At 39.4% G+C, this 72,089-nt stretch overlaps 5 protein-coding genes across 16 annotated transcripts; 2 read left to right on the top strand and 3 right to left on the bottom strand.

The window, feature by feature from the left end:
- Nucleotides 1–21,093: 21,093 nt before the first annotated feature.
- Nucleotides 21,094–22,954, bottom strand: LOC124273855 (succinate dehydrogenase assembly factor 3, mitochondrial-like). Its single transcript, XM_046709177.1, has 2 exons — nt 22,481–22,954; nt 21,094–21,347 (listed from the first exon to the last, which is right to left on the bottom strand). Exons 1-2 carry the CDS (start codon nt 22,658–22,660, stop codon nt 21,183–21,185), a joined length of 345 nt encoding a protein of 114 aa, XP_046565133.1. The 5' UTR covers nt 22,661–22,954; the 3' UTR covers nt 21,094–21,182.
- An 829-nt stretch (nt 22,955–23,783) lies between these two features.
- Nucleotides 23,784–46,658, top strand: LOC124273854 (cytoplasmic dynein 1 intermediate chain 2-like). 11 transcript variants are annotated; one of them, XM_046709166.1, is made up of 19 exons: nt 23,784–23,978; nt 24,345–24,389; nt 26,735–26,819; nt 28,561–28,642; nt 29,801–29,922; nt 31,482–31,508; nt 34,891–34,914; nt 36,021–36,053; nt 36,538–36,636; nt 40,567–40,692; nt 41,593–41,749; nt 42,068–42,293; nt 42,618–42,764; nt 43,300–43,413; nt 43,782–43,915; nt 44,346–44,490; nt 44,676–44,816; nt 45,203–45,325; nt 45,510–46,658. In XM_046709166.1, exons 1-19 carry the CDS (start codon nt 23,880–23,882, stop codon nt 45,633–45,635), a joined length of 2,055 nt encoding a protein of 684 aa, XP_046565122.1. In that variant the 5' UTR covers nt 23,784–23,879; the 3' UTR covers nt 45,636–46,658. The 11 variants fall into 11 exon arrangements, with proteins under 11 accessions (XP_046565122.1, XP_046565121.1, XP_046565125.1 ...); XM_046709165.1 differs by having other exon boundaries at nt 28,543–28,642; XM_046709169.1 differs by lacking the exon at nt 31,482–31,508 and having other exon boundaries at nt 28,543–28,642.
- A 718-nt stretch (nt 46,659–47,376) lies between these two features.
- LOC124273839 lies at nt 47,377–65,611 on the bottom strand. Its single transcript, XM_046709148.1, has 7 exons — nt 65,479–65,611; nt 63,832–63,954; nt 62,840–62,869; nt 58,119–58,232; nt 56,033–56,102; nt 48,260–48,383; nt 47,377–47,601 (listed from the first exon to the last, which is right to left on the bottom strand). The coding sequence occupies exons 1-7, from the start codon at nt 65,609–65,611 to the stop codon at nt 47,512–47,514; spliced, it is 684 nt and encodes a 227-aa protein (XP_046565104.1). The 3' UTR covers nt 47,377–47,511.
- Nucleotides 65,612–65,626: 15 nt separating this feature from the next.
- LOC124273852 lies at nt 65,627–66,912 on the bottom strand. 2 transcript variants are annotated; one of them, XM_046709164.1, is made up of 2 exons: nt 66,832–66,912; nt 65,627–66,408 (listed from the first exon to the last, which is right to left on the bottom strand). In XM_046709164.1, exons 1-2 carry the CDS (start codon nt 66,904–66,906, stop codon nt 65,782–65,784), a joined length of 702 nt encoding a protein of 233 aa, XP_046565120.1. In that variant the 5' UTR covers nt 66,907–66,912; the 3' UTR covers nt 65,627–65,781. The 2 variants fall into 2 exon arrangements, 1 of the variants encoding a protein (XP_046565120.1); XR_006897758.1 differs by having other exon boundaries at nt 66,312–66,408; nt 66,795–66,876.
- Nucleotides 66,913–66,988: 76 nt separating this feature from the next.
- LOC124273851 (protein NCBP2AS2 homolog) lies at nt 66,989–69,988 on the top strand. Its single transcript, XM_046709163.1, has 4 exons — nt 66,989–67,182; nt 67,747–67,780; nt 68,398–68,470; nt 69,054–69,988. The coding sequence occupies exons 1-4, from the start codon at nt 67,160–67,162 to the stop codon at nt 69,215–69,217; spliced, it is 294 nt and encodes a 97-aa protein (XP_046565119.1). The 5' UTR covers nt 66,989–67,159; the 3' UTR covers nt 69,218–69,988.
- The last annotated feature ends 2,101 nt before the right edge of the window (nt 69,989–72,089 follow it).

The raw sequence follows: 72,089 nt of genomic DNA, 5'->3' as shown, positions 1-72,089 counted from the left end.
TCTGAATGGTTACTTTCAGTGTGACATCACAAGCAGACGTCATATGAAACACTGTGACATCCTGATGTCTCTATACACCTGACGACTCAACTGTAAGGATTTTTACAAGATGCAGACTAGACAAACAGAATGCTGGATGTAATTATGAGTAATAATGAACTGTCCACATTTCCTTGTGTTGTTTTAAGTTTGAGTAACAGCAGGAACCTCTGGACATAGAACTTTAGTACAACACAGCTAATGCTATTATCTTCGGACACAATACTCATTCTTAAAAAAAAATTAAAATGTCCATCTAGATCATGATTACGACAATTGACTTATGGAGTATAATGCATAACTACTACTACAACTACTAAATTTTTACTAACAAGATACAGTGTGGTTATGAGTACAAACATATACTGTCATCATAGTAACACCTGCATAGTAGGGTAAATAGGATTCCCTTTTCAAAGTTTTAAAATGTTATTAAGTACATGGTAAATAGTTTAATTAGAAACATTTCGTGTGATACTAGAACTGTTATGTAAGTAACTAACACAGAACACTAAAGGTCAAATTTTGCCCCCTCTTCTTATGATACTCAATTGAAAACATTTCTTGAAACACAATCATTGCATCATTAAAACAATTACTTCAGCCTTTGGTAGAAAATAATGTTCCTTGACATCAGCAGGAAAGCATATGCATCTTAAGCAAGACTGAAACAAAACATACTCTGACGAAGTTTGTAAGCTTAAAGAGCAGTCAAGGAAGCCCTGTATTATGAAGTGCAAAATAGCATGTTTCCAATTACACAAACGCTGTATTCCACGAATTCTGAAAGCAGGTAACTTTGAAAATTCCTATTTCTCAGCATGATGAGAGGCAACAGGTGCATGAGAAGATGTAGCAAGAAAGACCTCCTCCCCAAGGAATGTTGCATCACAAACTGTTGATCAGCCAGGACCTGCATCAAGGCCAAGGTCATGATCGCACTGTTCTATTCAATGATGACCTTACCACACATCAGCAGCCATTACTTATCAAGTGCTGAGCATATTTGTACAAGCTATTTGCAAGAGGTCCTTTCAGCGAGCCATCTTTGTCTACGGCCACAATAACATATTGGCCTGTTGTAATAACAGAGGCTGATACCTTGACATCATTTATCATCTTGGATGATTTCAAATTCAGCTGGTTTTCTAATCGATTTGCTACAATATACTTTGTGCCTTCCATGTAAATCCCATTTGCAAAGCAGCAGTCATCTCCTCTGCATGCCTTGACCAGCTCTCTGATCTCTTCTGTCGTAAGGTTCATAGTTTGGAGACCATTTTCCTTTGATGCGGCAACGGTTGCTCCCTCAAGAGATGCAATAGCAGCCTTTGACATTATGCCAGAACCCATCAGGTATCCTCCGTTGATATGTTCATCCCACGACATGGTTCACTATCTGCAACAAGAACACATCAAGTCAAGATCAACTTATTGAAAGTCAAGTCTTTTCCTTCACATAATGGGCAATTCATCACACATTAATCATAAATCTGTATCACTTTCGAGGAATTTAGGCTTAAAAGAAACCATGTACATAAGATTCATACCAGGGAATCAGGCTGAGATCTAGCCAACAGTCCAAACTAAATTCTGGTCCAGAAAGCTCTCCTTAAATCTGCATATGTAACACTCAGTTCTAATGAACGTGATCCAATTTCAGGTCAGACATTTCACAAGGTTTGACCACAGACTGGGCAATGCCATTTGACATGGCTAACTTTCAGCAATATCACAGCTGCCTGCATAGGCTCAAGTATGTGACAAGCAAACCAGTGAGTTTAGTTTTACACCACACTCAGGAATATTCCAGCTACATGGCGGTGGTCTGTAAATAATTGAGTCTGGATAAGACAATCCAGTGATAAACAGCATAAAAATTGATCAACTTAATTGGGATACAATGACATGTGTCAATCCAGTCAGCGAGCCTGACCACTCAAACCCGTTAGTCATCTCTTACAACAAGCATGGGTTTCTGAAGACTAATTTTAACCCGGATCTTCACAGGTTTGCAAACCAATGACTGAAAGCATGGGCATGATCTGCACTGTCAGGGTACAATGACATCATCCAGGTGAAATATTCCAACCCTTCTTTCTTATGGAAACATGAAACAGGAGGCATCCATTTTAAACAGATGGAACATTAGGATCTTGCTGGTCACTGACATCTTTTACAATACCGACATAGTAAAAACAGCAAAAAAGAAATCATTGTTACTGATGAAGGGTTAGAATACTGTTGAACTACACTGACAAGAAAGCTTTGTTAAACTATTATCACTTGTGTAACATTTTGTTAATCATACTTCAAATCACACTAGTTTCATGCTGGTAAATACTTGACACCTCATATCAACATGCAGTTTTAACATATCAGCAACAAGCATGAATCCTGCAGTTCAATGCGGACGTTAGTCGTTCATGACGATACAGCTGTGGCAGGTAGATCTCTTTAACAACTCACAGCTGTTCACCAATGTATGGCAACAGCAAAATGTGCTGGAATTCCTCTACTCAATACTTTCAGAACATATTTTTTCCATCTAAGCCTGTTCTATCTTGCAATGTTTAGTTTAGGATTAAGGTACTTCAAATACACAATGAAAAACATAATCAAATTCAGAGTTGTATGAACTACACTAACCCACTGTTTTCTGTCATTGAACTAAAAGGTCACACAAGACCACAGCCTCAAGTAGAAATATGTCAAAACAGGTATACAAAGTTATATAGTAGCTGGTTAAACTTCAAATTCATTTGTGTCAACCAATGGAGATAATCTTTGAATCGAAGAATTTCTTCAATATTCACTTGGACTAATACAAATGGAACTGCTCTTGGCCCAAGTTCTCCCACAATTCAGAAACCACTATTTCGACTAACTGCACTTTGACTCTGAACTCAGCGATGTTTCCATACCCCAGAGAAAGTACTGTATTACGATGGTATCTCTTACCACTACTTTCTCAAGTCACATCCAATTAATTTAATTTGCATAAAGTCCCTAGGACATTGAAAGACATCCATCAAACCTTATCATAATGCTATAAAGATGCTGCGTATTCTAATTCGGGCTTATTCTCGTGGGGCCTGTTCATGACTAATGTTTCAGCCAGCCACTAAGTAAGGGGCAACAGAAGTTCTTTCTGTCAGTGCCCATACATTGTGGCTTCCATGACCGACACAGCACAGTACAGGTGGATATCTATTTGCACTGTACTGCATGTCAACAAACTCACTATCAAGCTGGAATCAAGTCCAGAATGAAAGCTGATAACAGGTCAACCTGATACAAAGTTCACTCCACCAAAAAGCCTTAACAAGATGCTTCCATTACAAAGAGGTAAACAGGGAAAATAATACAACTGCCTCAGACACATGCACTAAGTTTTCCTCAGCACTATTATTTAAGGACCCATTAATCAATATGAATGATTATGACAAGGACACTTTGACTGTCATTCCTTCAAGAACAACTTCCTGTACTACTAATGATTTAGTGAAATCGTAAGATCATCAATCAGACCTTTTTTTTATTACTACGTTTTTATGTACAATTTTTTATTATTACATTTCTATTAGTGGTGGTTCGATTAGTTGAAATAATCGAAGATTGGTCGCAATGACTTAACGACCAAGCAATCGATCATGTTTTCTCATAATCGAACACATCCAATTTTGGAACACTTGTTTGCATTAACAACATTTTTCACAAGGTTGGTTTTTGTTACATTTTATAAGCACTACAAGCTCGTTCCTTGTCATGATAGATTTTATCATAAAGACTCCAGGAAAATTATGTTCCTAACATACTAGTCATCCTGTAAATAGATGACATTTGTAATGCATTTTGTGCAATTTGCAAAGAAAAAACCCTGAAAGAACTACATATTTTTTCTATGTTTTTGGTGCATTAACAACATATTACCAGGAAAATGTCATAAATGACGCTACCCAATTATTTTCGATGATTGATCGGTTGTAATGAACCAATCATCAATTGTGAGAATATAACCAATTCCCAACACTAATTTCTATGGGTTTTTTTTTAGCTAACAGACTGACACTGATAGCAATACAACAGTACAATGTCTTGTACTAAATAATAAGAGACATCATGATCATGTGACACATTATATATGTATAGCAAGATTGGATCAAGTTAATCTGTACAATATGGCAGAAATATACTGAAATTAATGGCAAATACATTTGGGGGCCGAAAGACTCAACTGTTTTTCACTTTGAATGGTCATCAGTTCTATATTACTGCTTCCAGATGTACAATATCTGTTAACATCCCATGATCCAAGTATCTTAGTTTAGGACAGAATCCGATATTGTCAAGACCCACATGCAAATATTATCACAACTTTGGGCACCATATTCCATTCAATACATGTGATAAACTAATGTCCATTCAATATGCATGTGTATAGATACTGGATGACCAGAACTTAATTTTGTTTATGAGTCAAATGGAGTCACAAGAGCCTGTTCCTATGTGATCAGCTAAATTCAAATCGACATCCTCAAATAGAAGTAGGACATAAACATCACCCTCTGTTGCAAAATCAAAATATTGTTTCTGTTCAATATTCAGACTATCAGAGGCTTTCATTAAAAAATGCATGTGACCATTCTTCAACTAACATTCATCTCACATTGTTTCAAATTGTGTCAGTACTTGACACAAATTCTTTTCTCGAACACACGTCAACCAGTGCAAACGTTTCGCTTCATCAAAATATCATTGATGCGATATTCACAAATGTATGCAGTCATCTTCTACTTCCTCTATGAATGCAAGCTATGTCCACAAGAAAATGTTATGTTAGGAAGTGGCACCATGCCAGAATGTTACGGATCACTCACCTATCACAAACGCAGGATCTAAATATCAATACTGTATATATTTCATGCTAGTAGTTGCAACTTGATAGTACCATGCTTTATCAGATTCTGGTTAGTAGTCAACTCACATCATCTTCTTGTTAATAACTAGTGACGTCAGGCTGTCACTCCATGCGAGCAGGTCATCCTGCTGGTATAGGTAAACACACCATGCAGATTTACCTTCGTGTTCAATCCTCAACTTCTTCAAGTCAGTAGCAACTCCTCACACCAGTATCCACTTGGATTCCTTCAAGATCTTTGTCAGGTAATGTTACAAAATGCAGGAATCCTGCCTATTTCACAGATCTAACATCTAACATCCAAAGACCAAATCTAGTAGAATTCAGATCGGTCAAATAAGGTCAGCTAGGGTTCTACTAGGGTTTGTCCGACTCAGTATGGCAGTGTAACGAATAATACTGAGCCTAAGTTTACTCAGACTGGCAAAATTACATATACAACTATATCACAGTGGCCAGTGTATATTGGTACGAGGACTGGACAAACTATTGCCTGATGCAATGAGAAATATCCCATGCCATTAGGCTACACCCACTGAAAACCAAGAACAACTAATCGATTTGACTCCCTCCCTAAAATAGCAGCGGTGAGGTGAGGTGAAATTGGGTTTAACGTCGTGCTTGAGAATATTTCGCTCATATGACGACGTTCATGCGTGTGTATGTGTATGTGCGGCTGCTTGTACTAGCCCTGACTTAAGCTGGTTTTATAGTGCTAGCTCACTGAGACACCATGCCGCAGTGAAGCATGAATACCCCACTCAGACACAGTATACTGACTCCCGAGCCGACCAGTCCTTGTTGTACCCATTAATGCCGAGCACCAGGCAGGGACCAACAAGTACCATATTTTAACGTCTTTTGGTATGACGCGGTCGAGGAGTGAACCCGCGACATTCCGCTCTCCGGGCGGACGCTCTAACCACTATACCTCGGAGGCGGGCCTAAAATAGCAGAGGTTACTGTAGACATTCTATCACAAAATCCACATGAAGTACACAATATTTCAGTTAACTCTCTTGTTCAGTGCCATTAAACAATGATGCTATTGTGTAGTTTTCTGACACAAAATCTGGTGTATACATTTATCCTCAAACTATTATCACATTGCAAAGTCCTGTAACTCGGCTTAAACTGATACTCTTCATCTTATTCAGATAGACATGATAACAAACTAGTACACAGGAACTTGCCAGTCTCATCAATAAACGTACCACAAACATTCAGACATATATCATTGATTACATATACACACAATGTTGTTACATAGTTCAGGTTCATTGTTGTTTAATGCCTCACTAAGCAATACTCCATCAATGTTGTTGACCAGACAATCCAGTGACTGACATCATGAGCACCCAGCTGAGAAATGATGAGTCTATAGACATGCATCAACCAACTCAGCAAGCCTGTCCACTAGGGGTGGGCGATAATACCGGTTAACCGGTATATTGCAATTCGAACTTCATAATACGATATATTGTGGTACACATTTCGCGAACCAGTTCACCCGATACGATCGGCAATTTCCGTGACCAGGTTCGGTAATTTTCGCGATGCAGTAAAAATACTAATAACATTTGTATTTCGTTTATATTATTATACATTAATAGTTTTGAGAATGTTTATTGGTCATATACTTGCATCTGCGTGACTTTTAAACCATATAAATAAAAAATAGATTGGTACCGGCTCTCGTTGTAGGGATAAACAAACCAAAATGGCGGACGCTGCTGCAGACGCTTTTTCTCGAATCCCAAACTTTTAAGCGAAGCCTTCATTTTGAAAACATTTTCAATTGATCTCTTGCACAATCACATCTGAGTCCTGACAGTGGCCAGTGGCATTGTTTCAAAAGAAAGAAAACAGTAATTTCATTACCTAAACCATGTGTTACACTTTCACAATATATTGCAATACATATTGCAATACGCCAACACATATCACAATAAATCGCAATACGAAAATTTTGGCAATACCCAACCCTACTGTCCACCCAATAATGTTAGTTTGCTCTGACAGTATAACAACAGTAGTGTAACCCTGAAATAATCTACTTTTTCATAAAGATATATTATATCATCTGCTGGTATTTGTATAAACTTTGTATAAAACAAAACCACACAGAAATTATGCTTAAATCAGTTTTCCGGCTCCTGTTAGAGGCAAGTCTTACAAGGTCATTTATCATTTAAGCACAATATTATAGTTCAAGGCCTGCCTATTTAACGTCATCTCAAATCGGTCTTAAACTTATTCCAATCTTTCCTGTATTAACAATATCCTTCCTTAATCATAAGACAACCCAGTAATTCTTCATTAAGCAACCAGGCTACTTCACTCACAAGAGCAAACTAAGGAAGTTATCTCATCAACAGTATCCTTCCCCTTCTTATCTGTCTGCCAAGTACTCCCACAAGTACTGGTGCTTGTCATCAGTGATAGGACAGGAGGGCCCTGACACGCTGAATAAAACCATTCAAATTGCTACTAGCATTATGCAGGTCTGGTAAACTTCAACTGCTATGTTGGGGCCTGTGGTTGTAATTTGCTATAAGTCTTGACCCGCCATTCATGGCAGATAATTGGATAAACAAAGCTTGATATATAATTGGTTACTGAAGTTAACATGGCTTCCTTCCTGGAGCCTATGCAACTACATACTGGGTAAGAAGTGGTCAAGTATCGGAGAAACGTAGACTTTATGCTTCCATGTAGAATAAAGCTTAGTGCTTGAATATATATATAATTTGTATAGTAACAGGGGTGAAAATAACTTTAAAATTTCTAGTGTACTCCAGTACAGTGGCACCTGTAAAATCACTTGCCCTGATAAATTTTCCATTATACCAGCCGTTTTCTTGTTGATTTTTTAAATAAACAACATAATTAACGTTGGAAAGTCAACTGGACACCAGTACAGTGTGATATACAAATCTGCTTGCCCAACAGAAAAAAACACTGGACTCGAACGTCGGGCAATGGGTTATTCCACCCCTGAGTAATAAATAATCCACTTAAATTAAAAAGGAGCCCCAGTGAGTTGGGGTATTCCTGGGGAAATCTAGACTTGCTTTATTTAGGGCTTAGGCATTGCAGGAAAGGCTAGGCAGTAGGGAAAATATTGTGGTTCAGGGACTATGAGACAGACTAGTTTACATGCTTCATTGATAATCATTTTAAAACATTTTACCTTACGTTCCATCTAACTGAGATGTTGAACGTAGAGAATTTTGCTTTAGAACTGTAGGACTGTATCATTTTTGCTTCCCCTCCCTTATTCTATATCACATTTTTTCATCCCCTCCTATTCCCCACCCCCACCCCCAATGTGTGACTGTGATGTTTTGGCAGCCCCACTCAGTCATCTTTCATGTCCACCCATTCCCCATATCCACTAATATATGGCCGTTCCAAAACACTGATTACCAAAACATACAAATTTCCCTGGAAGGACATAAGTATCTGAACAGTACATGTTTTGAGAACCCCACACCATCCTCTCCACATAGTCCCACAAACGTCTCCACAACATCCAGCCTTTAGGTGGTATGTACCATTTAGAAAGGTGAAAGTCAGTGACCTCCTTCAGCTTTACAGATTCTATCTCCCATCGACCTTTCCCTGAGACTCAGCAGGATGGAACTCCCAACTGTCAGTATTGTGGAAGACTCACATACTTATAACAACAAAACATGGATAAAATTACATCAGACAATATCTATAATAACAAGCATAATAGAATGCATACTGACTGATGTTCAATACCAAACAGAACACTATTTTTTTCTGTTTCTGGTGTTTATCTTCAAAGCTGAAGTTTCATTTTAATCTTCTTGTCTATTTTTTTCAGTTTTCTCCATGACAAATGTCAGTTAATATTAAACAGGACCTGACATGACAACAACTTCAAAAGGATTCCTTCAACAGAGATCCACATTACTAACACTTCTTTCCAGTAATTGTCTTGGGCAGATCCAAGAGAGACTGATAACTTCCTGGTCATGTGACTAAGATCATGTGACCAGGTAATCTCCAGGCTGAATTCCTGGCAAGCAACATCGTGAAGCATCCCTTCATCCATATGTTTTCTGTTAGGTCGCAATAACCTATTTTCACCCATATTTTCGGTTGATTTTTCAGCAATGCTTAGTAATCATGGTAATACCTTTCTATGTGAAAGGGATCTTATCTTCATGATCCAAATATTATGGAATAAAAGTCGTATTTGAACCATAAATTCAAAAAAATAGCAATTAATATTCAGAACACTAGCAGACCTTTATTTTTTGAACACTGACAAACAGTGTAGTGTATGGATAAGTCATGTTAAAAGAGTTTTCTTACTTTCTGATTTGCATCTAATGCAATTACATATAAAACAAATCATTTCAGAATTTTCTTATTTTTCTGCTTATTTTTACTAACATCAGTAAACACAAGCTATTATAAAACTTACACACTACACAAGGATATAGTAAATAATAACCTGAGCAGGAAAATTGTAAATCTTGGGATGTTCTAGTGATATTTGCCATAGATCAGTCCCCTGTAGCCAAATATCATCCTATGATAAGCCTAGATAAATATCCCTGCACAGACTGAAGTCCATAACGAGTTTTAGTAGGTAGGGTTCACGCCAACTTCTGACGCTGTGCTGTTTCTATAAATAAGTTATCAATTCTTCAAATTCTTTATTTTCATTTCAGTGATTTTGCTGGAAACAAACTGCTTAAGGATACTGTTATGATTTTATTATCTTTTGTTAAAAATGTTTTTCTAAACTACAGTAAACATGTTTATAATGAACATGCTTATAACAAAAAAATTAAGGTCCTGTGTAACTTGCTGTATTTTATAATATAACTGCGTATAACTAACTACAATTAGAGAAAAAATAAAATAAGCACTCCCTTTGAGGTCACCATAACCTTAGTTTACTGTATTAGCAACTTCTGAATTTTTTCAAGGACATTCTGTGAAACAATAATTGAGTATCCCAGAAAATAAACCAATCCGAATGCCTCCCTTTTCTTGTCAATAAGCAATCTGTCATGATTTATTCAATTGTGATTTCAATTTTATAAAATCAATGTTATTTAAAACCAATAATTTCAATTAGTTGTCTTTTTAAATCATAAATTGGAAGCGGTGTGCGATAGACATTACGCAGATTCATACAGTTTGCACATCAGTTTGTCAATTCAGACCTGAATGAACCCAAAAAATACAGTAAATCCTTAAATACACCATTCATTTCAATATCTCCTCTCACAAAATCATATCCAAAACTGTAGCCAGTAATCACACAACATCCCAAACTCACACCTCTTTCACTTACGTAATCTGACATAATTCTCTCCAATCTGTTTCATTCACACACAATCCTAACCAAATATTTTGTGTTTGCTGTTAGATGAGGTCACACTGACCCAGGCTTCAGTGACTAAGTGTGCCTAGATCAATAACGACTGGACAGCAGGTAAATCTATCTTGAGGCATTGGTTGCATCACTCTCTCCTTCATTTGCTATTAATTTGGCAGAACAAAGGAAAGCTAAACAAAGAACGAAACTGACACCCTTGTCAAGTTGACATTTGGAATATAATTGCAAAAAATCTTGTTTATAATTTGTTGGAATAATATCAGTTTTCCACTTTTATGATTTATGAATTATCATTTTGTGGTGTATTTTGTTTAACCTTAAAACTCTTCACAATAAAGCAAGTACCTAACAAGAACAAAGAACACTAAATTATAAAAGTACTTCAATACTAACTAAATTGAACTAAATTTTAAAAAGTACTATCAAAAACAATATTTCTATAATGTAATAACAGAATTAACAAGCCCATTAATGGATGTATAAGCACAATATAATGTAACAAATAAAACTTAAAGGCAGCTGTTGTCAGTGTTGTGTTGTAGAGCAGCTGAAATTGATTATCCCACATCTGTTTAGAAAACATTCTGAATATTTTATCCCAAAAACATAACCTTGGTTTAAACAAATTTAATCAAAGCATGAGTTCTCATTGTTGTGAGAACAGGAATAATTATATCATAATGATTCAGGGTTGCTCATTCATATACATACAATGTACATATAATTGCAGTTGAGAAAATTGTTGTCCTCGCATGGAAAAGTCATCAGACACTCCACATCCACACAGCTAAGCTTAACATTGTTAAAGTAGACAACACTTACGTGCCTCAATGTATTCTAGAACAAGTTGTGCATAATAACACGTGTATCTTGAGTTCTGATTTTATTGAGATGATTAATCTCTGTGATGAGTCACAATGATTCCTGACAATGGTAACGAGTAAGAACAAGCCGGCTAGTCAGCGAAGTATAGAGCGCGAGCTGATTATCAATTGCATTGTTATCGGGAAGAGAGCGCTCCTATTTCCTTTAATTTCTTATGGGCCAAACTACACATTAGATATCTACCCATGCTAACACACGTTGTATCTCACGACCTCACGAATGTACGTAAAAGAGAGGAAATTTGAGAAATCTTCAACAATTCCTCACATGATAGTAAAATAGGCGAAGTGTCAGACGGGCTTTTTTTTTATCCGGTCGATGGTTCGACAGAACGGCATGGGAGCGGTGAGTCATTTAAACGGTAGCGTGGCTAGCTGGCATCCGTCTGTAAAATGCTACCACTGAGCATGAAAGTTTGATAATAAGTGAAAAAACATGCCCTAAGATGAAATATTCAACAATACGGTAAACTTAGAGCCTGAAATCAGTTCAACAACGGAAACGATGTGGTAGGAGTGCCCATTCATTGGAGTCGGTACCGGTGCCAGTTGCGAAAAGTCGGCACCGGTCGGCACGCTTCAGCGACTTTTGAACAAAGGGTCTAGACGAGAAGACACAGAACAATAAGCCTTAAGTTACAATTCAGATTGACAAACACTTACTGGTTATAGGCAATATACTCAAAACGATCGTCCTGGGGTTCTTTGTTCTCCTCGTGTTTCGCCCGCTGTAAGGCTGAACCGGTGCTTGTGATTCAAGATGGAGCGAATGCACTTGTGCTCGTGAGACGGGAGCGGTTTCCACTGGTGGAGTTTTCACCAATCAAAACGACGATAGTATTCCGCATCTTTCTGGAAGCAGCCACTTCCTTTACCAATCACCAGACAATGCTGTATGGTTCTATGGCAAAGTTTATGGTTAAAACTACAAGAAGAAACCTCGAAGAATTTTTCAAAACATGGAATCTTGGGAAATTTCAATTTTTCTCAAAAACAAAAATCACCACAAAGGCGTTTCTTGACTTGACAAAGAAATATAAAAAAATGCAATTCTTAAATTGAAGAATTCGAATGAAAAATAGCTGCGCAAGATGAAAGAACCGGACTCCTTGATTACTTCTGACAATACAATGATATAAAGATATATGTATTATCGAGAAAACCTGTTTTTCAGCAGCAAAACTGAATATTTCTTTTACCAAGGCACCAACTGCCCGAAATTGATATTACAAACATCATTGCAAGCTGAAACAATCATACTGCAACTAAAAAACACAATGATATTAGATAGATATATCGTAGTGAAAATACTAACATTTCATGTTTTTTTCTACAACTTATATTTCTTGAGGTGCCAAACTGAATCTGTAAAACGATGGGTTTTTTTCATCAAAGTACTCATTCATTGTTGGAATCAAGGACGCGCCAAAGTCTACCATGGTGGTGAGAGTTCCAGAGCGTTACCTAAGGGTACCATACCCCGACCCTATTTCAATATATTGCATATCGGAAAAGTTACCACTCGATCCGATCACTCTTGCAGCCTGTTTTAAGTTTGTTGCACCCCACGCAGAAGTCCTATGATGATGGTGTTTAAATAGGTGCGTCTGTCCCGGACAATGCAGCAGGATCAGACAATACAGGGGTTGATATTATGAGCAAAGTCCCTCGCCATCGGGTTACAATGACACTCTATCAACTGAGTCAGCGAGTTTCACACCTGATCCATAGGACAAGCATATGTGAATAGTGACCAATTCGGGTGAACTACATAGAGGATCCAGAGGTGAGGTGAGGGGGGGTTTGCAGGGTTGCGCCCTCCAACACACACACCACGCGCGCGCGTCCTCAAAAAGCTGTGTTCGTCCCTGAACTACTGCGTGTAGATTCAATTTACAGGTGTCATACATTGATTCTGTACTTGTAAATATCTTTCGAAAACAAACACGTGAGCTTGAATTTTCGAATTTGGAAAACAGTTATCTCCATTCGATGCGGAGGTGGGCGTCGTTTTGAGTCAGATTCAGGGATAATTGATGATCGGTTTAAATCCGCGTAGAATCTGTTTGTGGTCAAATACGAAAACCATTATTTTCATCATTGTACGTAAATCATCTCCATATCAATCAATTCGTTCGTGCAGCGTAGATGTCCTGTAGGTGTGCTTCAAACCTTCTCCAAAACGAAAAACGGATCATTCTAAGATGTGTGGCATTGTGTTAATGTACTAATGTCTATGGGGGTTCTGTCTACACAATGTTGTTGCACAGTATTTTGCAAAGTTTGCCATATAATAGATACATGTATTGGAAAATATAGGTTGGTGGGTTTCATATGTACATATTTTCTAATACGATACTGTCGTAAGCAAAAGTCAGCAAAAAACGAACTGGTGTACCTGACGAATTGAATAAAACACACATTGTGCTTAACAGTTATTACACTCTAAATACACTTTTAAACTATAATAAATGTATACATTACATGTTCAAACTGGAAGGCATTGGTTTCAAAATGTGTTTGGTATTTACTCTAAAAGGATATAGCTTTATATAGTATAGTTTACAACAGGTGAAACTATTCATTATTCTCTGCAATAATCACCTGTGTATTCCTTCAAAATCGCTGGTTCCAATCTTGATTTTAGTATTTAGTATTGTAAATACCATTATCTGATCATTCAACCCGATAACTAAACATTGGCTGTCACACCATTTGCCCTCACATGAGGTGTTAGCCTAAATAGTTCTACTTTAGTCCTACTGTAACAACAGACATTATTCAGGTCTCAGAAAAAATAATGGATTTGTTGTGTGGATTTTACAACATTCACACACCATGCAACCTTTCATCACAATAATATTATGTCACAATTAAGAGTAATTATTGTTTATGACTGGATTCAGATTCCAGAAAAAAAACCTTTTTCAGATTCCAGAAAAGGTCTATATGATTAGAAGATCAATCCAATTTTCTAACGACTTTTCATACAGTCTAGAACAATCAGAATGATTGGACATGTGTGAGGAGTGGTTTCACAAAGTTCAAAACTCTTTGATAAATTAATTATGATTTGATAATTCTTATAATTGAACTGTTTCTAATGAGCGGGGCGAAGCTGACGTCAAGTCATGTCCCCTTCATCGTGGTGAAAACAATCACGCTGGTACTGGTGAGGGTTAATGATGCTGTAATCAGTTTGCAGTTATGTTCCTTTGTATTTTGCCATTGCATTCTCAATATGCATTTAAGAGACATTGTCAATAAACCATTGTAAGTAATTTTATTAAACAGAGCACTTGAACATGTAAATAAAATCGTAGTCAGAAATATTACTGCATCATTATGTCGGTTTGTCAATAATGGTGTATGTATGGTTGACCATGACCGGCCATCATCACGACAGAGGAAGCGTCTCTTATAATACAGAGCCCTGAGTATACATTTTAAAATACCCCAATCAGCTCCATTCCACTCTCATTTCCTTCTAGTCTCTAGTATAGTAACTCATCCCTTTCTCAGTCCGAGCAGCCCGTGTCCAAGTCATAGGTGCTTAAATAATACTCGACGTGCAGAGTTGCGTCCCTTGTTCACGCCAGGCACCCATGATCGGTTCGAATCCTTGGTCCCCCAGCTTGTTTCAAGGCTTGTGCTTGTGTGTTGTATGTCCAAGACCTACATCGCTTCGCATTATAACTGCTCTAGGCAGTTGGGATACGATGGCACGTGTAAACAAGTCTGCGAGCCTGTCCACCTGATCCCGTTAGTCGCTCTCTTAGGCCAAATAAAAATATTGTCGTTCCGATTACACCTCTTTAAAATTTAGGGTAGGCAGGTAGGATTTTCTTTTTACATTATTTTTTTAGACGTAAAGTACGAACTAATAACTCATTTATCAATGTGTAATTGTTTATTCAATCAAGCTTGCAGCCATCATGTCGACTTTCTTTATCAGAATGACCAATGTCCGTTGGTGCCAGGAAAAAACAATGGTATCTCAAACTGTGAAAGCATATTTTATTCATACCTCTAAAAAAAGTAGGGTCGGCACCAGAATTCAAGGGTCGGTCAGGTAATCGGAACCACAACATTTTTTTTTAGGCCTTATGACAAGCATGGGTTGCTGAAGACCAATTCTAACCCGGAACTTCACTGGTTGATTACACATGAATACACGGGGCTCAGTGCATGAAGATCAGATACATTATTAACAAAAAAAATTTAAAATTTATCATATAATCTTGGTAATAATATTCAGCTCTAAGTAAATACCTGATAGCGATCTTTAAATACAGGAGACAAAAAACGAATGTGCGATAGATGTTGTCAACTGTCAAACAACATTACATATACATTTTTGTTATACTTAAGATGTGATAAGGCAAAATAAAACCATTTCTTTTTTTTGTTATGTGACTACTGGACCCTCTGTATGGGGTATGGATTCTGCAAGACTGGTACACATCCCCTGGTACGCACTGAAGCAACCTGGCTACAAGCACTTTCTGAACAGAAGCTTCATTTGATCTTGAAAAACAGCTCCATTTTCATACCTGAACACTTCCAAAGAACATCAGAAATGACCTAAAAAATACACTCAGGGAACGGTTTTGACATTAGACATAGTTATATTTATAGATGATTCACTATTGATGATTGCAATGTATAGATTATATCCTCCTCTGATATTCTGACATTAAGGTTGTAAGCAATGGATGATGCTGTTGAGATTGCCTCCTTATTGGTGCAATTATGAACATAACAAGATGTTTTAACTTTAGTTGAAGAGTGGCATCCTCGTTATTGATGCTAACATCATTTCTCATTAAACAGATTAGTTTACCTTCTCGATATACAGGTATTTTTTTATATTTCTTTTTACAACCTGGAATAGCCCTACTCCTCTTGTCATGTATTGTTGTAGAGTTTATGTACAAAGGGAGATCACTCCAGTTTGTTAGTTTTAAAAGAAAGTAATAACATGAATGTTAAAGTCTCTAACTATACTGTCCACATAAAGAAACTGTGCACACAGAAAATATAAAGATAGGCAGACAGCGTCTTTATGCAAAATAAAGGTGTGAACATAGCAAGTATTGGAGACAATCAAACGCTCATGCAGGTGCCAGGCGACGTGAGGTCATTGATGGTGGCCTATGGACTTGCAATGTGTTACTGCACATGCAGCCTGTGCAGCTGCACACAACATGTGAAACTCAGAAATTGATGTCACTGTCGAAAGCTTGATCTTTGGTCATTCAAACGTTCACAAATTCACATGAAAAGTCACGTGCACATCATGCCAAGATTAACATGTGCTCAACGCCATGAAGCCATTGGAATGGTTCGAGCAGGCATGAGCCAACAACAGGTGGCAGCAGCACATTCCCTATGCCATCGTGAACACGACATCTGCATTGGTCAGGCTGCTAGGGAAACAGTAATAACGCGTTGCCGACCACCCACGCTGAAACGCCCCCGAGTAACGATGCCAAGACAGGACAGATGGATTCGGGTGACTCATATCAGACACAGGTTCCAGACACAGGGTCGTGACCACGCCCCAAACCATTCCCCAGGCCTTCATTTGGAAAATTTGGTAGCCTCTATGCGCGTCGCCGATGCACTGCTGTGCTTCACGCGCATGATGGTCATACCCGTTATTGACTTTGTGACTTTGACGTGTGACCCCCGACTCAATTTTGAACTTCTGACGTCATCGTTACGGATATTGTTCATGTTCTTTTGACATGTTGTCAAGGCCCGATACTTCAGCTTATAAAGTGTCTACATCATGTCGTCTTTTCTGTGTTGTATTCCAATTCTGAAGGAATTTTCTGTGTGCACAGTTTCTTTATGTGGCTAGTATATGTTTCATATACAAAATGTTAGTGGATTCCAAAACTAACTCACCAACCATTGAAATTTCTTATGTACTCAATAAATTTAGATTACATTCAAAGTTCCATGAACACATTACCGAAAACAGAATGAATGAAATTGGTCAATGTAGGTGGTAGACTAACATCGAGTCTTTGAAATGAACATATTTTACAGAAATAAAACTGTTCATAAAAAAATAATCATAAAATATAATGAAAGGGAGCCGAGATACTTTTTAATTTTCCTGAAACTGTGGAAATCTAGACTTGCATGCGCTTTCTTGGATATATTAGTTTCCAGTGCGATGGGCTAGCCTAATGGTCACGCTGAAGACCCGGCTTCGATTCCCCAAATGGGTACAATGTGTGAAGCCAATTTCTGGTGTCACCTGCTGTGACATTGCTGGAATATTGCTAAAAGCGGCATAAAATCATAAAACCTGTTCCAAATGAATGCAATTATGTATTGGGCTGAAGTCAGTCCACCTCGAATATCAGCTAACTGTTCAGTCAGGCTAGGTAAAAATCAAGTCACCATACCCACATTTGCACCATAGTCTCATTGTTGTACTCATACCCAGATTGTGTGGAATATTGCTCTTGCAATCAACCAATGGTTTCACCAAATTATTCACAGACTTTAAGCACAAACACAGTCTTTTGGAAAAAGGAATGCACTTAAACTACAAAAATGTCAGCACATACATGTCACTGAAAATTTGTAGTCAAATGTTTTGAGTGAGTGAGTGAGGTTATACGCCGCTTTGAGCAATATTCCAGCAATATCACAGCGGGGAACACCAGAAATGGGCTTCACACATTTTACCCATGTGGGGAATCGAACCTGGGTCTTCGGCGTGACGAGCGAACGCTTTAACCAGGAATATATCTTACTACAGGTGTAAAGACTTCACTCACTCCAAGGAAGCTTGGGTTCCCCGACTTTTCATTTTGGCACTCACTGAAATTCAACTAGTGTATGAATAACAGGAAAAAGCTATAAAAGTTTATTAGTTCATTTCAGTTTACACATCCCCATTTAAATTCCACCAAGGACAGACACACACAATTTCCCCGTCAACGCTAGCTCCCTTCTTTCATTGGTTTATGCGACTCTTTCAGTAGTTCCATCAACTGTCCAATTTGTTCCTCTCGGAAATTATCCATCAATTCCTCAGAAAGTTCAACACCAATCGTCTGTATCTGTTTCCGTTGACCAAGCTGCTTTGCCAATGTTATGTAGTATTTCTAAAACAAATGAAACAGAAAATGTTTTGCTGAAAATTGAGAAATATATATTTTGCTAAAATTACAAAATCAAATTCTATTTACCAGGAATCAAAGTTGAAGGTAAAACTCATTTTCAAGGTGCATTTCAATCATTAGCCACTAAGAAAATGCTAATCCTGATTGCAAGCTGCCTTCAGAAAAACAACTGGTTGATAGTTAATCTTGTCATCTATATATACTGAGTCAAAAAAGAAACTTCACAAAATGTAATTTGAAAAATAATGAATAATGTTTCTCTGATGATACATCTATGTATCCGAAATGGGATCCCTATCTTTCGACTCTAGAAAAACGTTAGCAAAACTCACTCAAACCCATCCATTCCTCGTGCAAATGACGTTAGTGCCAAATCAGGTTTTGCACGCGCAGTCGATCACGTGATCTTTGCATCGAAGTTTTCTTCATATGCACGTGTTTGCATTTTGGCCTCAAGATTTGAAAAACACTCTTAAACCACAGTTCTAACGGGTACTTGAAATGCCACGATTGTCAAATGTGCAACGGAACGCATGCCGCTGGCATGTTGCAAGCGGGAAGATCAGTTATTGACGCCGCGAACAGCAATGGGATGCAGCCGTTGTACTGTATATGACTTGTGAGGTCGTCTACAACAAACTGGCACCACTTCTGACCGCCTAAGGTCAGGTCAGCTCCACGCGGTGACGCCATGGAGCAGAAGGCTGTCAATCGTCTCTCACGCCACCTACGGACAGATTTCTGCCGGCTCAGGAACCAGGGCTGAGATGTTAAGAGGTCGACTGTCCTCACAGACCATTCGAAATCGCTGCGGGCTGCCAATCTCCATTCTCGACATCCATATCGTGGGCCAATATTGACGCCGCGTTTCATCAACGCCAACGCCTGCTGCGGGTCGGACGCCACCCACGATGGATTTAGAGAGAGACTGGAATCGAGTCGCGTCTTTAGCTTCAATCCAGGTTTACCCTCAGATTCATGGGATCGGCAGGCATAGAGTCTGGAGACGACGCCATGAACGGTATGCCCAATGTTGTGGACAGGAAGTCGACAGACTCGGGGACGGAAGTTGCATGGTGTGGGTGCTTTCTGTGGGAACAACCGCTCCCGACTTCTAGTCATCCGTGGAAACCTCTCAGCTGCTGCTTACCGCACGCATTTGCCAGGTGCTTCACCCCTGAACTCGCTCTTTCATGGCGCGCTCATGGCCCAGGTCTACAGTTCCAGCATGATAATACTCGGCCGCGATACCGCATGATGTTGATACGAAATTTCTTCAAACGCTGGAATCAACGTCATGGAGACTGCCATCAGGTCCCTGACCTGAATCAATAGTACGCCGGGATGCATGGAGAAGGCTTTGGTTGAAGAGTGGCATCCTCGTTATTGATGCTAACATCATTTCTCATTAAACAGATTAGTTTACCTTCTCGATATACAGGTATGTTTTGATATTTCTTTATACAACCTGGAATAGCCCTACTCATCTTGTCATGTATTGTTGTAGAGTTTATGTACAAAGGGAGATCACTCCAGTTTGTTAGTTTTAAAAGTAAGTAATAACATGAAAGTGTTAGTCTCTAACTATGTTTCATACACAAAAAGTGAGTGGATTCCAAAACTAACTGACCAACCATTGAAATTTCTTATGTACTCAATAAATTTAGATTACATTCAAAGTTCCATGAACACATTACCGAAAACAGAATGAATGAAATTGGTCACTGTAGGTGGTAGACTAACATCTAGTCTTTGAAATGAACATATTTTACAGAAATAAAACTGTTCATAAAAAATAATCATAAAATATAATGAAAGGGAACCAAGATACTTTTTAATTTTCCTGAAACTGTGGAAATCTAGACTTGCATGCACTTTCTTGGATATATTAGTTTCCAGTGCGATGGGGGCGGTGGGCTAGCCTAATGGTCACGCTGAAGTCGGTGAAGATCCGTCTTCGATTCCCCAAATGGGTACAATGTGTGAAGCCCATTTCTAGTGTCAGCTGCTGTGACATTGCTGGAATATTGCTAAAAGCGGCATAAAATCATAAAACCTGATCAAATGAATGCAGTTATGTATTGGGCTGAAGTCAGTCCACCTCGAATATCAGCTAACTGTTCAGTCAGGCTAGGTAAAAATCAAGTCACCATACCCACATTTGCACCATAGTCTCATTGTTGTACTCATACCCAGATTGTGTGGAATATTGCTCTTGCAATCAACCACTGGTTTCACCAAATTATTCACAGGCTTTAAGCACAAACACAGTCTTTTGGAAAAAGGAATGCACTTAAACTACAAAAACATCAGTACATACATGTCACTGTAAACTTTGTTTGTAGTCAAATGTTATTTTGAGTGAGGTTATATTCCAGAGCTTTGAGCAATATTCCAGCAATATCACGGCGGGGAACACCAGAAATGAGCTTCACACATTTTACCCATGTGGGGAATCGAACCCGGGTTTTCGGCATGACGAGTGAACGCTTTAACCACTAGGCTACCCCGTCACCCCCTATTTTGAAAACATGGTACCTAATTATTACCAAGTTATTTTTTCCATACATCAGCATGTTTAGCATGTATAACAAAGGCTCTGGAATGTATCTTACTACAGGTGTAAAGACTTCACTCACTCCAAGGAAGCTTGGGTTCCCCGACTTTTCATTTTGGCACTCACTGAAATTCAACTAGTGTATGGATAACAGGAAAAAGCTATAAAAGTTTATTAGTTCATTTCAGTTTACACATCCCTATTTAAATTCCACCAAGGACAGACACACACAATTTCCCCGTCAATGCTAGCTCCCTTCTTTCATTGGTTTATGCGACTCTTTCAGTAGTTCCATCAACTGTCCAATTTGTTCCTCTCGGAAATTATCCATCAATTCCTCAGAAAGTTCAACACCAATCGTCTGTATCTGTTTCCGTTGACCAAGCTGCTTTGCCAATGTTATGTAGTATTTCTAAAACAAATGAAACAGAAAATGTTTTGGTGAAAATTGAGAAATATATATTTTGCTAAAATTACAAAATCAAATTCTATTTACCAGGAATCAAAGTTGAAGGTAAAACTAATTTTCAAGGTGCATTTCAATCATTAGCCACTAAGAAAATGCTAATCCTGATTGCAAGCTGCCTTCAGAAAAACAACTGGTTGCTGTTAATCTGTCATCCATATAGTATTTGAACTCAAGTAATGTGTCATGTGTGTAGATACAAGAGATGGACATATCATGATACCCCTACATGTTTATTCAAACCTATATGTTAAAACTAAAAGCATGCATCAGTGATGTCATGTTTGTCTTAACATGCAGACTTTTGGTTGTTGATAGTGTATTTGTGTAGTGGCGGATATGGGTTAGGATGTTGGTGGGTCGTGCACCCAAAACACAATGCTACTGTAGTATCAACTAGGCAGTCGAGGATCACAGTCATTATAAATAATGAAATCTTCATCATATCCCAGCAATATTCCATGAAAACATAAATCGAGGTGATCTCCTAGAAAAGATATGTATGTGACTGCTAACAAGTTATGTGTGACAGCAACCTTTAAAACTAAATGGACAGTATATGGCAAGCTGACCAGACAAACTGAATCAAATAGGCAAAAGAAGCTTGTGCAGAGTGCACGTGGCTATTGCGGAATTAGTAATTGCATTTAACTCAGAGGGCCAGGGTTTGTACAGTAATATTTTATCTGTAAAGTAAAAAAGCTGAAACCTACAAACTATCCAACCACAATATACACAGGGGTGGAAATAACCCATTGCCCGACGCCGAGTCCAGTGGGGTTTTTTGTCGGGCAAGCAAATTTGTATATCACACTGTACCGGTGTCCAGTTGACTTTCCAATATTAATTATGTTGTTTATTTAAAAAATCAACAAGAAAACGGCCGGTATAGTGGAAAAATTATCAGGGCAAGTGATTTTACATGTGCCACTGTACCGGAATACACTAGCAATTTTAAAGTTATTTCCACCCCTGATACACACACTTAAAACTGAAACCTATAAACTATTAATAATTAAAACTTGACTCGGCCACATGTTACCAAAAGACATATTATTACAACAGAAATCAGTTCTTACTGTCCACTCTGACATGAAGATCTTTGTCTCTTGATGTGGAGCACTCTTGTGTAGTCTGAATTCCGATTTCACATACTGGTCCCCAATCGCTTTCATTTCTAGAGGAAGACCTCTATGGAGCTTTAAGATGCCTTTATATAAAGCACGTACCCTAGATACATGGCTGATGGGTGTCGCCATTGTTATCAACACTTCGATTTGTAGAAAATATTGTGATCAGTCTAAAAGTTACACAACAATCTCGAGTCAAGATTGAAAGGTGCCCAGTGCAACATGCAATGCTCTCTCGAAATGCGAGTCACTTTCGAAATAAAATACGCTTTAGCAAGATACACCTAAATGCGTTTTGAGAACTATCATGTTAAACGCTTTAGAGAATGACAATAATGTACACATTGAGCTGAGGACAGTACCTTCTCCCTACATCAATACATGCTGTCTGCTAGAGGTCAAATTCGCATGATGCTCTACGAATAAAATGGTGACCTATGATGTACTGCTTGTGCTACAACTGATAATAATGGAAGAAAATATCAATATGGTCATAAAAAAGCATTCGTTCAAAGAAATAGTTCACCTGTTATTGAGGCATCACATACTTTGCCACGAAATTAACTGTCACTGGACGCATATTCTGTGTCACATTTTCAGGGCAGTGTCAAATATTATTCGATAACGTGTGGAGTTGAAAGAATATGTGACGTCTAAGAGATGAGTTTATTAGTTAACATATTGTCCCTTCAGATTATTAAATTTTGAATTTGATAGACAGTCCGGAAAACAAGTCCATGGCCTCTACGTATTGCATAAATATGTTGAACAGCATTATATACAGGATTAATCAAATAATACTGCTCAAAATATTTATGACAAGTTATTAATTTGCCCTAACGAGACAAGCGGTACCAACCTAAAACTATTCTCTCAAAGAGACCCTTTTCCTTTTAAATATATCTTTGCGGACATAAAACTGACAAAAAGGGCAACTACGAAAACTCACAGGCAGAGGTAATCTACATGTAAATACGACTCAATCTGTCAAAAGAGATCAAATGTGGCACTTTCGTGTTTTTCATAAGAATGTGGTTTTTTGTGTGTCTGACCTTTCAAGAATTTTCTCACGTTTTCTTCAATCGTATAAGAAAGACTGCCCAAATAGAGCGTAAAACCTAGCAACCAATAATATTTTCTGTCAAAAGACATTTATATCAATAGACGATCAAGGTTAATATTACTGATATAAAATAAGTTGTGTGGGATATACTATTTTGTACATATATTTGTTCGGAACATCGCGTGAATTACGTCAACAGTAGTTCCGCAGAAAATAAATTGATGGAGGACGAGAGTTGAGAAGGATATCATTTAAAGAGGTTGATTTTGCAGAAACACTGCCATCATGGCTGACAGGAAGGCCGAGTTAGAGAGAAAGAAGGCTCGCCTCGAGCAAATGAGGAAAGAGAGAAGTGAGAAGGAGCGCATAAAGAAAAGTCAACCGGTACGAAACAGTTTGAGTGAAGTGTCATTCTCGGGCGTCCATCTTTTATTATTATGAGTCATGCAGACTATTTTACGACGATCAGTTTAACATTAACTTAAGTTTAAGCTACATGCGTAGACGTTTTACGATTTTCTCATATGCGACATTTGCAATCGTAATTCCACACCATTTGCTTGGGGCAGTTCCAAATGCACATATCCAGACGACGAGTGCAAACAAGACAGCATAAATTATGCACATATCGATCATGAGAATATTGTGTCTATGTCATGACTAAATGCATGTCACTGGCAGTACCTGATATGCTACAATGTGATACTTATAATTGATTTGTTCCATGTTGTGTGTTGTGGTTATTTTCAGAAAAGCTCGTCTCTATCTAAAGATGAATCTGTACAGCGGCAACAGGTTACTAATGCTTGTGGTTTGCTTGCTCCCAGTGCTTTTACTTTTAGTCAGTAGCCAAGTGGTTCCTTATGGCTTGTGGTCATGGTAATGTTAAGATAAGATAAGATAAGATAATTCTTTATTGTCCCAAGGGAAATTTGTTTTTCATCATACGGTCTCCAGTTTTTCTTTCATAAAGCAGCCATACATAACATTGCAATTGGTATTCGTGAAATAATCAGGATATAAATACATCAATTTAGTACACAAAGATAGATATTGAATAGAATTTTGACCATTAAAGCTCATAGAATTTGTTGTTAATGCATGCTAGCTGGAACAAACTTTCGATAGTTTGAATCCCAACGCACTCATCCAGAATAATTTGAATATTCAGAAAAGTGTAGTGAGTAGGATTTTTAAAAGTGCCTTTTTGAAGGGCTTACGATAGGAAGCCCAATAATTTTAGAAGCAGTCCAGTTTTACGATTTTTGAAAGTGCAGGGTGCCGTTGTACAGAACAACCTTAACGCTAAGGTGATCATAAGTCCTATACCTTAACAAAGACTTACGATAGTCATAGAGCCAATGTTGTTTTGTACAATAGCACCAAGATCATTAGTACATGCAACAATCCAGACATAAGTAGACTGTGATGAAAATACCAAATTGGGATTTAGGGTTTCTAGATATGGTAGAAGAGAATCCTATCTAAAGTTGCTCCATATTATATAAATGTCCTGTGCCTTATCTTTTCAACAATTGAAATAAGTCCCCATTCAATATATGTTTTGTTCTGATCAGCTCTTATTCTTGGACACCAACTGAATATTGACTGAGAAGAACATCCCATCATAAGAATGTCCTAAGATATGCAAGTTAGGGGCAAAACAAGTTTGGTGTCATGGCTATCTTTATAAAAAGATTTTTCAATAGAGAAATTGTTGTGAAAGTAGTCCCCAAAATATTAACGATTCTAGTTTCTTTGTTCATTATTGTAAGTAAAAATATTTTAAGAAAATTAAGAATACATTCTCATCATTGCCAGATATGCCTGAATCAGTATTTCCTTATATCAAGAAGAAATCCTATTAGAATGAGGCAAAAATGGCACTGTGGAATATTTTCCTTTTCTTTTCCTGCTTTTCCCAGTCAAGCTTTTTAAGCCTTTCAGTTTGTTTATGCCGATATGGTGGTGGTCTGATGAATGAACTTGAACCCTTTGTCAGTTTTGTTTTTGTCAATTTAGTTGTAAAGTTGAAGTGATGTTATGGTAAGGACATTCAGACAACACATATTTGGACAATGCAACTTGTCTCCTTAAAACTTCTGGAAACATCAACCTTTCACCCGAATCAATTTAGGACCTTCTGTGTTTCATGTAACAAATGATCACTTCAGTCCCTTCAACATCTCAAGTGTCACATCTAATGTTCTAAAGAAATAAGGATCATAAACTGCCTTGGGGTGATTTTTGAAGACATGGTGGATGTAGTGTAGAAAAAAAAAGCGCAACACAGTTCTATTGACGATGCTATAATAAAATTAGCATTCTGAATAAGCAAGACAGCTCATCAATGTCATGAGTTGACATTAGAGATTCAGCCATGTGGAGAGGGCAAAGCTAGACATTAGAAGAACATTTAAGCCCTAGTTAGATTTGTTTCTTTTGAGTAGAAACAGGTCCTGCAAGATTTTTTGTGTTGGGTTGTGATAAATTTTCACGAGTGCAGCATGAACATTGCGAATTCCATAATCTGTATTTCGTAACCGTAAATGTAATCAATTTTCCCAGAAACTATATGCCTTACCTGGAACTAAAATTTAAGTTTCTTTGATACTTGTTTAGTTAATATATTTCAGTGGCCACTGGGTTAGCCTTCCTAAATGTTATTATCATGGCCCAAGGGATTTTTTATATTTTTAATGTTGATCAAATAGTAAGAGGTGTTTGTCATGCATAAAGGTGATTTTTTTTGTTAAGTTAGTTTTGAATTATTACTTTTTTGAAGGGCATGTGTGACTTAGTTGACCTGAGTGTGGAATTTTGAATGTGAACTTTTTCACACATGATACAACTATGCTTTGAAACGGAATGAATTCTTTTTTGATTAATCGTAAACTTTACCTTGTTTACTGTTAAAAAATATATTGTACATTTAATGCAAAATTGATATTTGTCATGTCTAAAACAAATATGATTCATACTGATAAACAGTCTTGTCAATATGCAGATACTTGTGCAGTAAACACAGATATGGTGTTTAAGTATAACAGAGAAACAGAATGGAGAATATGTGGTCATTTGATGTTGTGAAGGCAACTGGTTATCAGTGGAGAGCTGTAATATCACTGTCTGTATTTTAGAGTGAAGACACTAAGGCCAAGCCGCCGACTGATCTCCGGACTGAAACTGACAAGATGCTTCGGGATCTGGGCATCCCTCCTGCAGGTACACGCTTAGCTCCCTTTGAACAGAAAAGTTGAATACTGTCAAAACAAAATAATTTCTAAGTGATTTTACAATACACTTGGGTTGTTGCATTACTCCATACATGTTATTAAATACAATGCTTGGATTAAGTTTAAATATATGAAGAATGAAATGGAAGCTTAAGCTTACGTTCAAAGTATGACAAACTTTATATAATCACTTCTTTCACATTTTAATGTAAAGATCTGGAATCTGTTTCACAAGGCCAATTACATTTTGATGATTATTGTGGAATCAGAATCAGGAAAAACATCTGATGTTATGTTGAACAGAATATCAATCTGATAAACAATGAAATTAAAAAACACAGAAAATATCAATTTTAGTGATCATTATCAGTCATGATAATTAGTCACCACCTCGGTCATGTCTTGTGTCATTCTATGGTTGTTTGTATTTTTTCATGTTTTTCAGTGTGATGAGAATCTTATTTTTCATATAAGGCAAAATAAGAGGTAGAATAGCTGATATTTACGAACATTATTAACCAGATGACCATTCTGAATTTCAGTGTAGAGGTACTCGTAAAACTGATGGTGCTGTGTTAAAGTTGAAAACAAAAAAGCAGTATGGGTTTTAACATTTTCAAGCTTACATTTTGTAATATCCAGCAACATAGCTTATGTTCATGATGCTTAAGCATCTAAACATTATCACTCTGTGTTTGAAGCATAGTATCACATCATCCTTCCCAAGAGTAGCAATGTTTTAGATTATCTACTTTAGTGTATTGTAGTAGGAATATTTTCTGTTGTGTATCTATTGTATTTGTCTTATAAAGCGCCCTATTCCAATAAGCCCCTTCTGATCATCTTTTAGACCAATAGGTAAGTAATCTTTGCAAAAACTCCCCACAGAGAATTTACATGAATTCAGTTTTCCTTGTGTACATTCAGAGGCCCAGATAAGCTGCGTATCCAGGTAAAATACGCATAGAAAAATATGCAGCATTGAAAATGAAAATTGTTGCCAATTACGCATTGAAAATTTTAGATACCCAAAACTTTAAAACAAATGCGTACGAAATATATTTATAAAAATCGCTTGCGTAATGAAAAAGACATCGATTGCTATCAAGCTGTACTGTTAGTATAGGACAAGTGTTGTACTGTCAGTATAGGATCAGTGATTTTTTATGAAATCATTTCCATTATATTTAAGTTGTTTTTGATTAGGTATGACATAAGGCAGAACATACCTGCTTAGTAAACTTACTCAATGACATAATACTTAAGTGAGTAAAATGACTGAAGTACGCACATATTTGAAAGCAGTGGGTAACGGAAAATGAAATACCCACTCAGCATTCATAATACCCACTCCCCAAAAAATACAGTGGGTACAGTACCCACATGAGCTAAATCTTATCCGGAGCTCTGGTACATTAGAGCATTATTTTTTAACAGAAAACAGTGGAGGATGGGTATATTTACATTACATTGAAAATAATTAACTGCATGAAAATGATTTAACTGATGATGTATATTTTTGTATGACTACCCCACTTTGTCTATTTCCTGAGCAGCCAAGATACTTATTATGGTGAATATGGTATAGGCTGATATACTGAGTGAAGTATAGTGAGGTTGTGGTGTTGTGATGCTTGTTCAGTATGTTTGTGGACTTATGTATGGGTAAGGCAATATGGTGAAGGGTGCTTTAATGTATTTTTTCATTACAGCTGAAATTATTTCTCCAGATGCAACTGCTGAAAAGGGGCTGCCTCCTGGGGCCCAACCTAACAAACAAGGGGAGATAACTCAAACAGTTGCTCCATCAAGGTGAGACTAAGGGATGCTGCTTAGGACTTAGTTGTTGATAAAGGCTACAAGCCATTTGATCAGCAGTCCGTAATATCAGCGGTTAACTCATTCCAGGTTTTCTGTGTATTAACCCAGTCAACACCACAGTCTGGAAAACCAGCCAAGACACCTGAGGCCAGATAACCAGAAAGGGCGTAGGCACCTCAAAATGATATATATAATTTTTAAATCTACCTGTTATATGAATCATTTATTAAATCTCCCACTTTTCACAATGTCAGAAACATGTATTACATTTCAATTTATTGAATTTTATCTACAGGTTTAATGTTATTTTCACCTGTGTTTGTCTTTCGTGATTGTGTAATATCAGTCGCATGACATCTTGACTATTATTGCTTTGATCTATGCTTGGAAACAATATTTAATGCAAATATATACCCAAGAGAAATGTTTTGTCACAGGTAGCAATCTAGAACAGTATGTCCATGGTGTTTCAGATTTTAATTTAAAGTTGTGACTTCCTGCTTAAAACATTTGAAATAACATGATTCAACCAAAAACTTCCATCTAAATGTGAAAGTTATCGTACAAGAGAACAGTCTCCATTACTGTAATGTGATTGGCTGCCTCAGGGCACATGCTTCTTTTTTATCAATAATGATCCTTATAGCAGATGAAAAAGCATCACTTTAAAACAATTTTATCCAATAAAGCACTTGTATCAACTGTGAAAATACTTCTGGCAAGATTACGGTAATATTGTTGATTAACAAATCTCCTTGCATGTTATTCATACAAAGTTTGGAAAATGGTGGTATTTCCCGGGGTTGTCTCATGTTTCAGAGAGGAAAGCAGCTGTTATTTGGAAATAGTGACTATACATGTTGTTTAAAAAAAATGTAACAATAACTTTCTGATTAAGTAAACATGAAAATATAAAAGAATTAGGTAAGAGGATATTGTGATATCTTACAATCCTTTTACCACTGGTTTGTTTTGTCCAAATTTGTATATTTCCTAATGGTTACCTATACGTATATGTTTTCAGACCACTTTCATTAAATACCGCCATGTAGAATTCAGTAATGAAGTTCACTGCATCCTTTCAATTTCCTGAAATCTCCAAAATACCAGTGTCAGGATCGTGCTCATTAGATGTAACTTACTTTTCAGCTCCAAGAGAAAGGTGAATTTATCAATGTGTAAAGTGTCAGAGACGAACATCCCACCCAAGGAAAATGTGACGTACAGCAAGGAGGTTCAGACAGTGGCATCGGAGCCGCTTGACAAGGATGGTCAGTATGCCCATGTCCAGTCACCTGTAATCACCTGTCCTTACCTCGTTCTCATGGCAAAATGTTTATTACAGAGTACTGTAGAGAAGCCATTACCAGTAGCAGCTGCATCAAGAGGAGAATTAATTTCTACGGTGACATGTGTCACTGTACATGTATTTTGGAATGGAAGTTGATGTTATTAAGTATTTGGTTAATCCCAAAACTTCAGTCAACATAGCAGTGACAAAGTATTTATATGCTTCTGTATTCATACTCATAGATATTTCAGGTTACAGTTCTAGACAGGGTTCCTGTTTGGATTATTTGTTTCATTCACAAGGAAATATGCCATTGTTTTTTTAACTGAATTTTATGATGTGATATGTAGTTATACACTATATTTCAGTGTTTGTGTTATTTATTAACACTGTGTGAAGTGTTGGCATTTCATTTGATACTTATAACACTCACTCCAAATGCACAGCTGTTTATGTGTTTTAGCAGACATGATGTGATTCATGGTGCTAACGTGTATGGTGAAAGACCAACACAGAAACAGTATGAAACAAGGAATTATCGTGGCTTTCCAACTGGTCAATAGTTAGGATGATGTCTTGTCAAAAAGTAACTGAATAATTTCGTATTTGTAATTTAATATTTGTTAGTGTTTCTTATTTGTTAGACAATCAGGAGTTTTTCCATTGCATATAAGTTTTGTTTGCAATAATCCTACAGTGGCAGGATTAAAAAAGACATGGGGATTCCAAAATCAGAATAGGTGTCCTGTGAATATTCATGTTGGGAACCTTTTGCACTTTGATTTCAGCTTATGTAAATATTGTGTCCTTGGCATTGCAGTAGTAACATGAATAATAGACGAGGTTTTCAAATTCAAGCTTTTTTATGTAATTGTAATTTATATTTGTTGGTGCCATTATAATGGTACAAGGAGTTATTCCAACCTTCAGTTCCATCAGCTATAGGTGTTGGTACTGCTGCGAGTTAATTGTGCAGTGGTCTGTCTTGACATTTTATGTGAACTTTTCTAAAAGAATAAAAATTTGTGTGGTACAGGCCCTTTAATGGTTTGTATCATATATCATTATTATTGAATAACAAGTGTAAGTTACCTTATTATTACGCATGATTGTATTATATTTAGGGTATGAAAATACCCTGAGTAAAATCACCTAAATCTGTAGATTTATGTGTTTTTCTCAAGGAGTGTTTTATAGGCAGCATTAGTTTTTGACATGTCTTTCCTTCAAAACATCATCATATTGAACATGACCATTATGTAATGTGGATTCTGGGTAAGAATACTTGTCCTAAGAAACGATTAAATAGATCATGTCGTGAGGCTGCTAACTCGGTGCATGCATGTCATTGTATCCCATTTGTGTAGATTGATGCTTCTGATGTCAGTCATAGGATTATCTAATCCAGACTGGAATTATTACAAATTGCTGTAGCTGGAATATTGCTGAGTGTGGCATAAAGAACAAACCGATAAATCATATCGTAAACATGATTAACAATGAATGGAGATTGATACCCGCCTGTTTGTTTGACGTCAGGATTGAAGGGCGGTCGAGGTCCTGCCAGTGAGTAACTCGCTAGTGTCCCCACAGAGGGCGTTAGTTGTCATTGTAGACTATCATCACTGCATAGCGGCTGTATCTGTCATGTGCCAGTATCTTTCTTTCTGTTTACATGGATTTTGTAGTCAACAATTTGCCATTTCAACAGTTAACTTTATGGTCCTGAATAGAGGACTGAAATATTTCATTAAAATTTTAATATTATATTTATTAGTCAGAAAATATTCAAATATTTAATAATCACCAGAAATTATTTAATCCATCGTGGAGCAGATTTTTCTGTCGAATATAATTTGCTCGACCTCAAAGAATGTTGGTGTCAACGTTGAATATTTTTAGGTTTGACTTTGAAAAGAAGTTTGCACATGTTCTCAGCCATTTGGGATTTGAGGCTGGTGTATTTTATTCTAAAGTATGTCTTGTGTATGGTTATTTGGGGATATGACATTTGTTTTAAGTAGAACTCATGAGAATAGCTAATACTGGATGGTAGTACTGGAATATTTGGGATAGTAAATTATATATTTAACATAACTGTCAAGAACTGGTTTCATTCATGACAAACATTCAATTACTAAATTTTACAAGGTGGGTTTTGGTCCATATTTCTAACATTTTATATGAAAATACATACTAACATTTGTTTGAGATGATGCCCTATACTCATGATAATCATCACAATTACTATGACTGTACCCAATATGTTATACAAAATAACATAGATTAGAAATCTGATGGATCAAGGGATGACTCTAAATTCTTTTTAAAAAGTAAACTCACTCTTTTTGAGATGGCAAGTTGATCAAATCTTATTGTCTGCATTCTGACATTTCTTAAATTGACAAGCAAAAACCCTTCAGGGTTTCTGAAAATAAGGTTGTTGTTTTGTGTGCTTTCATATTTTGTATTGGCTTTCATTGAAATAGCTTTGTCATGATGCAAGATTATTTTCTGAGTGGATGCACATTCCTCTGTTGGATGATTTTTGTGGTCAAATTGCATGCTGATTAAACATTGAATTGATCTTATGTTATACATAAACACTCATCTTGGTTTCAGAATAACACTAACAACATTAATACACTGACACTAACCCTTAACAAGACAGTATGTGATAGATCATGGTATACATTCTCCTGTTTTTTGTATGCCAGTACTTGGAAATGGTATTTGTTGCCTAGGTAACATCATCACTGGTGGAAGATAGATACATGCATGTCCTTTGATACTTTGGTCTTATATTTGAAAATGTCTAAGTACCTGGTGGTTTGTGTTCCTTTGGCGGTCAGCGTTATTATGGCCATCATAGAATGATATTTGGAATTGTTCTGAAGAAGACATGTAGAAGAAGTTATAGTGTGAATGATTAACTGAGGACATGTCTAAGGCACCATGTTTTCTGTAAAAAATAGCATCACCTGTTTTTGCAGGTTCAAATCACAGTTCAAACCAAATACATGTCTAAGTTTGTCAGCACCACACCTGTGTTCATGGGTTTCACCAAAGTGGTTAACATTTCATACCTGCCTCACAATGTCTTTCCTCTCACAATAAGCTGACACATCATAATAGAACTGGGATACTGGTAAAGCACCATTAAACCCTACTCGTTCTCTCACTGTGACAGTTCATGCTGAACAACTAATAGTCAATTGATGGGTATGTAAGAAAATAGAAACTTGAACAATAAATAGAGTATTCCCGAGTGTGTTACGATTATGATCACACATCTGGATGTTGTGGACAGCAGTACACAGCAGGCAGCAATTACACTATTGAGACAACATGGTAGTGTCCAATAAGATCCCAGACAGTGTTCCTCTTCCTGCAATTGTGTTGGAGCATGTTGCTACATCCATTTCATGGATTTGACCATCTGATGTGTTTGTGTTTATCCTATAGTTGTCCATCTTTTCCTACCTGGGAATATACATGTTGGACTTGACCCTGGCTGGTTGGTGTATTCAGAGATACTGCAGCCAACGCCTCTTCTTGTGTCACTGTAGATTGGATTTGTTTAAATTTGTCGATGATAGAAATAATGGAAGACAAGTTTGTGGTCCTCTTTCTGGAGGATAAATGAAAGCATGTTTTAGTGATGGCATGCTACTGATGTTATTTCCTAGGATTTGGGCAAAGGGTAGGTGGTATAAGGATCAATGTCCTCATCTGAGACCTGAAATGGATAATTATTAGTGCATTATGCTTGCACTTGAGACTTATTACTTGACCATACATTGTGGCATGTAGTGTTGTGGAAATGAAAGGGGCCTGTTTCTGACACAACACCCAAAGAAAGGCATTGTTTGAAGACGGTGTGGCTTGAACAGTTTTGTAGAAATAAGTGCGACAGTCTAAGGTAGTGGATCTTAATCTGGTTGATGACTAATGTTGATGAGCAAGGCTCATCACAACTATTATTTTTGAGAAAGAAAAAAAGAATCTGAATGTAGGTGTGTGGGTTGTCATGAATCTGGAATACATTTCAGAAAGTGCCATAGAAATTCAGTTTTTCTTCTATGACTATATGATACTGTGGGTTATTGTGTTATGGTGTTTGTCCCCATATATAATCCAGAAATAATACTGCTGCCTGGTGTCTGCTGCTGTCTTCCCCCTGATGTCGACATTGTTGTAGGGCAAACAGGTCACATGGTGTGACATACTTCCTGTGACTGTTGTGTTGCGCACTTGTCTATCTGATCAAAACTGTGCTCCAACTGAATAACTGAACTGATATGTTTTAACATGGTCAAAAAGTGTCATATCCAGGGAGTTACCGGTGAGGGGGCAGGGTGCTGAATATTTCAGATTATTTTCAAAATATTTTATGTTGATTTTAGGTAAATTTGTTTGAACAGTGTACATCTGTTTGTGTCAGAATGAGAATGGCATACAAACTCACTATTACTACTGAGAAAAAAGGCTGATTTTTAAAGAACTTAACCAATGGGAAGAACAATGGCAGTATTTCAAATTACTGTTGTTAGAGACATTTCCTCTTTGCAAGGGATTCTTGGATTTGAAATCTGAAATAGTAGCAAGTTTTGATCAGATTTATTATCACATTTTGGCGCAGTTACTTATTCACATTTCTTGTGCTAGTTTACTTTCATAATTTTGCTGCTGTGAGTAGCAGTTTACCTTCTCATATTTTGCCACTTTTATTTGCAAGTGAAGATCTATTTAAGTTTAAATCTTGAGTTGCTAAACACAAACTTCATCTCATGAAATCATGAAGTCTTACAGGACTGATCTTTAATATCAAAGTTTTATGGGGAGGCTCAAAAAAGGAGGGAAATATTTAATATCAGATTTGAAACCATTTGGTTGATCTGAGATCAGCGTCTGCTAATATTTGACAATGTTCATTTGCAAATGCTAGCACGTGGGCCGTGGGACTACTACGGTAAGTGATTTTCATTTTGGGGGAGATGCTTTTTATGAATCTTGGTGAAAGTTTTTATTGGATTTTTTAATTATTTTCTTTTCATCTAAAAAGTCTAAATTTGCATGTATGTTGAAAATGAGCAATTCAAGGGGGTCGGTATGTTACTGTAACATTTCTGCAGTAATAAATGCACCTTCCACATAGAGGTACCGTAAGTTAGTCCATGCCTTCTAGCGTCTCTTGAAAAGGGAGATAACCCAAGTCATCATTGATGACATCACCAGCAAGCTTCAACCATTCTGTGGAAGTACTTGATATTTGCTCCACTTTTCTTCTGCTGAATTTACAAGTTCTTAGATTTGGTACTTGTTTTTCTTGGTTTAAACTTTGTTTGAGCATTATGTGAAAGTATGAGCTGTTGTTGACTTTTCAGTTATTTCTGCTGTATGTCACACTGTGTGAACATGTTAAAGAGGTTATAGCCATGAACGTCCTCATGTGCAGTAATTCTCCAGATTTATTATTGGGAGGGTTGGCAGGTAGCCATGTACAGCCTGTCCTCCTCAGATGATAGAACTATCAAAAGCATCTGACATCCTGATATAGTTTTTCTATAATACTTTGCCCAGTTTCTATTTACAGTACAAGCTCTAGTTTTGATGTTATTCAATATCTCAGGTTGTAGATTTATGTGTGGTAAAATATCTTACTAATGCTTTCTGACACCAAGTTACCTTTTATGTTTTTAAATAGGTTTCACTGATCATCATTTATTTATTTTCCAGATTTGTTGATCACTCTTTTTTCAGTTTTGTTGCTGTTTTTTTGTTTGTTTGCTTTTTAAATAAAATAAAAAATGTAAGAAATTTGTATCTTGATATATTTAGTTAAATCTCTTTCTCTTAAACATTTTTCCTCTTGGACTGAATAATTTTTGTTCCTAATTTGTTCTGGAAGAAAGTGTTATGGTCCTGACCCTGGTGCAGCTTCCCCTAACCCGTCCTAACACAACATGCAGACCACGCCAGTAGACAGTTGACTAGTCACAGCACTAAAGTAACCAAAAACCTCCACACGACCCAGTCACATTAATTTCAAACGTTTTTGCTACTTTCCTTTTCTAGATTCAGATTCAAGCACATGCAGCCCTAAACTGGGTATGTTTGAGTTGAGTAACCAGATGCTACTGTGGACCTGTATACTTCAGTTGTTTCTGTAAAAGTGTATTTCTTATTTAAAGTTTTTGTGTGCCAGTATTATTATTGTAAATGTATGCATAGTTTGACAGAACTTTGCATGTTTTTTTTCAATATTTGTAAGCAAACTGCCATATTGGAACCTTGAAAGACTATATTGAATATTCCAAAAGAAATCGCTTCAGAGTACAGAATGGCAGAAATATATTTGTAAATGTTTCTATTCGGTAATTTTTCATTATTACATACAAACAGTATGTATTGTAAAGCAACAGAAGAAATATAAATACCTCGAAGTTGGTAGTAACACACGAACAAAAAAGGTATGGATAAAGAATAGACATGGTAGAGACACCTTCAGATTTGTACTTGTTGTGCAGTCACTTGAAGGAGAGACATAGTTCTGGGTTTTGTGATGTTAGCTATTTCCTCCATACGTGTTCAGGGTCCTCCCCTCGTTATGGGTCCCCAAAGTTCGTGTATCCAAATATGGAGTGGGATGACGAGTTCACGGATGATGAGGATGAAAGTGAGGAGGACGAAGGTAAACGTTGTGCACGACAACACGCCTGTCATAGCCTGGCTACATCAGCAGGCTCCATTTTGTCTCTTGTTCTCTGTGAGTCCAACTTCCCTCCCTCCCTCGAGTCCATAGATGGAACTTCCAGAGCCTCTTTGAGAGTCAGCTGGAAGATACAGTCGTAGCTTAAAGAGGCTCTTAGTTTAAGAAAAACATTGAAGTAATGATAGTGATTGGGAATGATGAAGTGGTTGATCATTGAAGACTAGTATTGATGCAAAGATTAAGGGGGAAAACAGATAAAATAAATGATTCCTTTTGGGTGTAGACGTACTTACACATTACCATATTAAGATCACATGTAACTTGCTACATAAGAATACATTGGTACAGGTATAGTTTTCACTTGATACAAGCAGTTTTCACTTGGAAGTATACTGTATGTGAAGCCCATTTCTGGAGTTCCAAATTGCTGGGATATTGCTAAAAGTGATATACAAACCTACTCACTCTCTCACTTCTAAGAAATAAATAGTGTTTGAAGTTAAGTGTTGTCTGCATTTTTAGTCTAAGTTTTTAAGATTCTGCTTGTTCCAGTCAGCTCAGAAAAAAATGTCCCCACAATAACACTAAAATCTGATGAAAAGTATTGTGAGAGCCAAGTTTTAGGTTGTGGCTTTTGAAGTTTTTTGGCTGTGAATTAGGAAGGAAACAATTTGAAGTGTTGACTTTAGGAAGAAAATGAATTATGAAGTTTAATGAAAGGATATGTAATACAAACAAGGGGAAATAATTGTAAGAAGTATATGATTCATGGAGTTGACTTGACACATAATGATAAAAGAGTTGACTGAAGGAACATACATGCTTTCAGGAATAGTTATTGATTGTTACAACTTACTGAGACTTACTAAGACTTGCACCCATAGGTGAATATAAAAGTATATCGTAGCAGTTCTCTCCCCAAATATTTCCCTTCCGCCATCTCCTTGTGAAAATGCCTATCAAACAATATACCTTTATCATGTTTACCATGTATTATCACTCCGTTCTTGATGATTTTACATGTCCAAATGTTTGTCTTTTTGATAACTGTATTGGAGTTGGTGCTCAGAAAGTATATTATGTCATTGCAAGTAATCGCTTCTTTCCGTAAATGAAATTGTTGAGGTACTGTCCTTTCCATGCATGTTGTCTGTCCTGAGAGGGGGGAAGTTGGACCCTGTGTCACATACAAGCTGTGCTAGCTGTACACTCTATTTGCTGTGACTGTCTTTATGTCTCTGGCTTCCAATACCCACATAGGTTCTAGAGCAAGACATGCTAGATGTGCTTATCCTTAGTGTCAAATACCATATGTCAGCTGCTACAAAAGATCTATGCATGAGCAGTTCCCCTGTGTTAGTTATAATGGACCAATCCATAACATTCTTTTGAAGGTGTTGGGATTGGTTCCATTATGAGCATGAGGGGTTACAGGAAAGGTACTTTGTGTTTTGATTTTTAATATTTCTGTATATGGTTTATTTTGTGGCTTCTTGCACAAGTATTATCCCCAATTGCCCAATTTGTAGTGTTGAAGTACTGTTTAGACTGGAAGGTGCATTTATGTGCAGAATGTTACAATGTATGCCGGCAATATTATTCCAGGCATACCTTTGGGCGTTTCATGAATGTTACAACTTGTTTTGGTGATCATAAGAAGCCGTCTGTTTGATATTTTTCACTTTCACAGATGTTCTCACTTGTCCAGTAGTTAGCATTTCACATAGTCTTGTACTTCATCAACGTTTAAGTTGATTTTTTGCAAGCTCTGCAAACATGTCATATTTCCCTTAAAACTGTAAACTTTGAACAAGAATGTTTTGTGATTTTGAGAAACGTGTTCAGCTAAGACGTTTTTGTCAGGATTGAGAAAATGGGAAAGGTATTTTTATCTTTTAGTCCTGACACGAAAAGATTAATGGATCTACATGACTTTTCTTCAATTACATACAGTCAAAATCTGAAGATTACTCTTGTTATATGCAGATGTCATGTTATCTTCACACATGCTTTGGTTCAAGAATGCTGAAAAGCTTGTAGTTTATTCTCCTCAAGATTGGCAATGGGTGATGGTGATGTACAGACAGAAATAATCTCATACTGTGTCTGGTTTAGTTTTGGAAACATTGTGAAGACATTTCCAAATGTAAACACCTGGATACTAACAGAAGACCCTGGAAACAGTGTATGTGAATTGTTGGTTCACTCAAATTCACTCGATATTTAGCGTGAAATAAATTAAATTATACAGAATAGGTTTTCTATGCATGTACTGACAAACGTTGTATATTTCAATAGAGTTTATGAAATTTGTTGATGTCACAGATCTGTCCAATATTCACATTCAAAGTGTTGTATATCTCTGAAATCCACATAATCTGTGTAAACCACATGTATCCTGAAACACGATCCTGTCGATCCTATGCATGGACCTTCCTCTCCATGGGCCACTAGCCAAGGGACATCTTGTGCATCGGGATGTAGATTTCATACAGCAGTGCTCATTGCAGGGCAGTAGACACCAGATCAGCCATCCACTGCTTTGTTATGGTGCATGTTTCAAGTGTAGTTTGAAGAACCAGAAAGCCTGTCACATTTGCATGTTAGATGGGGCTTTGGTGTACATGTATATTATGAAATGTCCATTGAACTGTTGGAACTGTTGGATTTTCTGGTAAAATGGGTGAGGCAGTGGAAATTAAGGAATCTTGTAGATGTTTTATCTGTGCAGTGTCTGTGAAAAAAATACTTAATAAATCACTGGAATAGTGTATTAAATATATACATCTTGGGAATGGTACATACATAAATCTTGTCAATATTTGAAAATGAAAAAGGCCCTGGGGTCTTTGGTTTGTGCTCCAAAAGTATTTAAAACTAGGGACCCCATCAATATCAGATAATAAACATTAGAGCTCTGACAAGAATCCCATGATTAATTTTGATCATTGCTTAATGTTAAATTTATCATCTGAAGTAGAAACTTGTTCTTGTGATGTATCATGTTGATAGTCACATTTGTGTTGGCGTTGTCTGTGACCGCATTTATGTGAAATATCAAACAAGACATCATTGTGCTGTTATTTGTAGGGGCTTGATACCTTTATAGGGCAGCAAGGAAGTAATATCATACACTTCAATGGACATTTGATAATATATTAAAACGGCTTTTCTAAATCACAATCATTGCAGCAATGCGCACGTTGTGGAGGAATTGTATGATCATAATGTTGCTTTTCAGAGCCAAAAGGCCTTTACAAGTGGTACTATTAAGAAGAAATTGTTAATGTTTTGAATTTTTAAAAATGAAATTAATGTTTGAATGTATTATTGTACATTATTTGGTGTAAAGTGTGTAGTAAGTCATTTTTACAAATGTTGATTGGTTTGTTGAAACAAAATTGAAAACTGATGATGCTTGATTTGTGTCATTTTGCATGAATCTGATGTTTGCAGGTATTTCCTCACTGTGGATGTTTCCTTGTCTGAGAGTTGTTCCTTGTGTATTATATTGATTCTTTCATTGCATGTCACCATCTCTTGAGTGTTATTAAATATATCCTTTACTATACCTGTATACCACAATACTACAAATATATGACATAAAAATATTCAGACATGGAACTATTTCATGATTGGAATTATTGAAACGTTTTTTTTAATAATATGTATTGTTGAAGTTGTGTTGTAATGTGCAATATGTGTGGCATGTTTATACCATGTGCTGATTGTTCCTAACTAAGTCAAGGTTATGCTAAATGTGACATTTTATTTGTAACCACCTAAAGGCTAACTACACTAACTGTGGCTAATGCTTCTGTTTTGCCAATGTTGTACCTGCCATTTCTAAGAGCAGCCTCATGGAATTATTAACACATAGTTCTTGTTTATGACAACCCGAAAAATCAGATGATGAGGCGGACACCGACTCCATGGACGTGGGTGTGGAGACTGGCCCATCTCACCGGATGCCTCATGTGGAGATGGTAGCCCCAACCCAGCAGGAAGGAGAGAAGAAGGAAGAGAAGATTCCAGGTTAGTTTGATAGAGAGAAGAGATTCACATGCCCAACACACCTGACCTGGGCCTAGATTTTCGAAGCTCTTTTAGCGCTAAGATAGTCGTTATGTTAATGCATGGCAGTTACGACTATCTTAGCGCTAAGAGAGCTTTGAAAATCTAGGCCCTGGTAGGTTGGACTAATGTAATGTAAAATCGTACTCATTCAGTGGAAACTAAAATGATATACTTGTTGATGGTATTTAGAAATACTTCTTTGTAATCCAAGTAACAGTCATATGAATGAAAGTTGAGGTATGAAGGAACTCTTATGTCTCCTAATTTCATAGAGCTGAGTAATGAATGATTAGTGACTGATACATTTGAGAAGGGCTGGAATTTGGGATGGTTGTTTTATTCAGAAAAAGGTCTTGGGGTCTGTATGAGATGCTATTCATGACTCCATAGAGAGGGTTGGTTTAGAAAATGTTTGAGAAGTACACATCCCTATTGTGAGGGAATGAACATTTATTCTTATTCTTAAACGTATAAATACAGTGTTTGTCTGGTTGTTGGCCTTTTTGCTAATCTCTTCACTTTCGGGTTCTCAGCACTGTAGCTGCATTTACCTTTTTAAAACTTAGTGTTGGTCTGATTGAAAAATGTGTATGAAAGCCAATCAGAAAAAAATAAAATGAAATAGGTTTCACAAATAAAGGGTAGCTAAGGGAAGGTACGAATAACTTGTGGATATTATATATAGAGTGTGTTATGTCATTACTAAAAAGTGTATATGCTTTGCAGGATTTCTGTACGAGATGAGTATTTTTGTTGGTTAAACATGATGGATACTTACCTAGCAGTGAAATGGCGGATGAGGTGTAAGCTGATAAATTGTGTCATACATACAGGTATACCCATTTGTATGTTGCTTAGTGCGTGAGATGAGTGAAGAGGAGAAGAAAGGCATCATGCTGAGTGATGACTTTCAGACATTCTTCTTCAAGTCGGCTCGGGTCATCGAGCGAGCTATGGCTGAAGATACTGACATCTTCATGGACTATTCTGGTGGAGACAGGGAAGGCAATGAAGAGTAGGTTCAACTATTGCTGTTATATATCATTTTCTGCTCAACTTTAAATGCAAACTCTTTAACGATTGTGTTGGCGTATGATGAGTAAGGTATTGCTGGAACAAGGAAAGCTGCCAGCATGTTAGTATGTGAATAGTTCATCTGATTTAGGTCTAAGTAGGTAAGAAACTTTTACATGTCTGATTATGAACTTTGACTTGTTAAATAAGTTCATGAGGCTGACAAAACTTCCTTCCTTGATCTGTGTTTTAAACCAGTGATCTTCCTTGATCTCTATGAATAGAATGAATCAGTAGGCGTGTGTCTGTTCCTTTCTAGTGATGCTCTAGCAGGAGAGAGGTTAAAGCTGAACAGAGACTTCTATGATGAGCGCTGGTCTAAGCACCGGACCATCACCAGTCTGGACTGGTCCACTCAGCACCCAGAACTCCTGGTGGCTTCATACAATACAAATGAGGACTCACCTCATGACCCAGATGGAGTTGCTCTTATCTGGAACATGAAGTTTAAGAAGGACTCTCCGGAATATGTCTTCCATTGCCAGGTAGGTAACATGATCTGGTCTCTTGTTCTGTTTTATCATTAATAACATGTGTCTGATATAAGGGGCGGTGGGGTAGCCTAGTGGTTAAAGCGTTGGCTCGTCACGTCGAAGACCCGGGTTCGAATCCACACATGGGTACAATGTGTGAAGCCCATTTCTGGTGTTCCCCCGCCGTGATGTAGCTGGAATATTGCTAAAAGCGGCGTAAAAACCAAACTCAGTCAGTCAGTCTGATATAACTGTCTGTGCCATTATCTAAAAGTCCCAAGATCATGTTTATTTTTAATGTGTGTTAGTGGTAACACTAAACATTTTCTGTTTCAGTCACCAGTCATGTCCAGCTGTTTTGCCAAATTCCACCCAAATCTAGTTGTAGGGGGTACATATTCTGGTCAGATTGTCCTGTGGGACAACCGAGTCAACAAGAGGACCCCAGTGCAGCGGACACCCCTGTCTGCTGCAGCCCACACGGTAGGTGAATCTAGATGTAAGGTACTTATTCTGTGGGACTGCTGAGTCAAGAGTCCATACATTACATAGGACACCCTGTCTGAAGTATTACTGCATAAGAAGAACTGTCCCAGCATTTGTGCCAATTTGTCGAATTGATGATCAGATTCAGTGACGTAACTGATCAGTAATTGTATGCAATCATGCCATGGTTGGCTTGTATCATTACTCTGTTACTGGCTTATCTGGTCCAGCCTTGCTCTTCTACAGGACACCATGGTATCACTAGTATCTTTCTGACTGTGCCATTCAGTAACATTCAATTGCTAAACTCTGTAATAATACTAATATATCAGACATGGTGTGGACTTTTGTCCTGCCACCCTTGTGTGAACAAAATAATGGAGACAGTTCTGAGAGGTCATGTGGCAAACTGTTAGAACAACTTCCAATCTAAATGAAATTAAAGACTATATTTGATTTAATCATTTCCCTCTACTGAAAATTTGTTTTAAATAGTCATTTAATGCACTGTAACAAGTTTATTCTGTTGCAGCACCCAGTGTACTGTGTGAATGTGGTAGGCACCCAGAATGCCCACAATCTCATCAGTGTGTCCACTGATGGCAAGATGTGCTCTTGGAGTCTCGACATGCTCTCACAACCACAGGTAAAGTCTTTGTAAGCCCTCAGAGTAGCTACTGTGATTTTATGCTTCATCCTATTGGCAATAGATTTAATGATGTCTCTAGAACACAACATAAGTCTGGACTTGCACAAGCAGCCACACACATCCAAGCATGTCACCATTGAAAATAATCTTAAATCCCATTTCACCTTCATTTCTTTTATCTCAGGTTTTCAAATATTATATCTGTTCAGCAGTACCTCACATCTTAAATTGTGAAGACTGTAGACTGCATTTTTCAGATAAACAATTTTCATTCTTATTGTACTTGATTATTTTCTATGTTAAATCTGCCCCTAAGGGAATTGTCTTTGTGATCTATTTTTTAAGTGGGGTGCATCTGTTTACAGGACAGCATGGAGTTGCAACATAAACAGAGCAAGTCTGTGGCCGTTACTTCGTTCTGCTTCCTGTCATGTGACGTCAACAACTTTGTTGTAGGGGCTGAAGATTGCACCGTTTACACTGCATGTAGACATGGAACGTGAGTAGCAGATGTAGGCCATAAAATTCTGATTTCTCAAGAAATATACTGCAGTTGTGTACACTTTAAAACAAGTGGGTAATATTAAATTTTGTCAGGTAGTAACACTAGGGTTACCTCCCTTGGCAAGACTACTTGGTGGGCATCACCTCATCATTCCTTGGCATGGCCTCAGGTGATAATAAAGTGATCTCTGACAGTTACTCTTAAATTTGGGGTATTGTAACAGTGTTTACCATGATGGATGTTGGATCAGGATTAATGTTTAAGGCATTGTATGTTATGGCATGTGTGATTGGCATGATTGAAGTTTGTGAACATTTGATGTTTTTGAAAGTAGAATCTCTAGAGTACATGCAAATAAATTTGAAGTTTCACTTTGTTTCTTGTGTTGAAGGTAAACACTATTTACTAATTTTGCTCTCTACAGAAAAGCTGGGATCAATGAGGCGTTCGAGGGCCACCAGGGCCCTATTACCAGCATTGACTGTCACTCGGTTCCAGGACAGATTGACTTCTCTCCGTACTTCATCACATCATCTTTCGACTGGACCATCAAGTTATGGAGTATAAAGGTCAGTCATTACAAATTCACCAAAATTGTGAGCATTTTTTTTTTAACTGGAATAGCTTTCAAAGATTTTTGTGTTACACAATAGCTGCAAGATTACTGATGCAGTGTTAAAAATTATTCATTCACTATAAACTGATAGTATCATTATTCACTCAGTATTAATCTATTCCTTGCCTTGGCGTACAGGACCAGAAGTTCATCCACTCCTTCGAGGACAACAGTGACTATGTGTACGGAGTACAGTGGTCTCCCATCCACCCTGCTCTTTTCGCCAGTGTAGATGGGATGGGTAGACTTGATCTCTGGCATCTCAACAATGAGACAGAAGTAAGTCTTAAGGGAAAACAGTTTCTATAGTTTTGAAATCCAATGTCATTTTAGGGGGAATTACATTAGATTCTGCTTTCAATAATAACTGTCATGGATAATAAAGGTATTGACATCTATTATGATAGGACAGCTCTTGCTCAGGATCGGTTTACTTTAAAGACAAGGTGTGTAATGATTTAACAGTTCAATGCATGACAATACATTGTGCCATAATTTAAATTTTGATTCAAGACAATACCTGGAGGTTTAGTTTAGTTTTACACCGCACTCAGCAATATTCCAGCTATATGGCGGGACGATACCTGGAAGTAAAAGGAGCATGTTACGAGACTATACTTGTACCCTGCATTGTTATGTATGTTAATTGTCTGTTTGTGTTGCAGGTGCCGACAGCATCCGTTGTGGTTGATAATGTGGCCCTGAACCAGCTGAAGTGGCACCAGAGTGGCCACCATATCGGGGTTGGAGATGACCTCGGCAAAATATCCATTTTCGATGTTGGGGAGGTATGTAGCACTATTACAAAATCTTATAGTCCTGCCTTAGTTCTTTGTCGCAGTGCCTCCTAGTGAGTTTGAAATTTTATGTATTGACCACCACATAACTAAAGTTTAAGAAACATTTGAGATACTGGTTTGTTATTAGATATTATTAAATGTTGAAGAATAATAACGCTCCATCCTTTTACAGCATATAGCTAACCCGAAGTCTGACGAATGGTCACGCTTTGTACGAACACTCCAGGAACTGAAACAACATGCTCAGGAGAGGGAAGAGGACTCCACTCTGGCAGGAATGTCCACCCCGCTCCGATAAATCTCACCCGCTTAACTCAAACTTGTGCAATTTCTCTGTGAACCAACATTGGGTGCTTCGTATTGTGTTTGAGGTTCACCTCACATGCTATCAGTGACATACCTTTGAAATAATGCCCCACTTCCGGGAACATTCAACAGAGGTCATCTGAATGTAAGAACAATGTAGGTATTGACATGCATGTGATGCAAAGAAATACTTTGACCTGAAATGATTCAAGAATAAGAAAAATATACCAATACTGTAGGGTAAGTTTTCAGTTAGCTCAAAAAAGATATATCGAAAATACATTAATTTGAAAGCTGACTTATAAGAATGCTAATTTATTTTGTTTTGTCAAGTTCAAGAAATGATTAGGAATTAACAAAATTACCCAGTACTGAATTGTTAGTTTTCAGTAAACACAATAATGATCCATACAACATAAATTATATGCCAAGGAAGGTAAGGAGACATGCATTTACAATGTTGAGAGCTGGAGAGATATTTTAGTGCTTGATGAACAATAAGTGCTGGAATCTGAAACGTGTCTTACTATTACCCTGTCTGTGACCTTTAAATCTGAATATCTTCTGCAGTCATGGAGAGTAGGTTTCACATTGTTTCCATTCAAACCAATATTCAGATTCAATCCTGTCTTTCAAACTACTTACAGGTAATTCGGAATTACCAGTGCTAAATATAAAAGTTATTTAATTTCTTAGTTGTGTTATTTTCTCAATCTGAATCACATCTGCCTTGATAAAATACCTTTTTATACGTTTTGTCAGATGGGAGATAACTCCCTTCACAAGTTTATTGTAGAAATGCATCTGTTTCTCACTTCGGTTATAGAGTTAATGGATACTACATTATATTATTTATATTTATTAGTTAAAGTTAGCCTTGCTTTTGGAGTGGTGTATTTGTAAAACAAATATGGTTCCTGTATGACATCCGGATCATGTTTGAAAATGACAAAACTGTTGATATATGTGCATGACATACTTGTTACATATGTGAATAATAAACAATTAATGCTGATGTGTGTTCTGTAATATTTCAACTCAGAAGACAGAAGTTCTAGGTGCATTAGGAGTGGAAAAACTGACATCAAACTGTTCATTAACCTTCTACTGCTCTTTCAAAATGGTTTAACAGATAAAACTAAAAAGGTCAGACATTTCAATCCATGGATGTTATAGCAATTAGGTCATGACACTTCGCGAGACCTTAGTACTTCCAGTGACAAACAATGTTTCGATCTAACTATCCCCAGTTTTGAAGATAATCCAACAGCTCGATCTAACTATCCCCAGTCAAGCATGGTTGACACAAGCATGGTTGTACCGTCTGGTCTAGTAAAGACATATTTGGCGGTTGCTCAATTTGGAACCAGAACTGGTCCTTGAATCACGCTTGTCACGGAAATCAGGTAGCGAAGCAAGCTTGGCGTGTCTCACATATCGCAAAGAGTCATTTGATACACAAAAACACAGTCATATCAGTCATATAGATATATGACAATCTCATTTAAACAAATAGTTCTTCTTCTGTGAAACTGTGAACATGTCCAGAAATGTGTCACTTATTTAATGAAAGTCTGCAGACTATTTGTGTCTAGCCTCTGGCTTTTAATTATTTAATGAAAGCCTCGGTTGCATTACATATAGCTCAATATACTTCTGATGTCAACCATATATTTCTGACATCTGCCCTAACAAGCATCTTTAAAATTTCAAAATGACAACAAAACAGGAAGTTTCCCTTGATCAAAATTTAGTCAATTGAAAACTTATTCTTTGTTTTAGATGATGTAAATGCATACTATGCTCACTCATTTGACTGAAATTTCACTGTCTCCTCATTCACTGAATATAGTAGGCCCAGTTTCTCCTTATTCCTCTGAGAAGGCGATGTATGGCTGCAGCAGTCTTTGGAAGTACTCCATCAAGTCTTTGTTGCTGTCAACTGCTTCACCAGACACCTAATACAGAGAAAACAGTCAAATAGATGCTCTATGATAGCCAGGTATTACTGCATCTTTTCCATATTGTGTCTCAATAGGTGTGAATAACGTTCACTGTACCAGCAACATGCACTTTTGTGAAACTATCAGCAAATGCTCTTATTTTTGGTTAATTTCTGTTATAACATGGTACAAAGGAATCAAAATAGAGGAAATTGGTCTTTCTTGTTGTCTGTCTGTATCAATTATCACTGAACAGCATATGCCAGGTGATAACATCAGTTATACAATCCTGTCCACACCATTCCCAGCAGCCTGTCATTAGTGGTAATGGTGAGTGAGTTGGGTTTTACTCTGCTTTTAGCAATATTCCAGACGGCGGGGTACACCAGAAATGGGCTTCACACAATGTGCCCATGTGGGGGAATCGAACGGGGCCTTCGGGCATGACGAGGGGACCACCCCTAGTGGTAGTCAGGAAAACCAATGGTTCATAGCAAGAGTACCTGTCCACATCACAGGGGGACAATTAGTAAAATTGCACACATAACCCCACAATCATCTGGATCTATTCTAATTACAATCGTCGTATATCTCCAACACAAATACTGAGATATATCACAATAGTACATAGATATTTCTATATATTGCTTGATACTGTCCCTGTGCTTCTTACCTCCAACACAGAGTATCCACTTCTTAACAGGTGTCTCTTCATCATCACATACTTCCCCAGCAGACGAGGCTGTGAGTTATGCCTGATCCGGTAGTGCTCTGGTCGCCTTATCAACAACACCAGTCTGCAACAAAGAATTAGCTAAACCTGTAGAGGTTTCCAATTCTTTGAAGAGAATCGTCCTTGGGGTACATATATGCATTTTCTGCTGCTGAAAATGTCATGTGACAGTTGAATCAATGTTTTAATAAAAATATTGTACAATAAATTTTAATCGCCCCAAAAATGGAGTTATTGCTACATGCGCATCCACCAGGTAAGCACCTAAAAATCATTCCTTCTGCTGAATAAATCAGTGAACAGAATTGCAGGGAGTTGGGTGGCCCTACCACAAGGACGATTCTCTTCAAAGAATTGGAAACCTCTACAGGTTTAGCTTATTCTGTTTCATAGAGATTGTCCTTGGGGTACACATATGCATGAACTCAGACTCCCAAAGACCGGAGGCTAGGGAGGAGGGAATTCTGTCAAAGTACACATAAAGAGCGATCGTTAGGTAGAATGTAACAGACGCCACAACACTCACCAAGCTTCCGCGAGAGGCATGATGGGAGGGTAACCGACAGGGAGGGAAGTACTGAGACCCGACCTCACAGGTTAAGCAAAGCAATACGCACACAGTGTGAAAGTAAAAAACCCCGCCCACATCGTGAATCTATTATAAGAGCACCGTAAGAGGGAAAACCAACTCACAACCGACTATAATCTCATGAGAGAAATAGAAAGTAGTTAGATATGATAACAGCGGATATATCAATTATACACAATTGAAAGCGTCAACTGTCCAGATAACCAAGACTCACTCGGTCAGGGTGGCAGGACACTGTGCACTGGAGAGAACAGAACGGCCAAAACGCGCATGATCACGAGAATGTGTATGGAGCTGATAGTGCCTGATAAAAGTGCTAGGCCTCCTCCAAATAGCGGCAGAGCATATCTCTTCAATGGGCAGTGCCGATGCAAAAGCCTTTGAAGTGGCCACTGCCCTGACTGAGTGAGCCTTCAACCCCTTAGGGGAAGGCTAGCCCTTAGCCTGATACGCAGCACAAATGACCGATACAAGCCAGCGTGATAGGGTCTATTTGCTAGCCAGCATGCCAGCCTTCCCGTCACCGTAACAGCAGAACAGATGGCTACCCGTACCGATCCCTTGTGTTCGTTTGATATAGACCTTGAGGGTTCTTCCAAACGAGCTTGCAGAAACTCCAATACTCGGACTAAATCCGCAGAAAACGGATCTGCAATCCCCCTATCTGAACACCAGCGCGTATAGCGGGACCACTATCCTCATATTGAACGTTTGTCGAATCCCGCCTCGAAGCCAAAATTGTGTCTGCAACCGCGTGCTTCGAGGCTAGACCTGACAGAGGCCAAGCCACCCACTGAATCCTTGGATTGGGGTATGGCGTGCCGTTCAGAGTGAGAATGTCCGGTCGCAAAGGTAATGGAACAAAGGGCTCCAGATAATTTTTCAACATCAGGAGTGCGTACTCCTTATTTTATTCAATATAGGAGTACTGGAAAACCTTAAAGAGTACATTTAGAGTACTGAATGGAATTTAACGGCGTATCAGTAATCTTGTGTTTCGTTTAATACATGTATATACACCACAACATTGCTACTCAGGTGTAAACAGGTCAATAAACAATAAAACAATACTTTTTCAGATAAATACGTCTGTAGATGATTCTAAGACCGTAGACCATTGCCGTGGTGCATATCTGCTACGTTTTCTAAATTATTTCCTACCGTATCGTGCATATTTATTGTCCGTACATACGCCGATACGGCCCTTATCTGGAGCACTGGCTGAGCCAGAAAACTGAGAATTACCGGAAACCAGCTCTGTGACAGCCATAGCGGTGCCAGTAGCACAAGTAGCCGAGCTGGCTGGGAGAGGACCCGGGGAATGAGTGGTAGAGGCGGAAACGCCCACAGCACCTTGCCCGTCCAATCCAGCAGGAAGGCGTCGGATACTAACGCCCTCTGGTCCGGTAGTCGAGAGCAGAACACAGGTATCAGATTTGTCCCGCCGGACGCAAATAGATCCACCTGGAACGATCCGTACAACTGGGAGATAACTCCGAATATCTGCCGGTCGAGCATCCACTCGTGCGGGGCCAGGATCCGGGGAACGAGAGTGTCTGCTTGCACGTTCTCCAGCCCCAGGAAATAAACAGGAATTACCGGACGGTCCAACCAGAGGAGAAATTCCCACGTCTCCCGAAGGAGCGCTAGGGACACCGTGCCGCCTTGCTTCAGGATGTATGTCATGGCCGTACGGTTGTCCAACTGAAGACGAACCACCTGGCCCTGAACATGATCCCGGAAGCGTTCGAACACCAACCGCACAGCTCTCAAGACGTTGATGTGAAGGCGGGCTTCGGCTTCGGACCAGAGTTCGGACACTGACAGACTGCCCAGAACACACACATGCACACACATGCACACACGCACACACACGCACGCACACGCACGCACACACACACACACACACACACACACACACACACACACACACGCGCGCCCGTGAGGGACGCATCGGTTTGAACTGTAAGACCCCCTTGGAGAGATTCCCGACATTGGTCCACCACTGAAGGTGAGAAGACAACCACCCAGGGACTGTGAGACACTTCTCCAGATCCTCCGAGTGAGCCCACAGACTCGCCAAAGCTTGCTGTATAGGGCGCATCCTCAACCGTGCCTGCCACACTACAGAGATAGTTGCCGCCATATGACCCAGTAGATGGAGCCAAGTCCAAGCTGGTGCCTGGGGCTGGGAGAGGAACGAAGACACCATCTCCCGAACTCTGGTGACCCAGTCGGGCGACAAAGAGACAAGACCCTTGTGAGTTGTGAACCGCGTCCCGAGAAAAACCAAGTCCTGGGTGGGTACCAGGTCGGATTTCTTGAGGTTTATGATCCACTCAAGTCGAGCTCGAATGTCTATCACGGTGTGGGTAGAATCTAGGCTCGCTGGCTGAGTTAGAGGGTAAGGGTAACAACGCCTTCCTTGCGACCTTGCAAGGGTAGCCGGCACTAACATGAGCTTGGTGAACACCCTGGGGGCAGTGGATATGCCAAAGGGGAGCACCGTGAATTGGTAATACATCCCGTCGTAAGAGAACCGGAGGTACTGCTTGAATGATGGATGAATTGTCACATGTAGATACGCATCCTTTAGGTCGATTGACATAAGCCAATCGCTGGGCTGAACAGAGGAGACCACTGAACGAAGTGTCTCCAACTTGAAGGATGGAACCTCTAACATACGATTCAACCCCTTGAGGTTGAGAAGGGACGGAACCCACCGTCCTTCTTCGGAACGAGGAAGTACGTGGAATAAAACCCCGCCTGTTCCTCGCCCGATGGTATGCGCTCTATTGCGGACTTGTCCAGCAAAGCCTGAACTTGGTCTCGCAATATACCCGCCTTTACCGGACATGACAGCACCGGAGTGCAACGTATGCCGGTGAACTCTGGTGGCCTCGCTTCTACAGTGGTAGATGGCCGACACTGACGGTGGATAGCACCCAAGTGTTGCTGGTAGCCTTCTCCCACTCCGGCAGGAATAGAGAGAGGCGGCCTCCCACTGGGACGTGTGGTAAGAGTGTGTGAGTGGTCCCCTGCAGATGATCTGGCTGGGACGGACCCACGGCGACAGCCTGCAGGTTTAACGGGAGGTCGGGGCAGACCCCCTGCGACCGCGCAACGGCTGCTGGGAGCCAGACGAAGACGCCTGCTCCTTGCCCTTACCTGTGGCGGGACGGCTCCTCCTCCTCCTGCCACTACCCAGCGGCTGAAGCCAGCCGTCAGACTCGGGCGTAGGCTGCGCCCCGGAGGAAGAACCTACTACGGGAGCGCGGGAGCAAGAAGCCCGCGGTTGCTCCAACAAGGCCTTAGAGTCCTTGAAGGAGGTAGCTGCTGCAGCAGCAGCCGCCCGAATGACCGGCTGTGCCCCCGGAAACAACGTCTGCTGTGTTGCTGCCGAAAACGGGATGTAAACAGCCACCGCTTTCGCATCCCCATGACTGCGCACATCACCGTAGATGCGGCAGACCGTAAAGAGTCTCGCGTCAGGTGGGCCTGTACTTCGGATAATTGGCGGAGCAGAACAACATTCGGGGAAACGTCCCCAGTGCTCCCTTCAGCCTCCAGAGCCGACCTTTGGATCGAGGAAAGGTATGCTTCGTGGACCACGACCCGCACCTGCTGCATGGCATTCCGGTAGACTTCCTTGTAAGTCGGTATGCTTGCTGTAGGGGGGCACCCGCTAGGGCAAACAGTGGTACTAACTGCCCTTGCTTGGCAGCCTGGGTTGCACCTGAGGAAGCCAAGCCTCCCGCTAGGGCGACTGAAGTAACCACACACTCGTCAACCACCTACACAAAGAACAGAGAATCATCCCCCAGCTGATATCCCTTAACAAGTTCAGGTCGATCAAACCGTAGGCAAGAACCAACCAGGAGGGGATCCATCACGTCCTGCACCAGGGAAGGCAAGATACGGAGCTGTGTCTGAGAGGGTTGCCTAAGGGCAAACGCCTTACTCAGTCGAGTCCGAGCGACATGTCGGCACCACGGCTTGGGGAATATACTCGTCAATACGTTGCCTAACCTCCCGGAGAGCCGATGAAAAGCGGAAAGTACCCTCCGACTCCTCGACCTCCCCAACCTCCATAGACTCTCAGCTCCGGCAACCGACACTATACTCGAACCCCGGTCACGAGACACGGGAGGAAACTCGAACAGAACCGGCTCCTCCGCTCTCATGGGGCCGGGTGGCGCAGGGACCGGAACCCCAGGAATCCTCAACGGACCCTGCGCCAGCACCGAGAGGGGGACTGGGAGCGAACCCTCCCCCTCTGGGATAGCCAAGGCGTCTGAACCCGAAGCCAAAGGAAGGAGAGGTGCACCCAGCCAGCAGGTGGTCTTCTCACATCTAACCAGGCACCACACGGGACTATGAAGGAGAGGTGCACCCAGCCAGCAGGTGGTCTTCCCACATCTAACCAGGCACCACACGGGACTATGAAGGAGAGGTGCACCCAGCCAGCAGGTGGTCTTCTCACATCTAACTAGGCAGGATCACCAGAGACTATGAAGGAGAGGTGCACCCAGCCAGCAGGTGGTCTTCTCACATCTAACCAGGCAGGCACCACCAGGGACTATGAAGGAGAGGTGCACCCAGCCAGCAGGTGGTCTTCTCACATCTAACCAGGCACCACCAGGGACTATGAAGGAGAGGTGCACCCAGCCAGCAGGTGGTCTTCTCACATCTAACCAGGCAGGATCACCAGAGACTATGAAGGAGAGGTGCACCCAGCCAGCAGGTGGTCTTCTCACATCTAACCAGGCACCACCAGGGACTATATAGGAGAGGTGCACCCAGCCAGCAGGTGGTCTTCTCACATCTAACCAGGCACCACCAGGGACTATGAAGGAGAGGTGCACCCAGCCAGCAGGTGGTCTTCTCACATCTAACCAGGCAGGATCACCAGAGACTATGAAGGAGAGGTGCACCCAGCCAGCAGGTGGTCTTCTCACATCTAACCAGGCACCACCAGGGACTATGAAGGAGAGGTGCACCCAGCCAGCAGGTGGTCTTCTCACATCTAACCAGGCACCACCAGGGACTATGAAGGGAGAGGTGCACCCAGCCAGCAGGTGGTCTTCTCACATCTAACCAGGCATCACCAGGGACTACCAGGGAAGGGAGGAGGTGCACCCAGCCAGCAGGTGGTCTTCTCACATCTAACCAGGCACCACCAGGGACTATGAAGGAGAGGTGCACCCAGCCAGCAGGTGGTCTTCTCACATCTAACCAGGCACCACACGGGACTATGAAGGAGAGGTGCACCCAGCCAGCAGGTGGTCTTCTCACATCTAACCAGGCACCACCAGTGACTATGAAGGAGAGGTGCACCCAGCCAGCAGGTGGTCTTCTCACATCTAACCAGGCACCACACAGGGACTATGAAGGAGAGGTGCACCCAGCCAGCAGGTGGTCTTCTCACATCTAACCAGGCACCACCAGTGACTATGAAGGAGAGGTGCACCCAGCCAGCAGGTGGTCTTCTCACATCATCAGGAACCAGGCACCACCAGGGACTATGAAGGAGAGGTGCACCCAGCCAGCAGGTGGTCTTCTCACATCTAACCAGGCAGGATCACCAGGGACTATGAAGGAGAGGTGCACCCAGCCAGCAGGTGGTCTTCTCACATCTAACCAGGCAGGATCACCAGGGACTATGAAGGAGAGGTGCACCCAGCCAGCAGGTGGTCTTCTCACATCTAACCAGGCAGGATCACCAGGCACCACCAGGGACTATGAAGGAGAGGTGCACCCAGCCAGCAGGTGGTCTTCTCACATCTAACCAGGCAGGATCACCAGGCACCACCAGGGACTATGAAGGAGAGGTGCACCCAGCCAGCAGGTGGTCTTCTCACATCTAACCAGGCACCACCAGGGACTATGAAGGAGAGGTGCACCCAGCCAGCAGGTGGTCTTCTCACATCTAACCAGGCACCACCAGGGACTATGAAGGAGAGGTGCACCCAGCCAGCAGGTGGTCTTCTCACATCTAACCAGGCACCACACGGGACTATGAAGGAGAGGTGCACCCAGCCTGCAGGTGGTCTTCTCACATCTATCCAGGCAGGATCACCAGGCACCACCAGGGACTATGAAGGAGAGGTGCACCCAGCCTGCAGGTGGTCTTCTCACATCTAACCAGGCAGGATCACCAGAGACTATGAAGGAGAGGTGCACCCAGCCTGCAGGTGGTCTTCTCACATCTAACCAGGCAGGATCACCAGGCACCACCAGGGACTATATAGGAGAGGTGCACCCAGCCAGCAGGTGGTCTTCTCACATCTAACCAGGCACCACCAGGGACTATGAAGGAGGAGGTGCACCCAGCCAGCAGGTGGTCTTCTCACATCTAACCAGGCACCACCAGGGACTATGAAGGAGAGGTGCACCCAGCCAGCAGGTGGTCTTCTCACATCTAACCAGGCACCACCACCAGGGACTATGAAGGAGAGGTGCACCCAGCCAGCAGGTGGTCTTCTCACATCTAACCAGGCACCACAGGGACCACCAGGAATGGAGAGGTGCACCCAGCCAGCAGGTGGTCTTCTCACATCTAACCAGGCAGGATCACCAGAGACTATGAAGGAGAGGTGCACCCAGCCAGCAGGTGGTCTTCTCACATCTAACCAGGCACCACCAGTGACTATATAGGAGAGGTGCACCCAGCCAGCAGGTGGTCTTCTCACATCTAACCAGGCACCACCAGGGACTATGAAGGAGAGGTGCACCCAGCCAGCAGGTGGTCTTCTCACATCTAACCAGGCACCACCAGGGACTATGAAGGAGAGGTGCACCCAGCCAGCAGGTGGTCTTCTCACATCTAACCAGGCAGGATCACCAGGGACTATGAAGGAGAGGTGCACCAGCCAGCAGGTGGTCTCACATCTCACATCTAACCAGGCAGGACCACCAGGAACTAAACAGTGATCAGGTGCACCACTGAGCATTTAGCCTGAGCAGGTAACCAGATACAACTACTGAATGAATTTCTCTGTGCACCAGCCAGCAGGTGGAATAGTTCTAACCAGGCAGATTATGGCACCTCCAGGGACTATATAGGAGAGGTGAACACCATCACACAAACACACATGAGATGCTTCACCAGGTGTGTCACTCACCTCTTGTCACAGTCCACCTCCTCCTCCTGTACTTCAACCGGCCTCCCATCCTTCACATAGACAACAATGTCTGGAACATTCAATTTTACATCAACATCAAAGTAATATCAGATGGCAAAATGACTGCAATTTGTGAAATGTTTCACCAGTTTATTTATCAAAATTGATAAGATGTGGGATGTGAATGTTTAGTCATTTGGATAGACAAGGGAGTAGTTTTACACAAAACCTCCCATCAACTGGCAAACATTTTTGTTTGTTTGTATTTGTTGTTTAATGTTGAACTTGGCAATATTCCAGCTGCAATTATATGATGCTGACCTATAAATAATCAAGTCTAGACCAGACAATACAGTGATTAATATTATGAACAATGAGTGAGTAAATATGGTTTTATACCACATTTTTCCCCGAACAATGAAGCATGTCATCGAGGTAAAACAACATGCTACAGCATGAGCATCTGGTCAAGTTGTCGGGCAATGTCATTAACATCAGATGTTTTACATTGATATCATACCTCCCTAGATGCCCTGGCCTGAATACATGGAGATTCGAAGATTGGTCGCAGTGACTAACCCTTATAAGTCCCAATCATGGTGTAGATGCCCTGGCTCAGAGTACCTGGTTACCACATGTATATTTCAGTGATGAGGTTTGGGTAGGCAGCTCCAGCTAGAACTACAACTACTTCAAATCAATGGCACAATTCTTCCTCCAACTGTCACAGCCGCTTGTCTGATGTCTAAGGCTACAGCTTCACGGGGAACAAGTGAGTTTAGTTATGCGCCACACCCAGCAATATTCCAGCTATATGGTGGCGGTCTGTAAATAATCGAGTCTTGACCAGACAATCCAGTTATCAACAGCATGAGCATCGATCTGCGCAATCATGGGGAACAAGACACACTGCTGTGCAGATCTTGTCTTAGTCAAGTCAAAAGTTGCGATTGTGACACACGAGGAAGGTTTAAGAAATAGAGTTAAGCATAAATTAAACAATCTTTGAACAATCAGACCTACAGTCCATTTGATTTCATTTGAGACCAATGAATTGCTCACTGACACAAAATCTAATAATTGCAAAAAAATCAAATTTTGCAGTCATTAAATTGACGGACCAACTCTGATGACTTGTCTCATAATTTTGGACACCCGAATAAAAAAGTTGTTTAACAAACGATCATTATTTTTCGCTATTTTTACGAGGGAGGACAACTTGCTTATAGAACAGCCAGGTGTGAGAGTTGCACGTGTGAAATTGAAATTTCACTGCACATTCTTGCTGATTACCTGGCTGTTCTACCAGCAAGTGGTAACCCCCTCGTAAAAAAATAGCACAAAGTGACAACAAAATAATGATCGTTTGTCAAACGGACAGTACATGAATGTGAGACACATGCAAGAGGAAGAAGACAGGCAAGTCAGGGCCTTGTCACTCTAAGCTCTTTAGCAATAAATCACGTTTATGTACATTACGTTCCACCATTAGACTGGACCAGTATGAGGCCTGCCACATGTGTCTGCTTTAATCTGCTGAATTATACGGTGTCTTGAACTATTTACAGAAGTACCACCACTGCCTGACATTAAAGCTACATGTAGATCATATACCACAAGGCTGTCACACAGGATATGACTTAATGATGGGCACTCTCAATACTTGCTGGTTTTACTCTCACTTGAACAAGGTCATTTGTTGATAAGTTGCTTAGACTACATCTCAAGCAAACATGTATATTCACAGGTGATAAGTGCATACAAACCTGTGAAGTATTAACAATGCTTGAATCCATGCCACCAACTTTCCAGCACTTCTACAATCTTCTAACTACTGGTCCCATATGAGTGAGTGAGTATGGTTTTACGCCGCTTTTAGCAATATTTCAGCAATATCACGGCAGGGGACACCAGAAATGGGCTTCACACATTGTACCCATGTGGGGAATCAAACCCGGGTCTTCGGCATGACGAGGCAACGCTTTAACCACTAGGCTACCTCACCGGCCCGAACCCATATGAGGTATAGAGGCGACATGTGACTAGTTTTTGTCCACTAATACTACAAAGTCTCCCCAACACCTACCCAACATGAAAGCTGAAGACTTGGGAGTCCAGTTCATCCTGAATCCATTCTGTCCAAGCAAAGACTCTAAAGCTTGGCACATTTTAGAACTTTGTTTGTTTACCAATGGTGTATCTGAAAAATAATTTGCAAAATAATTACTTTAGTCTGAGAAGCAGGGTTCAACAAATATACATGTACAAATGTACTGTTAAACTACACAAATACAAACTTGATTGTAGGTTTTAACATAGAATGACACATGATATAGTGCTCGAACTGCTCTGTGAGGTGGGGACATAGTAACTGCCATACCAGGGATTTACAGGACGCGAATTCCTGCATCCTATACGCATAAAAATTGACAATGGACGCAACAAAATGTATTAGCGCGTCCACAGGGACTCAGAAAAAGTCCAAATACTTTTTGTAAAAATTCCAATCAAGTAACAATAAGTTATCTCTGAGTTTTCTGCTATCTGGGTTATGGTATCGTTTGCAATTTAATTACTGTAACAATTAATGTGATGATCATGATACCCAATACATATAACAGTATTAATAATAATATTTAAGTGTCTGATCCCCATTTTGTTGTCCAGGACCCCCTGAAAATTAAGAGTATGAGTCCCAGGGACCCTCAAATACAGGACTTAAGGTAAATCCCTGCCATACTTTTCTGTAATATCCCTGCATGGAGAATAATTGTCACACAACAATACATATCAATGAAACAGATGGTAAACTCTACACGCAGTGTGTAACTGAGTTGGGTTTAATGCTACTTTCAAATGTATTTCAGTTACATATCAGAGCATGTCAGCTTGATGTGGGAGTAAATGTCTAAAGATATCAGCTACTTCTTCTTTCCAACACTTGTTTTTATATCAAAAGGGGAAGATTCTGGCCTACCTAGGCTACTTCTTCCCCACCCTTGCTCTTATGTCAAGAGACATTTTTATGAAGACACATTGCAGAAGTTAAGTAAACATTCAATCGCACATTTGATGGGTAAATAAGATGTAATATACACAGGTTGCTTGCTCTCTTATCATGCTGTTTATTATCCAATATTTGTTGTATTTACATATAAATGTAATGGAACATTATTCACATAAGCTTGTTTACTAATCCATAATCACTTTTGGTGAATGAAATATGATTCAGATATCCATGGGCCAAGTATGCCCCTTATCAAACCTTGTCTTTTGAATATAGAATAGTGAGTGAGTTGAGTTTTATGCTGCACTCAGCAATATTCAAGATATATGGCGGTGGTCTGTAAATAATCGAGTCTGGACCAGACAATCCAGTGATCAACAGCATAAGCATCTATCAGCGCAATTGGGAACCGATGACATGTGTCAACCAAGTCAGCAAGCCCAACCACCTGATCCCGTTAGTCGCCTCTTACGACAAGCATGGGTTACTGAAGACCAATATTCTAACCAGGACCTTCACGGGTCGAATAGAATAAGCAGTATAGTGGAATGATAGATGATACAGCATTTGATATAGATATTGTGTTGGGTTGTTGTTGTTGTTGTGTTTAACGTTTGCTTCCAACTGTTAAGTTGATGTCGCCAACCTGCATGCCATATTTAAAGCCATGAGTGAGGGAATAAAATTTTGAATGGATATGGACATCCAAGTCTGACTGACTGACTGAGTTTAGTTTTACGCCGCTTTTAGCAATATTCCAGCAATATCACAGCGGGGGCCACCAGAAATGGGCGACATCCAAGTAAAAACTGGGTATTTAGTTAAAGTTTCGAATATAGTAATGATTTTGAGATACGCCAATTTGGAGTAAGCGGGAATAAGTAAATTATTGAAGTAAAAAATAAGTAAATAATAATATAAATAATAGTAATGATATAATATCTTTGCTTTTATGCTGGCTTTTCTTTTTAATCTCACCTTATATAAGGATATTGAAACAAAATGGGAACCATGTACATATTATATATGGAGAAGAAGATGACCTGTAAATTGTTAATGGAACTTGACATACATGAATATCTTATCAATGTGTTCACATGAATAGCTATGTCTTGTTTTTGTTTCTGACTTCTTCAAGACAAACATAAACATGAAAACAAGGTTTGGGAAGAAATAGCCTTTGCGTGGCCAGAATCTCCCTCTTTTGATATAAGAACAAAGGTTTGAAACAAGTAGGCTTTAAAGTTGATTCAAAGGTGGGGAATGTTTGGCCTAGGCCAAAGTTTCCCCGGGGAAGATTAAGCCGAGGGGGATAAAGTTTGGCCTAGGCCCAAAAAAGGTTTGGCCAGGGGGAGAGTTTGGCCTGTTACACTGGGTCTTCGGCGTGACGAGCAAAAAGCTGTAACCACTAGGCTATCCCACTGTCCCCACATACATAAAGGCTACACCTGTCCAGCAAACTGTGGTGAGTTAGATGACTGGGTCGTCAGTGCCATTAAAGGGCCACTGATCCAGAGCGATTAATATTTCTCGCCAGCAGTCTAATTACGAAACCTAGCTGCAAACTGGTCAGCCCCTGCTCCCTCGACCCTGATGAACACAGAGACTGGGCTACTGTCCACCTTGGCTGAATTTCTTCAACCTAATCAGTGGGACATTAGGTAGGGTGGATGCCCATCAGATGCCGTTATTTAAAAATATCCCCAGTAGTTCTTGTCTGATTGTAATAAAGTATCCCAGCAGTGTTGGCTTTTGCCAGATTTTCAAATGTTTGGATGGTATAGTGACTGATCAAATTTGATCCTATTTCTGTGTTTTTTACCTCAATATTTAATCATGTAAAAATATGATGTCTATTACGTATGCTATGATATCAAAAACACACATTTGATACATTTGAATCCATAGACTTACAACCCCACTTTGCCATTGCAAAATAAATCTGAAATTTTACTTAGGTACATAGGTATATACAGTTTTTAACTAAGTACACAGCAAATGCTTATATATATTTCTTATGTAACAATGAAGTTCCGTTCGTATCCTCAAAACAGTGTCGGCCCATAAGTTGTTTTTTTCAGGCAATCAAACTTGCATGCAATACAGTGATTACTACTCCCTTGTTGTAACCCGTGTTAGGTGGTATAAACCTACACATTATTTGTCATCATGCACTTGATGGTCAGTTAATGAATTTATAACAGGAATAATTAGTGATAACACCACTCAGATTACCACGACAAAGGTTCCCATTTGGCATTTCTTGTGTCTTGAGTAAATACTCATTATAAATTGAGGTCTGATGTGGCAAATGTATTACATCTTATGTAATATGCGCATGGAAGTGCAGTAAGAGGAATTATCAGCTGAGTTACAAAACAAACATCGATCAAAGGATTAACTGATAACATGCTGATTGATTAATTGCTTTTATCCTGCACAGCGGATTTGTCAGAAGGTAGTGTTTATGTATGTAGATTTACTAATCTATACTGAATACACCCTGTCATAAAGTGCCTGTGTAAAAACAACACCCTTCTTTCAAAGGATTAACCGCCAATATATTGATTGATTGCTCATTATTGGCTAACTAAATTACTTTTTTAAAGAATGGCGGACATCATGCAATTAGTTGCCAGGTGTGCTATCTTTGGTGACCAATGGGACTATACACCAATGTGAAAAACCTGAAACGATAGATCACTTTTTTGCATATAAGACTGTTGAAAGACATATGACATGGAACAGGATACTTTGTCAGCTGCAGATGAATGGCATCTCATGCCTTTATGTGGATATTGATCGATACATTCCCCTAACAAGGTAATAGCCTGATATTATTGCTATAACTTTAGTCTGTTTTAATTTTAATATTTGCATTTTGTTTTTATTTATTTGTTGTGGCATTCAACAAAATAATAAAAACATTTGCCGTGAAGTGTAATGAGACAGACAACATACACTAGGTCGCACTCAGGGCGTGTGTGTGAAATATGATACACATTGGCAATCTATAAAATGTCTATACATGTATATCACAATCATGTTAAAAATTCACTAAGTATAAGCAGATCGTGTGCATTTTATTAAGTTTCAAAATGCATACAAATATGATAGTAAACTAATTAGGATTATAAGACAAAATATAAAGACGTACATTGACTTCGTTATTTCAGTCATAACATTTTTTACCACTGGCAGATGGTTAAACTTAATGTTTTCATTTGTTATCAAAATAATGCCATTTAATACAACATTCAGATTAGTGAGCTTGGGTTCACTACTCTCCCCAAGACTCCCCATGTACTTAGTTAGCCTTACTTTCAAAACAATGCTATTATATCAGGCTTCTCACCAAATTCAAGGTCAAACTATTCCTTGAATCAAAATCTACATCCATTTACGTTAACATTATTATATTACTATGAAATCAAAATTTTACATCAAAATCAGCATTTTTATCAAAGTAAATATTTTTTTGTAAGAAACCAAATTATTCATCAAAGTCTACATAATTTTACAACAAAATCAACATAAGATTATCGAGTAAAAAAGATTTAATGGTTGTTGATCAGTCTATACTTATACTATCAATTGCGCATGAGGGTGGCGCAGCAGGGGTAACGAACCAGTCATGAATTCTGGGATATCATCCGGGTACTCACTGGAGAAAAACAATAACAAAAGCAACAACCAGTCCACGGAAATTGCTCTGGATCAGTGGCCCTTCAAAATTCATCAAAATCATAAAAAATGTTTAATAAAAAGAAAAACTAAAAAATATTTTAAAAAACACTCACCCCAGGTGTGCTGTAGTTCTACGACTGTACCTGTGACAGATATAAACCAGTTAACACCACCATATCCTAGACACCATGTCATAAAGCCTTTTGTTACTCCTCACTTAAGAACCACACATCTGATGTATTTATGAACTTTCTGGTCAGGTCATTTCCAGTAAAAGCATTATATGGGATTGCCAGGCAACATAGGCATTATGAACTGTTTTCAGCTCATTCAGAAAGCAAGTGAGTGAGTTGATTTTTACACCACTTTTAGCAATATTCCAGCAATATCACAGCTGGGGACACCAGAAATGGGCCTCACACATTGTACCCATGTGGGGAAGTGAACCCGGATCTTCGGCATGATGAGCAAACAATTTAACCACTAGGCTACCCCACCAGCCCTCATTCAGCAAGATTATAGCTGTATGTAAATAACTGACTCCACCCCTCTAGCCCCCCATCCCCCTAGCCCCCTGTTGTTACCAGCTACTTTTAGTACCTCCAGGCTATTCACAACCAAAACCTGACCTAACGAGCTTAGTACCAGTTAATCCAGTTACAGGGGAGTGATGACAGCTAGCAGAACAGCCAGGCGAGGGGCTAGAGGTACTAATTAATGTCTTGTAACAACAGGCGGCTAGGGGGACAGGGGCTAGTGGAATGATGCCAAATAACTGAATCTAGACCATACAATCCCATGATTCATATTGTGCACGAAAATTCAAACCTTTGGGGTTGATGTTCTATCAACCAGGTCACAGTACCTGAACACCCGATCCATTAGGTCACCCCTTCTAACTCGAAAACAGACTGAATTGATCTAGATCTTGAATATTTGCCATTAGTGCTCCACAAAGTGACCATTTATTTGACTTGACTTGTGTCAGATTGTCACGATAATGTAATTATCATCTGTTTACAATTTGTATTGTTGCATCCCTTATCAGTTTCTCATGGAGAGTTGAGGACAGAGAGAAGAACGTTAGCATGTGACCTTGACCTACCTGCCATCATGCTGCCATGAGGTTGAGACATGACCTCCTTCCAGATGTTTGTCTCTGTGATGAGAGCCATTTTAAACATCAGCAAATATTCACTCGCTTGTCTCCTCTGCTCAGGGTCCAATTCTAAAAATACCACATTTAATGAAGAAAGAGCCAATACACACTTTTAAGGTTCACATTTCAAGAACCCCTTGATGTCAGAAATTTCTGTTATCTTAACAAGGTTAAGACATCACACTTTATGCAGCGTTCTAAATAACTGCCTGCCCAACCACCCAGAATGGGTTATTTTCAACACAGACTACCAGATTCTCAAATTCACCTGCCCAACGGTTCGGGGTAAAATTTAGACAAGTATCTGAAGATATTCACCATATTTCAGGATAATAAATCATTATAAATTCACTCGTAAAAATAAATGATGAATTCCAATTGGATGATAAACTACGTCACTTGTCATACCTAAATTATTTGCAGGCAGGTAAGTTTTGGTCAGGGCTGGCAAGTTTTACATCCAACCAGCCCTGTGGTCTGGCTGAAAGTTTTGGGAGTTTCATACCCTGCTTGATGGTCACATTAAAAGGCTAAGTCTATAAATATCTAATTGCATTCTTAAACAACTTCATGTATCATTGAATCATTTGGGTTGATGTTGTTACTTAATACCACACTCAGCAATAATCCATCTATATGATGTATAAATAATTAAATTTGGGCCAAACAATCCAGTAAATGACAATATGAGAATTGTTCTCTGGAATACAATGAGTTAGTGAATAGTGAGTTACAACCAAACTCACTCAGTCAGCAGTATTAGCAATATTCCAGCAATATCTCAGCAGGTGACACCAGAAATGGGCTTCACACATTGTGCCCATGTGGGGACTGGAACCTGGGCCTTCAGCGTTATGAGCGAGCGCTTTAACCACTAGGCTACCCAACCACTCCAGAATACAATGACATGCATCAACAGAGATTGACAATCATGGAGATTGACAGCTTATCCACCTCATGCTTGATGGCCTGTTACCACGAACATTGGTTGCTGAAGACCAATTCCATCCCTGAACACACTGAGCGTCATACTGGATACAGAATAAGTCACTTGTGTGAATTATCACTGAACATGTTGAATGTAGAGTTGCAAATAAACTTAAATTAAACAGCAATACTCACATGCTAGCTTCCCAAAGAAATATGGAGTGAATACTTTTAGTGCAAAGTTTCGTGAAAAATTTGCCTGAAAGGCAAAAGTACACACAAGTTCGATCACATGGTGGGCTTCTAAATTAAACAACTGCTTCAAGATAACAGTTTCTGCTTCACATACAAACTTATGCCGTGGTTGGGGGGAGTAATTCAGATGTCCAAAAGGTCGCAAGATCAAGTAAATCTGCAGCGGATTGTATGAATGTCCATTTTCTAAGAGATGTGAAGCAGCCTTATCAAATATTAAAGGTGATAAGGTTCTGCTGGCATAGCAATGCTCCATTATAAGAGCAAGGAGATTTGTATTCAGTTGGGAGCCATGCGAGATGACATATTTCTCCAAAGCCTCCATGAAAATACGGTCACTATACTCGAAATGGTTATAGGCAAGCAAGATCTGCATAATATCCGTGTCCTTGGTGTCAGGGAGTGTCTTACTGATAAATCTGCTAAGACTCTCCAGGATTCTTCTATGACAGACATTTAATCGAACCAATGAATTGAGGATGGACACCATTTCTTCACTGGTACTGCTGCTGTTTAATGTGATCCATAGTTTCATCAGCTCCATGATACCGACGTTAGACTGTGAAGGTCCCCAGAGGATAGGCGAGATATCAATTTTGATGGAACTTTTACCAATATGGAACCAAATCAAGTTGACCAATTCCTGATACTTTTTATTCCCCTTCAGCACATCACACAGTGTAAACAAATCTGTCAAAGAGAACTGTAACTCGACTATACGTCTTTTATATCTTCTATTAAAGATTCAGAAAAATTGTGTTTGGTATTTTCGAACTTCAGAAACGTTTTACCCAGAGTGAGTACTGTACTACTGGGCAAAGATGACAGGTTTCTTCCAGCTATGTCATATAATTCATCCAATAAACTGTCACATAGAATTGTCTCTGACTCATTACTACTGTCACTGGCTTTCTCATCTCTTTGTACACTACATATTCTCAGTAGAGCATGTGATGCTGAGCCTGCTAATTCTTCAGTTTGATCACTTGTGGGGATGTCCAATTTTCGAAAAACATCTGTGACAGACCTGCACTGCTTTAATGAATTTTTTACTTTTTCCTTTTCTTGTGTTGATACACTTTGATGTCCATGATTAATGGAATAAATCTTACTGTCATTGAACTGACTGTGAAATGGTATTTTCTGGATATTAAATTCATCCTGCAAGAGACGTAATGATACACTGGGAAGTTGACTTGATGTAGTTGGTTGCACCGACGAGTTGTCTGTGGAGAAACAAGGAGCAGACACTGCAGGGGAAAACTTCGGCTCGACCATGATTTTTGTCCTGTAGACAAGACGACAACCCAGTCGCTGTACCATTGAGCAAGCCATTTCTATCTGAAACAATATAATCATTAAAGTCAGTGCCACATTACTGCATGGACATTTTTAATACTACAACAAGATATGTTTATAAATAACGAACTGGTGGATATATCAGCCACTTGCTGCATATTTCTGTCGAAATGCGTATAACGAACTATATACACAGCGGTCTCCCTTGGCTTTAATAATAGTAGGTCTAAAAGGAGGCTAGTTAAAAGCTAGAGCTACTGCACATGTTAGACCTACTGGTTTTGTGAAGTTTTCCAGATTCAGACTTCAGTTGCATCCCCGAGCAACATGACAGGTAAAACTTACGCAAACATAAAGCAAACAGGATTTGCTTTGAATGTTTTGCGAAAATGATAAAATTCAGTATTGGTTTTATTAACAATTAACACCTCAGCATGATGTAAAAGTGATGAAAGGTTTCACAACCTGCAGTCGGCTTGCCTGTGCAAGCTCATTGCCACGACATGTTCTTTCCTTATGCAGCATTCCAGAGCATAACATGCACTGCTGCAGAGTATAACTTTGTTAAGTTCCTAACAGGGTCTCGCCGTGTCCTTTTTAACCCCACAAAGTACAATACGCGCTGTATTGGAGCAGTATACATAAAAGTCAAGGTCGAGCTGGCCAGTGTTTTGTTTTGTGCCTTTTCACGCAACTCGGTCGAACCAACTTTTGAGTGACAAGGAAGACGCGACGCATTATGTGAAGTTGAATTCGGCGACACATTTCTTCATTACGTAGTTCCTACATCAGGATGCCTCTCAGAGCTTTATTAAGGTTAATTTACCTTTGGTAACACCCGCATGTGTCAATTCTTGTCTCAATTATCGCATGACCAATATTGTAGAACATGTCACTGACTTATAGATAATTATATACGACCCTATATACTAAACACAATCCACCATTTATGAATTTATAATGTCTGTTTGACGCAACAACCCTCGTTACCACCCAAGTGAGCACTACCTTCGAAAACCAATGACCTGACCAAACTTTCGTCGAAAGTTTATTGCAGCATGTGTTTGTGACTGGATTATAAGCCTGGCATGAATTCCTCAGTTTAATGAGATTGTAGCAATATGTAAGACTGTCATGTCTTAATTGTGTCATGTAATATACACGTTAATCATTGCTTATATTCTACCATATGCATATTGTAATTGTACTACAGGCCTGTGGCCTCTTCAGTACTGAATAAACGGATTTGAACACTATGTAGCCTGGTTGATGTGTCAAATATAGGATATACAAACATTTACTCAAGCAATCCCACACCCAAGTCCATGTAACAGACAAGAGTGCCTAGACTTTAATTTGACTTTTCTTTTATTGTTTCAGATATCTGATGCAAAATGAGCAGGTGGTGCAAAAGGTTTGTAAATTTACTTAGAACAAATGTAGGTCTACCTGACATCCTAATTGTTTTCGGGGGCGGTGGGTTAGCCAAATGGTTAAAGCGTTGTCTCATCACGCCGAAGACCCGGGTTCGAATCCCCACATTGGTACAATGTGTGAAGCCCATTTCTGATGTCTCCCGCCGTGATGTTGCTGGAATATTGCTAAAAGTGGTCAGTCCTAATTGTTTTCCTTCCAAGTCAGATATTCATACATATAGCAAGGATTTATGGATAAAAGCTACTGGCCATCTGTTATATTGGGAGGAAGAGATCGGTCCTTATTCTGTGGCAAGGCTGAAATTATATAAGGTAAACTTCAGTGGTCAAGTGTCAAGCTGTTTGTCCAGAAACCTGGACCCTTTTTAACACTTCAGACAGGAAGTGACAAAACTCTCATCAGTGATTTCCCTCACTCATGACTGTTACTTAACTGGACAGCTATTTTTACCTCAGTAGAAGTAAGTAGAAGGTAAATAGATCCAGGGTATTTAAAATCATGATAATACACATAACAATTGAGGATAAATGCTGCCTGGTGCGTCCACAATATGACAACCTACAGATTCAAACACTCATTGTCTCTCTTGTTCAGCTTGCAGAGAGCTACCCTATACGAAGAGCTGCACAGTTAACAGCCTACATGCTACACAGAGGGAGGGAAGCTGGTGAGTACACCAAGACAGTCTTCTGACCATTCAAGTATAGCTTTGTTCGTATGCTCTCTCTGACGTTTCTTGAAAGGAAAGGAAAGTAGTTCTGTAATGGAATTCAATTCATATGATAGCAAAAGTTAATAATTATCTGGCCCACCGATTAGTATGCACCATTATTGTCATATAGTTTTATTTACTATTCAAATGTTTTCCTAAGTACAATTAGTGACTTGAGCAACTAGTTCAGTGCCTTAATCTCATACATTTTGTATGCTTCAGCTGAACAGAGTCTGCATGTTAACACTAAATCTGATGTCAAGAGTAAATTTGGGGCTAGTATATTCAGACAAGTTTGTGTTGAAAAGAAAAAAACCATTACTATGAAAGCAACATGACAGTGACTACAAGATTGTTACGATGTGTGACCTCACAAGTCTTAGCTCCTGCTGTCAACAAGTGTGGTTGGAACAGACACTGTTGACTCAGTGACTGTTGACTGTCTATGAGCTACTATGAAATAGCTGGTGTATTCTTAACTGTAATATTCACTCATTGTATGAAAGCACCTTTATTATATGATGCTCTGTTTTGTCAGGCCTGCAGAGTCTTGAGAAGATTCAAGAAGCAGACGTTGTGAATAAACTTCAGCAGGAAGCCAAAAACTCTGGGCAGAAATTTGACAACTTTCGAAACACATTTACCAAAGAATTGAAAGAAGGAATGAATGAAGTTAAGGAAGAAATGAAGAAGAAGAAATAACCAAGTTAACTGTGATAATGTGTGATATGGTTGTTCTCTGGGATCTGCGGGCCGCATCTGGACCGTCTGCCTCAGAGTCAAGTCCAGAAACTGGTCGAGCTGTGATGTGTGAAACGTGACACTTGTATTTATGAAGTGAACTAGTTAATGCAGATTGCACCAGATAATCAAATCTTAAACAAAAGAAGAAGGTATTGTTTAGAAAGTTGTAGAATATGATTGCTGTAAATATGAACACGACTTGTACCCATGTTGCCTACATGAAGGTTATTTGATAATGGAGAACTGATAGCTTATGAAGTTGTCTGTGAGATTTGTTTGAGATAGAAATTAGCAGCTGGTCCTAACTGGTCCTAATTGGCACTGGTCTTTGCCTAACTGCACAATCGTTAAGGCATCATAAGGACTAGCAAAGATTGGCCATTTGTAAGAGTTTAGCTAGGTTATCATTATAATATGGTCAAGTAGACTGAAAATGATAGTCTTCATCATTGCATTGCAGACTCCTTAGTCACCTCTTCTGAATGTCCCGATCACGGACTGTAGCTGCAACATTGCTGATACAATATTAGGCGATAATCACTCACTGTTCCCTGATGTAAGGGAGACTACTCAGGAATCATTTAAAAATAGTACTGTGTGAGAGTGAAATGTGAAACAACCAACAACTGATATTTTTATGACCATTGTTTATGCAATGTTTACAATGTATCATTCACTGTACCAAATTTTGATAAATATTAAGCATCTGTAATAAAAATTATTATCAAATCTTGCAGTACAGTACATCATTTTCTCTACATCCTTTCATTAATTTACAGGTATCATATTTCCTGTAAGAACCCTAAGTTGTAACTTGGCAGTTGGGGGTCCTGTGGACTGCTAGTTTGGTATGGCAAAGTGGGGGCGGTGGGGTAGCCTAGTGGTTAAAGCGTTGGCTCGTAATGCCGAAGACCCGGGTTCGAATCCCCACATGGGTACATTGTGTGAAGCCCATTTCTGGTGTCTCCCGCCGTGATGTTGCTGGAATATTGCTAAAAGCGGCGTAAAACCAAACTCAGTCAGTCAGTATGGCAAAGTGAAACACTGTATGTTTATGTTATATTTAGCAGCTGGATATTATGCTAGAATTATGATGATATGAATACCTCATATATTTTATTGGAAATGACTGTTTGTTTGTATACATTGTAATTAGATATGGAAAGTATCTAAGCATAAGGCCGTGTTTGAACGATATTTCATTGGTGTAACACATGGTGTTACAGTGGTTTGTCGGCACAGAGTATGTAAGTGAATATTACTTATCTCCACAATTTCATTGCTACCTCTAATAGTGGTCCAGTTGGTTGTTACTTTCTCATGTAATGAATAATAACATGCATCAAGCTGCCAATATCGTTAGAAAGCAAGTGATCGCTTGCATCTACAGTGAAACATTGCATATATTAAAGAAGTTGTATATCCATAGACCTATCCCACTTGTTCCAAGTTTCTTTGGAGTTATTTCATGGCCATCCTGACTGCTGAATGTGATGACACACGGCTGTGACAGGAGCTTCTAGCTCAGTCACTCACTCAGTGGATCACTTCCTTGGTCTAGTGGACAGTGCGTCTGCCCTGACTGCTGAATGTGATGACACACGGCTGTGACAGGAGCTTCTAGCTCAGTCACTCACTCAGTGGATCACTTCCTTGGTCTAGTGGACAGTGTGTCTGCCCGGAAAGCAGAAGGCTGGTTGTTCGATTCCCAGGTGCATCATACCAAATGACATTTAAAGATGGTACTTGTTGTTGCCCTGCCTGGAATTCGGCATTAAGGAAACAAAACAAGGTCTGGTCATCTCAGAGTCAGTATACTGACCTGAGTGGGGTGTCCATGAGTGGGGATTAAACGTTTGCATGGCATCTCAATTTTCTAGCGCTAAAAGTGGGTTTCACAATTGTACATTGTGGAGAGTTGAACCCGGGTCTTCGGCATGACGAGCACCACTTTAACCACTAGACCCCACCACTGCCCCATCTCACCTCCGTGACACTGCTGAGTTTGAAAGTGTGTTGGGTTTTATTTCCTTTCCTCTCCAAGCATCCTCAACTAACTAATATACATGTATCATATTTTCATTCAAGTATTGTAAATGCCCCTTGACAGACATTTGTAGCACTGTATCACTCTTATCAAACTGCGTCCGAGGCGACAACGGGATCGGCTGGTCAGGATCGCTGACTTGGTTGACACATGTCATAGGTTCCCAATTGCAGTAGATCGATGCTCATGCTGTTGATCACTGGATTATCTGGTCCAGACTCAATGATTTACAGACCGCCATATAGCTGGAATATTGCGGAGTGCAGCATAACTAAACTCACTCACTCACTCTTATCAAACTGAAAACAAAGCCATGGGTGCAGACTAATTATCATAAATAGAAAGGAGAAAATACTCTGGATAAATTAATGAAGTTAACTGGGACATGGTCAAAACAAAAGCTAATTATGAAATCAAACAAGATTTTATTTCTCGAGCTAGATATTTGTTGAATCAATACAAACATTTTTCATATTGTTCCCTCACATCATTGTATTTGATCACATACAAGATTCAATCTCCATTGAAAACAAAAACAATATAACATGACAGTTGTCATAGCAACTGCTACCCATTTATTGAACAACCCAGCACATCATTCCTATGTTGGTGTCCAACAATTTGGCTGTGAAACAATTTCAACAATTCTGTAAATTCTCTAGCAAAATAAGTCTTGCTATTAAACACATCAGTTCATTAACCTCTATGGACGGAAAACAGTTCAACATGTTAGAAGTATTTCAGTTCATACTGTGCAAAGCAATAATTTACATGCAATTTGTG

Source organism: Haliotis rubra, unplaced genomic scaffold (genome assembly GCF_003918875.1).
Source record: "Haliotis rubra isolate DU_JTF1 unplaced genomic scaffold, ASM391887v1 Scf185, whole genome shotgun sequence".
Classification (NCBI taxonomy): Eukaryota; Metazoa; Mollusca; class Gastropoda; order Lepetellida; family Haliotidae; genus Haliotis; species Haliotis rubra.
Note: the sequence above shows the minus strand (reverse complement) of the source record. Positions and strands in the feature narration are given on the sequence as shown.

What these genes read in the sequence shown, in the direction of transcription:
- LOC124273855 (XM_046709177.1), bottom strand. Translation starts at nt 22,660, where the DNA reads ATGGCGACACCCATCAGCCATGTATCTAGGGTACGTGCTTTATATAAA. An exon ending in TCTTCATGTCAGAGTGGACA is followed by an intron (nt 21,348 to 22,480) that starts GTAAGAACTGAT and finishes CATTTGTTTTAG; the next exon opens with AAATACTACATAACATTGGC.
- LOC124273839 (XM_046709148.1), bottom strand. Translation starts at nt 65,611, where the DNA reads ATGGAGCTGATGAAACTATGGATCACATTAAACAGCAGCAGTACCAGT. An exon ending in GAGTCTTAGCAGATTTATCA is followed by an intron (nt 63,955 to 65,478) that starts GTAAGACACTCC and finishes TGGTATTTTTAG; the next exon opens with AATTGGACCCTGAGCAGAGG. An exon ending in GTCTTCAGCTTTCATGTTGG is followed by an intron (nt 56,103 to 58,118) that starts GTAGGTGTTGGG and finishes TGAATGTTCCAG; the next exon opens with ACATTGTTGTCTATGTGAAG.
- LOC124273854 (XM_046709165.1), top strand. Translation starts at nt 23,880, where the DNA reads ATGGCTGACAGGAAGGCCGAGTTAGAGAGAAAGAAGGCTCGCCTCGAG. An exon ending in GACAGGGAAGGCAATGAAGA is followed by an intron (nt 41,750 to 42,067) that starts GTAGGTTCAACT and finishes GTTCCTTTCTAG; the next exon opens with TGATGCTCTAGCAGGAGAGA. An exon ending in ATCTCAACAATGAGACAGAA is followed by an intron (nt 44,817 to 45,202) that starts GTAAGTCTTAAG and finishes TTTGTGTTGCAG; the next exon opens with GTGCCGACAGCATCCGTTGT.
- LOC124273852 (XM_046709164.1), bottom strand. Translation starts at nt 66,906, where the DNA reads ATGTTATGCTCTGGAATGCTGCATAAGGAAAGAACATGTCGTGGCAAT. An exon ending in CACAGGCAAGCCGACTGCAG is followed by an intron (nt 66,409 to 66,831) that starts GTTGTGAAACCT and finishes ATATTGTTTCAG; the next exon opens with ATAGAAATGGCTTGCTCAAT.
- LOC124273851 (XM_046709163.1), top strand. Translation starts at nt 67,160, where the DNA reads ATGCCTCTCAGAGCTTTATTAAG. An exon ending in ATGAGCAGGTGGTGCAAAAG is followed by an intron (nt 67,781 to 68,397) that starts GTTTGTAAATTT and finishes TCTCTTGTTCAG; the next exon opens with CTTGCAGAGAGCTACCCTAT. An exon ending in ACACAGAGGGAGGGAAGCTG is followed by an intron (nt 68,471 to 69,053) that starts GTGAGTACACCA and finishes CTGTTTTGTCAG; the next exon opens with GCCTGCAGAGTCTTGAGAAG.